General features: G+C 50.2%; 2 protein-coding genes and 3 non-coding genes across 8 annotated transcripts; 4 read left to right on the top strand and 1 right to left on the bottom strand.

The window, feature by feature from the left end:
• Nucleotides 1-10,219: 10,219 nt before the first annotated feature.
• Nucleotides 10,220-38,103, bottom strand: SYNGR1 (synaptogyrin 1). 4 transcript variants are annotated; one of them, XM_032492282.1, is made up of 4 exons: nt 37,899-38,103; nt 19,792-20,029; nt 18,289-18,434; nt 10,220-14,053 (listed from the first exon to the last, which is right to left on the bottom strand). In XM_032492282.1, the coding sequence occupies exons 1-4, from the start codon at nt 37,995-37,997 to the stop codon at nt 13,832-13,834; spliced, it is 705 nt and encodes a 234-aa protein (XP_032348173.1). In that variant the 5' UTR covers nt 37,998-38,103; the 3' UTR covers nt 10,220-13,831. The 4 variants fall into 4 exon arrangements, with proteins under 4 accessions (XP_032348173.1, XP_032348175.1, XP_032348174.1 ...); XM_032492284.1 differs by having other exon boundaries at nt 10,220-13,987; nt 37,899-38,099; XM_032492283.1 differs by lacking the exon at nt 10,220-14,053 and adding an exon at nt 14,848-15,822 and having other exon boundaries at nt 37,899-38,101.
• Nucleotides 38,104-55,584: 17,481 nt separating this feature from the next.
• Nucleotides 55,585-62,129, top strand: RPL3 (ribosomal protein L3). Its single transcript, XM_006175955.2, has 10 exons — nt 55,585-55,743; nt 56,693-56,885; nt 57,559-57,727; nt 58,287-58,422; nt 59,365-59,551; nt 60,045-60,205; nt 60,766-60,867; nt 61,231-61,326; nt 61,684-61,803; nt 62,031-62,129. The coding sequence occupies exons 1-10, from the start codon at nt 55,600-55,602 to the stop codon at nt 62,073-62,075; spliced, it is 1,353 nt and encodes a 450-aa protein (XP_006176017.2). The 5' UTR covers nt 55,585-55,599; the 3' UTR covers nt 62,076-62,129.
• Nucleotides 56,202-56,265, top strand: LOC116667875. Its single transcript, XR_004324928.1, has one exon. It is a non-coding gene; the product is annotated as a small nucleolar RNA SNORD43 (small nucleolar RNA).
• LOC116667840 lies at nt 58,232-58,286 on the top strand. Its single transcript, XR_004324898.1, has one exon. It is a non-coding gene; the product is annotated as a small nucleolar RNA U82P (small nucleolar RNA).
• LOC116667887 lies at nt 59,616-59,709 on the top strand. Its single transcript, XR_004324940.1, has one exon. It is a non-coding gene; the product is annotated as a small nucleolar RNA U83B (small nucleolar RNA).
• Nucleotides 62,130-64,633: the final 2,504 nt, after the last annotated feature.

The following is a 64,633-nucleotide window of genomic DNA, read 5'->3' as shown; positions in this document are numbered from 1 at the left end:
AAAAAAAAGTATGTGGGAACTTCCTGCATTTCCTGCTTAATTGTTTTTCTTCCAGTTTTAGTGAGATATAATTGACATACAGCACTGTATAAGCCTAAGGTGTACGGCATAATGATTTGACTTACATACATCAAGAAATGATGACCCCAATAAGTTAAGTGAACATTCACCACCTCGTATAGATACACAATTAAAGAAATAGAAAAACAATGTTTTCCTTGTGATGAGAACTCTTAGGATTTACTCTCTTAACAGTTGTCATAGGTAACATACAACAGTGTTGATTAGAGTCATCGTGTTGTACATTACATCCCTAGCACTTATTTATCTAATAACTGAAAGTTTGTACTTTTGACCACCTTGATCTAGTTACTCCAACCCCCTCCCCTCTCCCCAAATCTGATCTCTTTTTCTTTTTTCTTTTTTTTGGGGGAGTGGGGGCAGAGGTAATAAGGGTTATTTATGTATTTAATGGAGGTACTAGGGATTGAACCCAGGACCTCGTGTATGCTAAGCACACACTCTAGCACTGAGCTATACCCTTCCCTCCTCTGCTCTCTTTTTTTATGAGGTTGTTTGTGAAGCATAATCGACCTATAATACTACATTAGTTCCTGATGCACAATATAGTGACTGGACATTTCTGTACATTTCAAAATGATCACCACTCAATCTTTATGTAAAACCTAAAACTGCTCTAAAAAATAAAGTCTATTATGAAACTTAAAAAAAATGGGTAGTAGTTATAGATGTGCTTCTTATGAACACATTTAATGGCAAGATCTCGTAGCAGGGCTGATCCAGTGGAACTTTGAAATGGTGATGAGTGTTCAGGAATTCTGCAACACTGTAGATTCTGTGGATGGCAAAGCCCCAGGTAGGGCTAATTCTACTGTGGTTTGCTGCCTATGTGTGTAAGTGAAGGAAGTGCTAACTTCATCTAGAGGTCCCTGGAAATAAAGGTGTCCCCATCCAGGTTCACAGATCCTGTTGTACAGTGACCTTTCTTTGACCTGAGGATAAACTCCAGGAAATGGTTTTGTTGGGGCCAGAGAATGCACATTTTTAAGGTTTTTGCTGTAGTTGGAAAGTTGCCCCCTGATTTGCCGTTGCAATTTCCAGTCACCCAGCTCATAAAAAGGCCTATTCTCCTTCCTCCAACCTGCAGCTGGGGGTCCTGGAGTTCTGCATCACCTGAGCCACTCTGCTCTTTAATGCTGAAATGAAAATCACCTAAGTGTCGATCCGTGAGATCAAACCTTTGAAGGTTCGCTTTGCCAGGTGACTTCCAAGCAATGCTGCCTGTTTCCTGCTCTGACCTGGCTGCCACTGATCACCTCGGCCACCTCCCTTCCTCTGGACCACTGCTATTACCCCCAGAAGTGGGTCACATCCTGCCATCTGGTGACATCTTCAGGCTTCATCTCCCAGGACGGCTCCTCTGGGCTCAATACCCTCCCTGAATTCCCTACAACACAGCTACCACCAACCTGACAAAACGTTAACTGCAGGTTTGGAGAGAACAAAAAGCAGATTTAAACTGGAGGTCACTGCCGCCACAGTCCACAGTCTGGGATTCTCCATCAGGCCGTGTGGCTGCTTTCTTCTTGGCCCCCCTAGCCTCTGTGCCCAGCGGGCAGACCTCCCCAGCCCCCCACCCCAGGGGAGAAGAAATTCTGGCCACCTGTCTAAAGCTCCTGCTCCCTCCTGCATAGAGCAGTCCAAAACCGAGATTACGGAGGAAAAGTTATTTAATTAGCAGACCCAGCTTACATAACGGAATAGAATACTTAACACCTGAGTCTAGAGCAGCTGGCTTGGGGCTTCCCCAAGAGCTGCAGGCAGCTCTTACTTCGCAGCTGCCTGACCAAGAGGGCCCATGGAAATGGTCTTCCTAAAATGATCCAGAACAAACATATTCCCTCTCCTGCCTTCGAACGTGCAAGCTGTTTATAACCCTGAGAACGACAGTTTCTAACATCAGCAGTTTTAAGATGCATTTTCCCACAGCACACTATCATTTTATCAAGATGAATGTTTGATAAATTGGTAAATTAAAAATGGTATCTTTTTTGATTTAATTTATATTTCTGTGATTATGAGAAAAATTGAACTTTGGCCCACTTATATTTCTTCCTATGTGAATGATCTGTTTAGATTATGAACCTGTATTTCTGTCTGCTAACATGTGGGAAATATTTTTTTCCCCAGCTTTCCATTTTCATTTTAACTTTATTTGTTGACATGCTAAACATTTACATGTTTGCATAGTCAGATCTCTCAGGACTTTCCTTTCTGGTGTCTGCCTTCTGCGTTATGCTGAGAAAGACCTCCCCTACCAAAGTCACATAAATAATCACTTAAATGATTGTTTACTCCAGTTGGAGTTTTAATGCAGTGTAAGGACTCCAACTTGATTGCTTTCAAATATAGAGCCAATTTCACATTAAAGTCTTTTATTGAATAATCTCTTCTTTCCCCCACTGCTTTGAACTGCTACCTTTATTGGTTTTGTAAATCTTATACACCAGTTCCTTTGTTTTTAAAATCCTTACCTCCCAGGGATGTTAGAATGATTAAATGAAATAGCATCTTCAGAGCCTTTAACACGAGAACATAGAACCAGCTCCAAACATATTGTTTCTCATCCCTACTCCTCTTTCCCAGACCTGTTTCCCCTCCTGATGCCATATGCATCTACCGTTTGACTTCGGGATTCTGGGAACAGTTCCAGATACACAGAAGGTGCTTACTAAGGCCTTTACTATTCGGGCCCCCAAACTGCTTTTTGGCCTGTTATCATCTCAGCCAAGGTGACCTTGCTCATGAGGGCTGGAAGGGTGGGCCCCTGGGGAAGATGGTAATTATACAGTGCCGGGGAGGTAGGAGGGGGTGGTCAGGGAAGACTTCACGTGGGGGTGACCTTGTAACTGGGACTAGGAGGGGAGAGGAATTGGGCAGTCAGAGGAGAGAGAAGGGGCATTCCAGGCCAAGGGAACAGCATGATCAAAGTAGGAGTGGGCTGGGGGACGTTGGGCAACAGTGGAAGTTGAGTGGGGCAGGAGGATAGGGATGGCAAGTCAGGAAGGGTGCGCAGGGAAAGAATGGGGCTTTCTTTAAGTGAGAGAGTCATATGACTATACTTGTATTTTTGGAAGATCTTCTCAGGCCAGGCAGGGAGACCAGGGCTCAGAGGCTGCTGAGAAAACCCAGATAAGATGGGGTAGTGGCTGGGACTAGAGTGGTGGCCATGAGGATGAAAGGAAATAGACAGTTTCCTAAAATATCCAAATAGATGAAATAGAAAGACTGGCAGTGAGTTGGCAGAGAGGGGAGTTGAGGATGATTGCCAGCTGTCTGGCCTGGGCAGCTGGGCTGACGGTGGAGGGTTTTCTTGAGTGAGCACTGGAGGAGAAGCAGGTTGGGGCCTGGGTTGGGAGGACTTGGGGATTGATGCAGCGAGGTAGGGGTGGAGAAGACACTGAAAAATTCAAAATATGCAAGCTCAGTGTTTTGTTGCCTATATCCCAGGCATCTGTTGTAGAAAGACAGAGCCAAGGAAGTGGCAGAAGGGATGGTAGGAAGTGGACAGATTGAAAAATATTTAGGAAGTTGAGTCAATAAGATCTGGCAGATGCTTTAATTTCTGGAGAGATAAATCTGGGCTAATACCCCCAGGGAGAACTGGAGACTGATGATGCCTTTTCTGAGATGGTGAACACAGAAAAATGGAGATTTGGTGGAAAGGTCAATTCACTAACTGAATAATTCTCAATTAAGCACCTACCTGCTATATACCAAGTACTTTTGTATTTGGGATAGAGCAATGACAAGATCTCTGTCCTCATGAGATGTACATTCAGTGAGGAGAGCCAGAAAATAAAGAAATAAGCAAACATATGTTAAGTGGTAAAAAGTGCCTTGGAGGAAAATAAAGTGGGGGAGGAGGCTGCTGTTTTTAAAGGCATGACTAAGGAAGATCCCATTGAGAAGGTGTCACATGGGCAGAGACTTGGAGGAGGAGAGAGCATTCCAGGCAGAGGAAACTGCAAGTGCAAAGGCCCTGAGGCAGGAACATGCTAGATGTGTTTCAGAAACAGTGAGGAGGCCAGTGTGGCAGGAGCAAGGGAGAGAGTGGCAGAACATGGAGTGGGAGAGATAGCAGAGGCAATCCTCTGCGGGGGCAGGTAGGTCATTATAAGGACTCTCGCTTTTATGCTGAGAAAGACAAGAAAACTTTCTGGAGAGTTTTGAACAGAAGAGAACCCATAGCTGACCTGTATTTTAAAAGCTTAAGAATTCCTTGGTCTTTAGATCCCAATTTCACCACTTTCTAGCTGGGTGACCTTGGACAGGTTATTTAATTTCTCTGTGCCTCAGTTTCATTATCTGTAAAATGAGGATAATTATAGGACTCAGTTTGTATGGTTACTGTGAGGATTAAATAAAGTTAATATAAAGAAAGCACCTAGAATAGTTTCTGGCACACCCTAGCACAGTAGAGTGGGAGCAGTTATTATGTTAATAGTTATATCATGGCTGCTGGTGTTGAGAACAGACTGGAGGGGGCCGAGGTAGAAGCAGGGATGCTGTTTGGGCAGCTCCGGCAGTGGTCCAGGAGAACGAGAGTGGCATGGACTAGAGGCCACAGTGGAAGTGGAGGGCAGTGGTCAGAAGTAGGAAGAACTGACAGCATCTGTCAATGGATTGGTGTGAAATATGACAGAAAAGGGAACCAAGGATGGCTCCAAGGATTTTGCACTGAACACATGGAAGAGGAAGCTCTATGAGCTGGGGAGGCTGGAGGAGCAGTTCCAGGGAGGAACATCAGGAGCTGGGCTTTGAGCATGTTAAACAGGAGGCATTGAGTAGGTATCTCAGTGTTAAAGGCCCTTGTCCATACAAGTGGCCTGAGCAGGGGAGGTACACTTGGGAGTGGTCAGTTTACAGTGGATATTTAAAGCTGTGAGACCAGATGAGCTCACCAAGGAAGTGCATGTGGATGGAGAAGAGGGCCAAGGATGGGTCTGGGAGCCTGCCACATTGACAGCTGGGGCTCAACTGTCGCTACCGCCCAATCGATGTGACTTTCGAAAAGCCTACAGACTTTGGAAAAAGCCTGAGAAAAAGGCTTTTGGTTTTGTTGGCGCTCTCTCAAACGTCTGAAGTAGAATTTCTAGGACGTGTAATTGGGCCAGGCTTGGGAAGGCACCAGAGATGGGTAAGCACAGAGGAGGATGGACGGGTAACCAGAGCTGAAGCTTCTGCTGATCCAGAACCATTCAGAGCCGTGGGGAATTTTTGCATAAAAAAGTCTTTAAGCATATGTAAATTACCAAAAATCCATAAAAATAGTTCCACAAAAGGCAGCAGAGTGGCTAAGAGCGGGGGTTTTGAAGGTGGATGCATTGTGGATCTTCAGGCTCCGCCCCAGTGTGACCCCAGCTGTGCCCAGATTCTCCTCTATAGTGTGGGGTCAGCTTAGTGCCTCTGTCCCCAGGGGCTGATGAAGAGAAATAGATGATGCTGACAGAGTGCTGGCCCTAAAAGAAAAAACACTGTTTTCTTCTATACTTCTACTCACACTGACACTTCTGACACCACCTGGGTGGCATTTTCCCCATACCAACCAGTTCTCTGACACCAGCCGGGAGTCCTTACCTAACACTATCCAGTTCTGACGCCATCTACCTGGAGTTAGCGTCCAATCAAGCCCGCAAGTGAGGGATCAGTTCCACAGACTGCCTTCACCCTGGATACCATTTTTGACCTACTGGATATAAATCCTAAGTTCCCATGACCCCCTGCTTGGGCTCAATAATTTGCTAGAATGGCTCACAGAACTGTGGAAGGTGCTTTACTTACTTATTACCTGTTATTATAAAAGGCTACATCTCAGGAACAACCAGATGGAAGAGATGAATAGGGCAAGGTATGTGGAAAGGGGTGGGCACGCCATTCTCCCAGCACCAACCTGGAAGCTCTCTGAACCCCTTTGGTTAGGATTTTTATAGCAGCTTCATTATGTAGGCATGATTGATTAAACCATCGGCCACTAGTGATTGAACTCAATCTCCAGCCCCTCCCCTCTCTCCAGAAGTCAGGGGGTAGGGCTGAAAGTTCCAATGTTCTAATCACATGGTTGGTACCCCTGGAACCAACCCCTGATCCTTAGGGGCTTTCCAAAAATCACCTCATTTACATATGCTCAGGTGGGGTTGAAAGAGGCTTGTTATAAATAACGGAAAACATTTCTCTTACCCACATCATTCAGAAATTCCAAGGCTCTTAGGAGCTCTGTGCCAGGAACCAGGACAGATGAAGACCAAATATGTATTTCTTATTATACCACAATATTACAGGTCCACAATCAAGTGTAGTCATCTAATTGACAAGGAGACTAAAAGAAGGGGAAAAAAAGATTCAGAATAGAGTAACAGGGAAATGGAGTAGGGGCTGGAATCAGCATTGTGGGCAGGCCTGAACTCATGGGCATGTGACGTGTCCAGTCACCCAGGGCCCTGCTCTCAGAATGGACCGAGCTCTTGGTTTCATGCTCTGCATTAGCTATCTTGAAATTTTGTTTTTGGTTGGGGGGGGGGTGGAGGTAGTTAGGTTTATTTATTCATTTACCTACTTATTTTTAACAGAGGTAGTGGAATTTGGACCCAGGACCTTGTGCATCCTAGGCACACACTCTACCATTGAGCTATACCCTCCTCCCAAATTATTTTTAGGGGGCAGGTAATTAGGTTTATTTATTTATTTTTTGATGGAGGTAGTGGGGATTGAACCCAAGACCTCATGCATGCTAAGCAGGCACTCTACCACTGAGCTATACACTCCCCCTTGAAATTCTTAATAATTTTCTCCTTGAACTCGTTTTATGAGAAGTCCAGTGAGATGATGAAGCATGTGTGTGAGCAGAGGCGATACACCAGGTGGCAGCAAGCAGGCTCTGGCCAGCAGGAATGGCAGGCAGTGGGCAGCCTGGGGGCCCGACAGGTGGCCTGGCCACCCGGTGTGCACCCACATGGCTGGGCAGTCTGGGACACTGTGGGACTGCAAGGCACCAGGATCTACGGCCAGATTGGCAGCAGCAGAAGATGGCTGCTGTCCACCAAGGCGGTAGCGAGAGAAGGGACCCCACATGGAAGAGCCTGTCTTATCGCATCTACACAAATATAAGCTCTATGGCCTAAGTCTGGGACAGGAACTGCCAGAACTCACGCAGTAAACTGTCAGTAAATTATTATAAAGCTAAAGCACCCACATGGACTTTGCAATAAAGTATATCACAGAGTCGTTAGAATTCTTCAGAGCTTAGAACTTCTGGTTTTGAAAACTGCTGCAGCATAGCAAAGCAAGCATTCATAGGCTTTGAAATAGAAATTAAATGTAAAGATCATATTCTGCAGGAGAGAATCCTATTTTCATGTGAAATTTCACTATTCATGAGGATGGCAATTTTAAAATTATTTTTTCCTTGCAATCAAAGACAGAGCAAGCAAATACATAAACAGGTTATTAAAATTATATACAAATCATGAAGTCACTTTCAATGTCTGGTACAACTTGCACAAGTTAACAGAAAATGTTAGGGGAAACATTAAAATGTCACTGTATAAATTTACATATAAAATACAAATCAGACTTACATGAAAGTATTTGTATGAAGAGTTAAATCTTTTAAGAAAAATTGTTCCACAAGAAGCATCAGCTCTAGATGTACTAAGATTTATATTTTGAAACAGTTTATCAGAAATTTCTCATGTGACAGCCTATGAAATATTCTTAACAGCTCCAGTAAGATGCCATATCAGTGTTAAGATCCTCATTAAAATTAAAAATGATAAAACATTATTTGTGATCTTGCATTTGCCAATAATGACTAGCATAGCTTTTAATTATGTCAATTGAAATGAAGTTGGAAAAAGTATACACTTTGATGACTTTAATAAATGAATTTGCAAAAAAGTGAGCCAGAAAAATCTAATGATCAATCAGATATCATATCAAGGTATTTGTTTATTATATAAAATTATGACAACAAAATTACTTTTGGAATTTTAGATTTATGGTGTTCAGTATCACTATTCCCCCTTACTTATCATTATGAGTAATAAAATATTTTGAAAGGAAAAATCTTTATATTTTAGTCTTTAACTGCACTTTTTTTAAATTGCTTTTTGAACACGAGGCCTTGCATTTTCATTTTGAACTGGGCTCTGCAAATTATGTAGTGGTCCTGATTCTGAAAACTAGTATTTTTTTTAAAAGGATTTTCACATTTCCCCAAATTGTCCTGACTCTGTGACAACACTTTCAGACTTTTACAGACTTCCATTAAGTCCAATGAATGACTTTCACATTTTTTAAAACCCCTATCGCAGTGTAGACGGCTGGTCATCTTTCCAAGATGACACTCTCCACCGTGATGTCCTATGCATCCCTTTTTGGGAACCATCTTCTCGACCTGAGACTCATTCTTCTGAATGCCCTCCCTATCACAGATGGCAGACCTGAGTCCTACCATGCCAATTTTTGAAGTCCTTTGGCAGGTAATGTATGTGACAAGTGCTCTGGTAACTGTGAAGAGTGAAGGAATTACCTGAATAACGATGATGAGGACAGAAAGGGCAAATAGAAGGCAGTGTCACCATTAATGATCACAATTCAATTAATCTTCTTGGAGGCTGGGAGGAAAGGCTGTCACATTTGAGGCTTAGCGTCAAGCCAAAGCCAGCGTGTTCCACATTCCACTCCCGGGGATCCACTTTCTAACGCGGGGATGGGGAGACAGCAGCCTCAGGGGCGGGCCTTCCAGGGGTGGTCAGCTTTTGATTGTGGGCAGCCCTCAGGCCTCCTTAAAGCAAAAGGAACAGAGCCTGGGTAGACTAGAACCTACCATTTTCCACTTTCTCTCAAAATACGCACCTCTTCGGGTCTCCTCCCACTCCCAACTGACCAATCCCTCCGCTGCATTATGGAGGGAAGCAATATGATTGGCTTAGTCATAAAGCCCCTATCCCACACTTTGCACCCGTCAGCCTATAAAGGGACAGCCCGCAGATTAGGTGTTCACCTCTGTCCAATTAGAGGCCCAGCGGCGGCTTCCCAGACCGGGACTGAGGCGGAACTTGCAGACAACAGGAAAGTGGGCGTGGCCAGCACTGTGACGGACAGGTCCATACAGAGTGTCGAGCTCCCCTGCTCCTCGCTAGTCTAACCTCCAGTGCTTCTTCTAGTATTTGGGAGACTTTATCATACCTACAGCACCCCTCTTTACTCAGTCCATCATTTACTGATCTGCTCCTTCGTCAAATGTATCTTGACTTCTTCCACTCTTCTCATCACCATGGTGACCATCCTGTCTGGACAATGGGCAGCAACCTCTTGACTACCATTGTCTTTTTAAAGCACACACCAGGATGGTCACCCGCCGCCCTTCAGTGGGTTCCATACAGTTTTAAGTAACCAAACCCCTACTCAAGGCCTCAAGGCCCTGTGACATGCAACCCAAGTACTGTCAGCCTGTCCCTCTGCATTCTCTTCTGTGTGTCCACATCTCCCAAGCTCTTCCCTGCATTCCAGTTCCTCTCTTCAGAATGCTCACTAGCCCACCTTCTTGCCATCAAAGCCCTGTTCATTCTAGAGAGCTCAGGTTAAGGGTCATCTGCTCAGAGGGGCTGTGTCTGAGCCCAGGTCTAAACTCCATCTTCTGACATTCTCTCAGCACTTAACACACCTTAGATTTTTGCTTGCTTGTTGGTTTAACATCCATCTACCTGCTGGAAGACCACCTGTGCCAGGGCAGGGGCTGTCTACCTGGTTCAGTGTTGAACTCCTAGGGCTCAGCACAGTGTTGGGCACTTTATAGGGTCTGGATAAATATTGTGCCAACTCATGGCTACTAACTTTAAAAACACTGTCCTGCAAATATATGTGTCCATAAGAGCATGGGAATGGTCTGGAAGGAATGAGGTCAAGCTCCTAATCTTGGCTGCCTCTGGTGGTTGGGGATGGGACCAGGATAGGGAGTGGTGCACTACACGTAACGTTGTGGGGCACTGGCTTCAACTGTAATGATTTTACTTTTCAGCAAACTATAATGAACAAATAAAGTATGTTCCAGGTCAGGGGAGACAGAGGGGATGGGCAATGCCAAGCCACACTCACGAAGAACAAAAAAACACTGTGACACTCTGCAATCCGCTGGTGGGTTTTGAGTCTTCACTTTATTACTATGTCACCGGAAGTCACCACCTTCACTTGGTTCACCACAAATGGATGGATGTCATAAAGGAGGGTGCCAAGGGGCCACTGGAGTCACTCTTGAGACTTAACCAGGTGGTGGGGGAGTCTAGAGTCGGGGCCCAGGATGGGGACCGCCATTCACTGCACACACACACACACACACATACACACACACACACACACACACAGATATATTTGTGGAGCCTTATATTATACATCTTATATATAGAAAATATATATATTTATACTATACACAGGCAGTAATGCTGCGGGAAGGGCTGGGGCACCCAGACAAGGGCTTTGGGCACCAGGGGATGGGGAGTGTCACATCAAGGGGCAGCGCTGGGAGATGGATGGACAAGTCCATCCTCCCACGAACTCTTAGGAGAGGTGTTCCCCCTTTGTGCTCCTTAAGAGAACCAAAGGGGTCTTGGGCCAAGGTTGGGGGCCCCTGAAGGGTAATATGGGGGCTCTTGGTTACATGGGGGAAGCCTGGGACCCCCAAGAGTCTCTGAAGGTCAAGAATCACCAGGGAAGTTTGGAGTGGGGAACAGAAGCCGGTACTCTGGGAATTAGTCCCTCAGCTATTACACCCCCAGGTGGACCAGGAGCCGCACCGAGGCAGATGGCCTGTGACTGTGCAGGATCAGTGTCAATTCAGAGGCAGAAGACCTGGACCCCGAAACTCTAGCTCTGTGCTTGACATTGGACAAGTCACTGTCTTCCTGGCCCAACTCTCCACATCTAAGCATCCTTGCAGCTCTAAGCTTATGTGGAACCCAGTTTTCCTTGGCCCTCTCTTGCGCTTGATGGAAGGAGGGAGCCCAAACTCAGCAAGGTCAGTCTGCAGGGGTGCCCTTCTCCAAGGAAGGGCTTGGAAGCAAGGGGGAGGCAGAATAGGGCAGCAGGAAGGGAAAAGGGGATACCGCTGGCCTGTGAGCACAGGCTCTAAGCTTGGGGCCCCCAGGGGGCTGTCCTCAGCCAACAGGGGCAAGGCTTCCCCACCAGCCATTCCGCAGGGGAGTCAGGAGCCCCGGGTCGCAATCATATCCTGCCCTCCAAATCTCTCGTCCACTGTTTCTTGCCTTCCCTACCGCACGGCTTGACAGTAGGATCAATCCTGTCTGGGCTGCACCCAGGATGAGTGGAGGATGCTGAGATGATTCAGCAGCCCCTACTCCTGGCAAGGGTCTTGTAAACTTTCCCATTCTGGGGTGGCAGGGAGAGTCTGTAATAAACACCCAGGGATTGGGTGAAGCTTAAATGGTACCCTGCCCTCTAGCCCAGCATCATCAGCAGCTGGTCAGCGCCCAGGGAGAACAGATGGGCAGCACCCTGGGGTCTCCACTGCCCATCAGCAAGGGAGGCTTTTGGTGGGGAGTGGGCGAGGGGGGTGGGCTTTTCACAGCATCCTGCGTTGGCACAGAACTTCCCTCTGCCAGAAACACCCATGCCCACTCATACCTTCATCTGCTTCACAACCCTCTGGGCTGGTACAGGTTCCACTGCTCAGCCTGGCAGATACTATGATCCCATCCTGTCCCTACTTGGGCCACCCAAGGGAGAGAACCATAGATACAGCCCCTTCCCCAGACATGGAAAATCGAAGTCAGCAACAAGCAGCTGTCACTCGGCTGCCTGGGGTCCTCTCCTGTCACTGCTGTCCCTTGGGAGGACATGACCAGACCCAATCCATGCTTCACTAACTCACTCATGGGCTCTGAGCCTTTCCCCTTCTGTTAAGCGGGGACAATGACGCTACTTCTCTGCCTGGGAAATCCCCCCTCCTCCCCTGGTTGCCAGGCTAACTCCTGCCCATCCGCAGGGCCGCTCCTCAGGGCCCTCAGCTCATCATGCACTCGAATAGCACTTCACCCTGTAATGGACCCTGGGTACAGATATCGGTTTAATGCTCATCTCTGACATCTGCTCCTTGAGGGCAGGGACCCTACCCTCATACTATCCCTGGCACAGGTGTCTCATAACTGTCGAACAAAAAGGCAGGTGAGTATTACCTGCCTCTTCGGGTTCTTGTGGGGGCTGGTGGTGGGAACGTCCACAACCCTGTTGCCCTGCTCCCTGAGGACTGGCTGGTGGATGCTGGGCCCCAGGCCTCCCACACCTCTCTCCCCTCTTCAAGGCCTCCTCATCCGTTAAGACTCAGTGAAGAGCACAGGTTGTGCCAGAGTCCCTCCCTGCCCTCTACAACCCTCCTTGTGCCCTTGGGGACACCTGCCCTTCTCCCCTTCAGCCTGTGGCCTCCCTGAGCCTTTCATATGTACCAAGGGCTCTCACCGTTCACCTTGGGGACACTTTGTCCCATGGCAGCAGCTTGCAGGCTGGCCTTGCTGGGTCTAGAGCCCCTGTCCTCCCACAGAGAGACCAGCCCCTTGGCAGGCCTTCTGGAAGGCCAGAAGAGGGACCCTCCATGTCCTTGGCTATCCCTGGCTGAGCCCGGATGAGGGGAAGATGACATAGTGTCCCAGATCAGCTCTGTTTCCTGGGAGGTCACAAGGGCAGGGAATGGGGCACCTGCTGGGTGGCTGGGGCCAAGAAGCCCAGGTAGCAAGCCCAGCTCTGCCACTCACTCACTGTGACCTTGGGCCGGTCGCTCCCCGTTCTGGGCCTCCTTGTCCACCCAGCCCCAGGCAGGGATTTAGCAAGCCCCTTCTAGAGGCAGGGACAGCGGTCAGTCCTTCAGGAGACCATGAAGGGGTGCTGGAGCTCCCAATGGGATACGCACAGCACAGAGCAGGACAGGGGACCGAGGGAGTGAGGCGAGCCCTCTTGGCTCTCCTGCCCTGGGAGGAGGCCGGAGAGGGGTCGTGAGATGTGGGGAGAGGGGCCTGGAGGCAGGGCTGTCCCGCTAGGGGGAACAGTCAGGGCAGAACAGGCCCCTGGCTTGCAGCAGAATCAGGGTGTCTCACGGGCTGAGGTCCCCAAGGCCTCCTAGAATGACAGTAGCACTAGCAGTGGAGCCCCTGGCTCAGGGATAGGGGGAGGCAGGGAGGACAGGGGACAGCAGGTGCTCTGAAGTTGGGCAGCCTGGGCTTGGTCGCACCTCCATCACTGGCTGCCTGAGTGACCCTGGGCTTCTTGACTTCTCCACGCTTCAGTTTCCTCAACCATAACATGGAGACGGCCCCAACACTCCAAGCAGGGGGACTGTGTCAATCCTAGTGGGTGACAGCCCCCAGTCACACACCATAGCCAAATATTCCCGGTCGACCTTTCCCTCTGGTACCCTCAGGGCCGCCTCCACATCTCTTCCCCCTTTCCAGGAACCATTTGTCTTTCGCCACTCTGCCCAGAACAGGCCTGACACACAGTAGGTGCTCAATGATTGCTCGAAGACACAAAGAATGAATGCAAACCCCCCAGGGCCCTGCTGGACACAACTTACTGGGACATCGCCCCAACACCTACTGCCCCATCCCACCCGAGCTGCCCTGGACCTCAGTGAAACCACCTGGAGGTGCTAAGCAGGGCAGCCTGGGAGGGAGCAGGGGGCTGGGTGTGGAGGGAGAGGGCAGGGGGCAGCTGGGATAGGGCAGGGGCAGCCGGCCACTGCGGCTCAGTAGCCCTGCGACTGGTAGCCCTGGGGCTCAGTGTCGAAGGTGTTGGCCGGCTGCTGGTAGGTGCCGCCCATGCCGGCGGGGTCTGGCCCGGCGCTGGGCTCCACGTAGGGGGCGTAAGGCATGCTGGAGTCCTGGCTGGGGTCCATGTAGTCCTGGGAGAAGAGGGCCGAGTCGGCGCCAATCTGGTACCGCTGGAAGGCCAGCACAGCCTGGCCAGCCTGGGGACGGGGGCCGGCGAGGACAAGGACAGGCGGGAGGGGATGGTTACGGGAGAGACAGACAAGAGCACTGGGTTAGTGGAGGTTAGTTCACAGGACACATGCAGTAGAGGGTTAAATATCCTCAAAGCACCCAAGATAAAACCAAGCTTGACTTGGGGGAAGGAAGGCTGTCCTGGCAGCCAGCCCAGAACTACATCGTCTAGCCAGAAATAACTTCAGAAATCACCTGCTCCATGTCCCCTAATCCCAGAGGTCACGCTGAGCCACCAGAAATTCTAGAGTTTCCACGTGGATGTTAAAATGGCCCAAAGGCCACAGCATCCTTCTCAAACTGTGTTTTCAGGGTGTTATGCAGAAAGGGAAAAAAAAGTTTCCTGGTGGGACAGAGAACTGTTGGTATTTCCGAAAAGCTATTCTGAGCTATTCTGTCTCTCTTGCACCTAGGCATAGCCATATGACTAAGTTCTGGCCAAAGGATCTCCCTTAAGTTCCTTGTCCCACCCTTTGACTTGATGCCTAAATGCAGATGTGATAGCTGGTGCTCTAGTTGCAATAATGAACCATGAGGTCCATGAGCCAGTTGTAGGGATGGAAGAGGTCTGGGCCACTAAAGACTTCTGGAGCCCCTATGCCAGCCCTGGACCGTCTTCCCAGACTTGGGCTTTGTTTAAACCACTGTTATTTGTAATTTTTGTCATTTGCTGCTGAACCTAATTCTAATTGAAATACTTGGTCAAACAAGATTGGGAACCTGAGTTAAAGAGAAAGAAACAAGTTTCAGGACCATAGGATTTGTCAGAGCCTTGACTGTTTAATGTATGCTGGGGGAATCTAAGGCAAGCAACATTTGCCAACCCTATCTGACCACTGAAGCCCTTCTTTCATAGGACCTAGCTAGGAAGGACTTGTCTACAGCACATATGCATAGGTAGAAAATTCTTTTTCAGTAAAAGCAATTACATTGTTATTAAGGACAACGACACTGACCACACCAAGCTAGGAAAGAAATCAAATCTGTCATTAAAAGAAAATGTTGTATAGGTTCACTTGAGAGTGAACCAGACCAGAGAGTGAACCTTATCCAGAGATCTTCCCAACCCAGGTTATCTGCTTATGATGGAAAAGTGCTAATGTCCTACATACTCCCATTTGGGGCCTGGGAAGACTGAGGCCTAGAAAAGGGAGGCTTCATGGCAGGGTTAGTACCAGAACCCAGATCTGGGACACAGGGCTCCTGCCCCTTCCCAGACCAGGGCCCTTACCACCTCCTTCCTTTTGATCAGTATCTAAGTCAACCAGGAACCCAAAAGGGCCAGCAGATGAGAGGCAGGGGGTGAAGTGTGCTTGGCATTCTATTCCAGAAAGTTCCAGAAGCCCAGTGACTATGCATTAGCTTTTAATTTATGTCACTGGAGAAAGGTCAGAGGGGCAGCCCTCCCTGGAAAGTGGCTGTTTAAAACAAAGTGCCAGGGGTCTAGGAAAGGCAGGCCAGGCCTCAAAGAGACAGGCTGAGAAAATCAGGAGTGGTCCTCTTGTATTTTCCACTATGTTAGGATGAGGTCCTGGCTGCGAGGGGCTCAGATGCAGGAGCCTGGAGAAGCAGGAGGTGGAAAGCCCCCCTGGGGTAGGGGCCACATCTTCAGAATCCTTGAGCCATCAGCGAGTCCACAAGAGCACACAGGGAATGAATGAATGAGTCCCTGAGAGGAACTTCTGCAGACCTGGTCCTCCCGCAGCTCCCTGGCTTCGCTGTCCAGGCCGGTGTCCTGCATGGAGGCAAAGGCCTGGAGCAGATGACCTTGGACCCTTCCAGGGAGGGGCCTGTAGCTACCAGCACCTAGTGCTATCTCTGTGGTCACTCCTCTGTCCCTATTTAGTCAAGGCTTCCCTTGGCCATTGTGTTCAAGGAGGCACAGACAGGAGCTATGCAAGGGGGTGGGTCCCTGCTGGACTGAGGTGCAGAGGGGAGGCTGGGAGCTCTGCTCAGAGCCCAGGGACCTGGCGGTCCACCTGGCCCTGCTTCTTCAGAGCAGGTGTACTCTCTGCAGCATCTCCACCACGCAGTACTTTGCTCTGGGGACCAGTCTGTGCTCCATCACCTCCTCAACTCCTGCAGAGAGTGGAAGGATAGGTGGGTTCCTGCCCAGGCAGCTGAGGGCCCCAAAAGGCAACCTGTGTAGAATTGGAGGCCAAAGTCCTTTGGAAGAACAGGGACTCACCACATGGGAATCACTCTCAAAGTAGAGATTATGGAGGTATCCCTGACTCCTTGGAGAGAATGAATGAACGAATGAACAAAAGAGCCTACATTTATTGAGCATCTCTGTGCCAAGCCCTGTGCCAACCTTTGTTTCACCTGCACAACAGCCTTGAGAAGTTGGTCTATTATCACTCCTCAGCTGAGGGAAGTAGACTGAGGCTCAGAGAGGTGCAGGGGTCTGCCCAGGGTCACACAGCACATGGGAACACAGCCAGAGCAGGAGCCCTCTGATGTCCTTGGCCAGGCCCTCCTTGGCAGCCAGCCTCCACAGGGACTGTAAAATCGGCCTTCATGTCACAGCTGTGGGACAGGCTCCCACACTGTGCCCACAGCTCAGCACCCTGGCAGCCCATGTGTGGAGCCACCTCCAACCATCCAACAGCCTGCAGCAGTCCATCTGGGGGAGATTTCGTTTTGTCTTCCCCTCTCCAGCCTATGGGCTCCTGAGGCCAGGGACCACATCTGATTCATCACTAGGCACAAAACAGTTGCTCAATAAATGTTTACTGAGTGAACGGACACATGAAGAAGAAACAAAAGAGGCAAAGAGTGAGTATGTGGTGAGTCTTAACTGGCTTCTCAAGCCAGCCTTCCACTGCCCTGCACACCCTGGCATCCCGGCCAGTCCAGGCAGTAGGACGCCCCCCAACCTCACCACCAGGCATGATTAGGGCTCCCTGCCTCTGGAAGCCAGGCCGGCCTATGGCTGTGCCGAGGTGGGAAACAGCGTGCTGTATTCCTCCTGGAAGGTAAGGTCCTTGAATCTCCGCACGGCCAAGGCTGCAGTCAGGCTCTGCCAGGAGAGAGCAGGGGTGAGGCCAGTGGGGAAGAACAGGGAAAGGCAGAGGGGCCAGTAGGAAGCTGGCTTCCGTGGGCCGGTGAGCACCTGTCAGTCGGGCTTCCAGACTCGCCCCTGGGAGTCCTGGTGTCCAATCGCCCACCCCTTCTCTGTGAGCCCTACCCCCAAGAGAAAATGGATATCCAGGGATCCATAAAAAGAGAAAGAAGTCTCCCCAGGACAGGCTGGGAGTGGTTGGGGCAAGGAAGCCTGGCTGCAGCACAGCTTCACAGGAGGGGCCAGGGCTGGCTGCCCGCATACAGCTTTGGGGCCTCCTCCTTGCAGAAGGCTGGGCCAGGACAGCTGGAAGGCCTGGAGGGGAGGGGGCTGCAGGAGGAGAAGGGATAACCCTTGGGATGGAGGCACGGAGCATATGTGACCCCAGATATCTTCAGGAGGGAGATGAGAAGAAATAAACTGAGAGGACCTGAAACCAGAGGGAAAGACGGGCCAGCCTTGCTGCTACACTGATGGGGGTTCGAGACCACCGGGTCCAGGCCCGCAAGAGTGACCTCTGGCCGGTGGGGCTCAGAGACAAATTTTTTTTGACCCAAACAATGTATATTTTTTAACGTGAATAAATCACTAACACAGAGATGACATTTCACATAGAAATTCAGAATTCTGGCTTTTCTGGGAAAACAGGAAGACTTGGGCTCTGTGGGTCCTCATTCCTGCTTCAGAACAGGGGCCGAGTAGAAGATGCCCTTTTAGGATGGCGGGCACATGCCACCTACTCCACTCACACCTTCTCACACCCTGCCTGCTCCCTGGGCACCTGTGTTTGTGACACCCCCCACCCCAAGTCTAATCTCCCCGTTTTACAGATGGGAAGATAGAGGCCCAGAAAATTAGAGGCAGCCCCAAGATGTGACCCATCCTGACTCTAGGGTGGGGCTTCTTTCCAGCCTTGAGCCTCAAAGCCTAGGCCTCAGCTTTCTCATCTGTAAGAGGGGACAGTAAATACCTACCACCTGACTACTGGAGTGGTTGGGAGGGGGGTCTGTTACCACAGGCAGGGTGCTCTGTACCACGACCAGGGTCTGCCATCACCACGGGACTATCCTCGCTGGCAGGAGCAGCCCTGCCGTGAGCATCGAGGAAGGAAGCAGAACAGGGCGGGTAGGTACTCACCCACGTGAAGATGGAGAAAAAGGAGAAGGCGATGGCGGCCCGGGCAGCGTCTGTCCCTTCGTTCAGCGGGTTGTCCTTGGGCTTGGAGACCTGCCACTGGTTGGCCAGGTAGCAGAAGCCCACGAACCACAGGAAGGCCCAGAAGGCTGGGTGTCCACAGGGTCAGGCAGAACAGGCCACGAGAGTGGCGAGGAAACGGGAAAACCAAGGAACGGAGTGAGGTTCAAGAGAGCATCTCCCACACTCCCCCACCCCCAAAGGCGGGGCAGAGTGGGGAGCACAGGGAAGGTGCAGGCGAGAACAGAGGCGGGTCACATGCAGAGCGGGAGAGAGACCACGGAAAGGAGCCAGCCAGGCCAGGAGCAGATCCAGGAGGGCCCGGGCGGTGAGAGGGAGGGAGGCAGGGAGAGACAGAGAACAGTCAGTCAGCCCAGGCCGGTGTTTCTCTAACCTCAGTCAAACACAGATTTCCCGGCTAAATCCCTGACGGACCCATGGTCCACCTGAGGCCCGCAGCTCCCTGGGAGAAATGTCCGCCTGGCCCTCCGCCCGACGGCAGCCTCCCAGAGAATTGGGCATGGGAGTATGAGGGGACACTGGGGCCAGGGTGGTGGCTCAACTCTGGGTCTGAGTCTCGACCTCTAATGTGTTTGCAGCCTCACAAAGCCCCGAGGTTGGTAAGGGGCCCTTTGAAAGCCGAGGTCCAGGGAGTTTAGTGGTGGGAAACTTGTGGTGACAAGATATTCTCTGGGTGGCCGGGGTCTACAGAGAAGCCTGGAGCTGCTCAGGACAAAAATATGTGTGTGACCACAGGGTGGTGCCTAGAACCCAGCCCCTTCCAGAGGCAATGCTAAGGAACCCTGGGGCTCCATGGAACAGTTTGAGAATCATTCATGTCACTCTCATTCCTTCAGGTCTAAGGGACCCCAGGCCTCAATGCCTGCAGGTAACTGGGCTCATCCTGAGAATCCTGGGCCTGGAGGTGGGGGAGGTCCCAGCCAGAGACCTGAGACCACAGCCCTAGGCCAGTGACACCAAACCAGAGATCCTCCCATCAGTTTCTCAGAACGCAGAGGGACAGAGGGCAGGGTACCACTGCCAAAGCCCGTTTCTGAAGGGCAAGGGCAACAGTTGAAGGTAGCTCCCAGCTCCAAGTTCTGACTCTCCCAGGGCACCTACTGTGCGCCAGGGCCATCAACCTGTTTAGTCCTCATAGGGCTCCACCAGGGAGGGGCCAGAAGAGGCCACTCTGCTCCCCTCCCCGCTGAGCTGTGGGCGGTTCTGGGGTCTTGGGCCCAGCCTGGTCCCACCCTTCCTTGCTGCCAGGTTTGTCACCCCAAGTCTGTCCCTTCACCCGCCTGCACCTCAGTTTCCTCATCTGGAAAATGGGGAGAAGGGTGGCAGGTGCCTCACAGGTGTACATGAGGATAAGTGGGACCATGGTTGGGACCGACCCCTGCGGACTCTGTTGTGCTGGGGGTCCCTGCCGGGGCTGGGGCTCACCCGACACGCCGATGTCAGACAGGACGGCCTTCTTGCGGTCCTTCACACTGCTGATCTGTGGGAAGTACACGTCCAGGGCTAGGTAGAGCAGGCAGGTGAGGAAGGCGAGCACGCCCACGGTCACCCCGTAGCCGCAGGCGTTGGGGTTGCGGTTGTATATGCAGAATTCCTCGCTCTCCGAGGAGCTGTTGAGGTAGCCCTCGTTCACGATGGAGCCGAACACCACGATGGAGAACACCTGCCGGGGAGGTGGGGGGGGGCGGGGGCAGGAATGAGACCCGGGCAGGCCCCCTCCCATACCAGCCCTGGGGGAGGGGGAGGCTACCAAGCCCCTTGGCCTGCTGCCTGCCCCTCTGTAAGCCCCTTCACCCCAAAAAGCCACATGGCCAGAGTTAAGCAGGCATTTCAGAGGAGAGGCCCAGAGAGGGAGGGGAACTCACCTGGGGTCACACAGCACAGGCGGGTTAATTACTTCCTTCTTCAGCTGCAGGCACTGAGGACCCTCCCACTGCAGATGTGGCCCCAATCCCCTTCTAGTCTGCTGAAGGTCTGAGAGGTCTTCCTGGGCCCTGACACCAATTCCTCTCGGACAGGACCTGGCCTCCCAGAACAAGCGTTTTCTCGCCCTCTGGGAACCTGCCAAGCCCCCACGCCCCAGGCTGATTTCTCCAGATGCTGGCACGTGTCCAGCCCCATCTTATGATCCCCTCCCCTGTGCGGAGCCACGGGCTGTTCTGGGGTCTCAAGCCCTGTCCTTGGTCCCATCCTTCCCTGTTGCCCAGGCCCTGACAAGTGGAAAGAGTGATGAGTGAAAAAATACACCGGCCACAACAGCACACAACCAAGTGGCAGAGCTGGCTTCAAACCCAGGGACTTGACTCTCAAGTTCACGCTTTTTCCTCCTGCCTCTCGCCTCCCCTGAAACTGAGGATGAGAAGGCCCAGACCCAATGGACACACACACAAACAAGAAGATGGACCCCCGGGTGTGGCCTGCAGGAGCCTCAGGTGCAGGCTGCAGGGGATTTTTATTGTTTGTCCGTTTTCCACTTCACTTTGCTTTCTAATTTTTCCACAATAAGAAGCTATAATTTCAGTGTGCGCTAGACACAGTTTTGTCCTTAGCTAAGACCCAAGATGAGCAGTGACTCCAGGGCAGGTGTGGGAAAAAATACGAGAAGCATCATTTTAAGAATCTTATCTTTTTAAGATGTCCACCCTTTACAACGGGCTTTAGAATGTACTGGACATATCAGTGTAGTAATAATCTATATAAAACAAATCTACATCTTTAAATTGAAGTATAGTGGATGTATAATATTATATGTTACAGATGTATAACATAGTGATTTACAATTTTTAAAGGTTATACTCCATTTACAGTTATAACATATTGGCTATATTCCTCTTGTTGTACCATATATCCCTGTAGCTTTATTTTATACGTAATAGCTTGTACCTCTTAAACCCTCACCCTTACATGTTGCTGCAAATGGCAAAAAGTCATTCTTTTTTACAGCTGAGTCCACTGTATATTGCCAGACTACTGCTGGGTCAGATGGTAGTTCTATTTTTAGTTTTTTGAGAAGGCTCCATACTGTTTTCCACAGTGGCTGCAATAATTTACATTCCCACCAACAGTGTACAAGGGTTCCCTTTTCTCCACATCCTCGTCAACATTTGTTATTTGTGTTCTTTTTGATGATGGCCATTCTGACAGGTGTGAGGTGGTATCTCACTGTGGTTTTGATTTGCATTTCCCTGATTTGCGATGTTGAGCACCTTTTCATGTGCCTGTTGGCCATCTGCATCTACTCTTCAGAAAATGTCTGTTCAGTTCTTCTGCCCATTTTTTAATCAGATTGTTTATTTTTTGACGTTGAGGTGTGTGAGCTGTTTACATATGTTGGATATTAACCCCTTATTGGTCATAGCATTTGCAAATATTTTCTCCCAAATCCCAGAAGACTGTCTTTTCATTTTGTTGATGGTTTCTTTCACTGTGCAAAAGCTTTTAGGTTTAATTAGGTCTCATTTGCTTATTTTTGCTTTTAGTTCCTTTGCTTTAGGAGACAGATTCAAAAAAATTATTGCTACAATTTATGTCAAGGTGTCCTGCCTATGTTTTCCTCTAGGAGTTTTATGGTTTCTGGTCTTACATTTAGGTCTTTAATCCATTTGGGGTTTATTTTTCTATACACTATTAGAGAATGTTCTGGTTTCATTCTGTTACGTGTAGCTGTCCAGCTTTCCCAGCACCACTTATTGAAGAGACTCTCTTTTCTCCATTGTATATTCTTGCCTCCTTGGTTGTAGATTAATTGACCATAAGTGCATGGGTTTCAAATCCACATTTAATGGGAGGGTTGATTCAAAAATTTCTCCTGAAGGAGTGCATGATCAAAAGTTTGGAGACAACTGGTTCGTGACACTGTGTGTTAAGAAGGATTCTGACCCAAGTGTCTGTTAACAGATGGAGAAGTAAGTTGTGACATATCCATACAATGGAATATTATTCAGCCATAAACAGGGACAGAGTTCTGATACCTGCTGCAGCTGGATGAACATTAAAATGGGTGAAGTGAAAGAGGCCAGACACAATGGTTACTATTATAGTTTCTTTTGTGTATTATACCCGTAATAGGCAAAATAGAGACAGAAGACTAGAGGTTACCAGGGGCTGGGGGAGGGGAGACTGGGGAGTGATTACTCAATGGGTATGGGGTGTACTGATGGGGCAATGAACATGCTCTGAAACTAGACAGGTGGCAGTTGCATAATACTGTGAATGCACTAAATGCCACTGAACTGTATACTTAAAAATTAGCCTATTGTGGGTAATGTGAATTTTTCTGCAACTAAAAAAAAAAAAAAAAAAGAAAGGTTTGGGATTCTGTGTCCTGGTTCAGCCACAGGCACCAAAGAAGGCAATTGCGGTCTGTGAGCCACACATCGCCAGTCCTGCTTTGGAATGTCCGCATCACTGCCACCTGCAGACCCACACAGGCCTCCTGGCTCACGATTCTACACGGTCACAGGCTCGGGATCTTCACAGTTACCCCACAAAGCAGCAAAGGCCATTTGTTCTGCCCCCCATTAACAGAGTAGGAAAACTGAGGCTCAGAAAGAGAAGGTGACATTGTCGTCAGTAGTACAGGCTGAACTCGAACCGAGGGATCCTGGGCTACTGACACAGTCCAGCCAACAAGGCAGATGCCACCGGGAGATGAAGGCTGGCTCTGATAGCCGGCTGCCTGGGCCATGTACCGCACAACTCCAGGAACTACCACTCACACAGCCCCTGAGACCTGTGCACCAAAACAAGTCCAAGGCTCCTACCAGAAAACTGCCAGGTTGGGAATCCCAGCACTGATGTCACCAGATGTCACTGATCCTGCAAAATGGAAAAGCCTCCTTTTTTAAAATTTTATTTCTTAATTGAAGTATAATTGATTTACATTGTTAGTTTCAGGTGTACAGCGAAGTGATTCAGTTTTACATATATATATGTGTATATATATATATTCTTTTTCAGATTGTTTTCCATTATAGGTTATTACAAGATATTGAATATAGTTCCCTGTACTCTACAGTAGGTCCTTGTTGCTTATCTACTTTATATATAGTAAAAAGTCTCTTGATTAGAGAGACTTCATACACTGAAGAGTCACACAGACCTGCTGGATTCAAATCCTAGGCCTGCTGCTCATACTGTGTGGCCTCTGGCAAATGACTTAACCGCTCTGAGCCTCAGACTGGTCCTCTGTAAAAATTAACCTTCCCTCCAGGGCTGATGGGAGAATTACATGCAAGCATCCTGGAGCAGAGCAGGGTACAGTCAGGGCTTAGTAAGAGTTAACTCCCTTCTCCAGGGGCCCTAGGAAGAATGCAGAGCACCAGGAAGGCCCTCTGGAGCAGCACTTCTACCAGACTCGCTCCCTGGGGGCTGGAAGGGACACTGCAGCTGCACTGCTGCTGGAGGTGGAAACAAGGGTGGACCCTTCCAAAAGCTGGCTGCAGGGAAGTGGGCAGGGCAGCAGGCGGCGGCGGAAGTCTGGGCTTTGGGGACAGCAGAGGAGGAACCATTAAGAAGGCCCTCTTGGGAGAGAGAAGCAGGGAGTCTTCAGAGACACCAAGAGGAAAGTGCTGGAGAGAATGTGTCCCCAAGAGGGGAAGGAGCAGGATCAAAACACCCTCTGAAGGACCTGGTGGGGCCCACAGGCAGAGTGGAAGGAGGAGGCTTCCAGCTGCTGCCTGTTCTTCAGCCCCCGAAATCCTCACACTCCTCTCCACCCCACAGGCCCCGCAGACACTGGGCCTTGGTCATCAGCACAGGTCAAAGGCTTCTTGGCACCTGGCACTGTGCTGGGAGGGGGCATCAAGGGGTAATCAGGTTCATGGAGACCCTGCTGTCGGGGAGCTGACCATCTGGATGGACAGGAATGAGGGGGCAAGAGTCTGGGTCAGATTACCTGGGCCTGCTGAATCCTAGCCTGGCCACTTGTCTAGTGGCGTGATCTTGGGCAAGTGACTTGACCTCTCTGAGCCTCAGTTTCCTTGTCTGTAAAGCGGGGCAACAACTGCAGCTAAATCACTGATGTTTTGTGAGGCATGAATGAGGTCACGCATGCAAGGAACAGTATATGACGTGCATTAAGCACCCAAAAAATGCCAGACTGACACTAAACAAGTGGATAGGTCATTAAGACAGTGACCCTCAGTGGCAAATGCTGGGGGGAAGGCAGCAGTGGGCAGGGAAGGGAGCCCCAAGGAGTGATTTTTGAGCTGAGCAGAGCAGCCAGCCCTACAAAGATCGGGGAAGCTTGTTTCAGGCAGAGGAACAGAAGGGGCAAAGGCTGAAGGTGAGGGAAGGAGCTAGGATGGAGCAGTGACCAGGGAGCTGGGGCTAGAGAGGCGCGTGCGATGGGAAGGGGAAGATGAGGGGACAGGAGGGGGACAAGGCCTGGTGGGCCATGGGGACACCTAGATTAAATGCAGTGAGATGTCACAGGGGTGACGAGATCTGGCTCTGTGGATCACGGTCCCCACCCTGAAGCATGAAGATCACCTAAGTGGATCCCCATCGCCTTCTGGATACAGTCCAAGCTTCCAGGGCTGGCGGAGAAGGCCCTCTAAGTAGCTGCCACGCCCACCTCTCCTGGGCCCCCACTCCCTCCATTTCCCACCAGCCACCTCATACCCTAGTCCTTGCCACTGTTTTCTTTCTGGAAGACTGTTTCTACCGCACCACAGGTCCTGGGCTATAACTAACTTTTCTGTTAACGTCTGCAGGGCCGGAAGAGCTGCCAGGTGGCCCTGCTGCTCGGCATGTGCCATCCAGGTTGCTGACGGCTCTGCACCCACAGGGCCCCCTGCATCCAGGGCCTGGGAGGCCTCATCTTAGAGGCAGAGAACTGGGGCCTGTCATCAGTTGTTCATTCATTCGACAGTATTTCTGAGCACTTAGGATGTGCCGGGCCCTGTGTGAGAGGCTGAGGCGGCAAGGTCCCTGTTCTCACCAGGGAGACAAACGGCTGAGAAACGTGCATGTAAGCCCTGACAAGTGCCCTGAGGAAACACAAAGCAGGGCAGGAGGAGACAGGCTGGGTGAACGGGAGGCTCTGAGGTAGTGACCTCTGAGCAGAAGCCCTGACTGCAGTGAGGCAGAGCCATACAACTGCCTGGGAGAGGCAGGCCACGGAGGAGGAACCACAAGTGCAAAGGCCCTGGGGCATGAATAAGCTTGATGGGGAGACAGCTGAAGCCAGTGTGGCTGGAGCAGAGTGAGCAAGGTGAGGTCACTGAGGTAGGCAAGGACTGGCCCTAGGGACTTGAAGGGAAGGCTGAGTTTGGGAGTCACTTCAAGGTTAAGAGCAGGTGAGTGACTTGATCTGACTTAGGTTTGACAAGGCTGCGGCACAAAGGTGAAAGCAGGAAGACCAGCAGGGGCTATACAGCATCCAGGTGAGGGACGAGGGGCTGGGCTGGCGCGGGCAGCAGGATGGTGCAAATTGGCAGGTACTGAATATATTTTGGAGGTAAAGCCACAGCCTGCTGCAGGGATGGGGAGGGAGAGTGAGAACGAGTCAGGAAACAGAGGTGCCCAGGCCAGGTCCCTTGCAGGCCGCCGGGCTGGGCCAGGTTGCGGAGCCTCCCTTGGATCAGGGTGCTAGTTTACAGATGGAGAAACTGAGGCCCGGGAAGGGAAGAAGCAGGGCCAAGGACACACCACCAGACTCCCCACACTCCCTCCCAGTCCCCTAAGCCCCGAGTTAACACCTGCATTTAGCTGCCATCTCCCCACCTTGAGTTGGGGGGGGCCCCCAAGAGCGGGCCCGGGCCTCAGGTTTCTGCTCCACAGTCTGAGGCAGGAGGAAGCGGGACTCCCTCAAGACCCACGATGTGGCCGAAATACATGCTCTTAACTCCACGAGGTCTGTGTCCTTATTCTCATTTTACCCACGTCTGTCCAGGGACCTGCCCAGGTCACGCAGCTGGTTAGGGGTGGATGGAGGCTCAAACCCAAGTCTCTCTGAATCCAAGGCCAGTGCTCTGGGCTGGGCGGCCTCCGGAGAGACTTGCCAAGGCCGGGTCTGCAGGGACAGCAAGGAGCACAGGAGCACTGCCAGAGAACCGGAAATTAAACCGGAATGAAACCCTACGCTGGCCACAGCGGCAGAGGCATGGGAGGGACTCATCCCAGGGAGCAGATCTGCTGCAGGGACAGGGGACAGGTCTGCGGAGGCAGGACCAGCAGCCCGGAAACAGGAGAGGATGCAGGGTGGCCTTGGGGGAGGACCCAGAAGGGCCACTGGTCACTGGCAGGCACAGGAAAAACCACCTCTTCCCCTCACATTAAAGAAAAAAAAAGCACCAAGGTAAATGGGCCAAGACTATTTTTTTTCACCATCTTTATAATACAATCCTGAGTCTTTTGAAAAACAGGTTCCAGGTGGCACTTGGAGCAGAGCTATGTCAAACCAGAAAAACAAATCGGAAGGAATCTCAGAATCTTGGGCGACTGCATTCAGAGACACGGGGAAACTGACGGAGACCCCAGAACTGCCAGACCCTCCCTGGTCTCTCACCTCTCCCTCCCCTACTCCCAGAGAGCAGGTGATGGCAAGGCCACAGGCTGTTTGATCATTTTGCCCCTGCTGTTCCTACACCCCAGAATGCTCTTTGCCACCTTTTCCATCTTTCAAATAGGAACGAGCTCCTTCTCATCCTTCAAAACCCAGCTCGAAGGCAGAGATTCCAGCCGCCTTCTGGGCCACCCTCCTTCCCAGTCACTCTCCCTGACCCTGACCCTGCACACACTCCTGCTTGAGACTCATTTACGGGTCTGTCTGACCCCTGAGACCCTGAGCCTGTAGCCCACAGCCTCCACAGGGGCCCTGCATCATTTGGGAGTGCCTGACAAAACCCACCTCATTTAATCCTCATCAAAACCTCTAAGGAAAAAAGAAACCGAAAAACACCCCCATAAGCAGGTTTATTCAGCCCATTTCACAGAGAAGAAAATTGAGGCTCACTGAGGCCCATAGCAGGCCTACCCGTAGCGGGTAAGTATGGGGCCTCCTGCCCAGGTCCACCCCTCTCCACCCCATGCCAGGATGTGAGCCAAACCTCCACCTTCAGCTGTTCCCCATGAAGAAGAGAATTCCAGATCCCCAGCTCAGGATCCGCATGAGACCCAGGAGCAACCCCTGGTGTCCCGAGCCATGTCACCACCCCATAGCACAGGAAGGGCCTGCCCCATTTTACTCCTCATCCGCATACAGAGCTGGCAGGCTGTGCCTGGGCCACTGCAGGGCATCAGGCTGACCCGGGCTCCAGGACCAGTGCAGAGGTGGGCGGGGGAGAGGTCACTGCTGTTTGCAGGAACTTCCCAGAGGCCTGGATTTAAACATCCTTAGGCACGTGCTGAGTCTTCCCCCAGGTAAGCTGTAGAGAGATGAAGTCGGAAGCCCACGCCCTCCAGTCCTGTCGGCAACGAATGGCACCTCTCACTGTACAGGGACATCTGTTCCCAAGCCCGGTGGTTGGGAGGAGCTCCTGGCCCCCGCCTCACGCTGCAGGCAGCCAGCTGACCTGCTCTCTGGCTCTCCACTTCATGGTCTCCGTTGCTGCCCACTTCCAGGCTGCAATGTTGTTGCCTGACTCCGGACAGCCTCCTCTCTGCCTCCTCCAAGGCAGCTCCAGACGCCGCCAGGGGGTGCCCACCACCCCCAACTCTCAGCAGTCCCTGCTGGGGCTGAGGGTAAAGTCCAGCTCCTAAGACATATGAGGTCCCGCTACGTGGGCCGCTGGTCTCACCTCTGGCCTCTCCCAGCCCCTAGTGACCTCCAGTCCCTCATCCATCTGCACACTGGCTCCCACTCAGCTGCTCAGACTCCAGAACGGGCTCATCCTTGAACCCCATCCAACCTGGCAGTTGGGCCTATTTCTTCGCCCTCCCCCAAACAATTCTCAATTTATTCCATACCCTCGATGCTGGTCCAGGCCACCACCGCCTCTTAGGCAAGGACAGCAGTTTCCCAAGCTGTGTGCCCACTCCCATTCCTGCACTGTCCACTTCACAGCAACTGGAAAGATCTCTTTAAACCTAAGTTAGATCATTTCAAACTCCTGCTCCATCCCACCCACCCACAACCCCATGGTGAAATCCCCCTCCCCACTGGAATCTCCAAGGTTCCTGCCTTCCTCTCAGACGCCTTTCCTGCCACTCTCCTCTCATTCCCTCTCAAGCTCATTCCTGCCTCAGGACCTTTGCACTGGCTGTTCCCTCTGCCTGGGATGCCTAGAGTTCCCCAGAACTTGCAGGCTGGTTCCTGTTGGTTCCTTCTCAACATCCAAATCTCAATGCAAGCCACCTCCTCAGAGAAGCCCTCCAGACCTGAATCCCAGATCTACAATATTCTCCACTATCTCAATTAATTTTCTTGATAATATCATTATATACTTTTTTCCTTATTTACTGTTTCAGTTGTTGGGTGCATGTCTCCCCTAGAGACCCAGAAGGAGGGTCAGGAAAGGTTTCAAGGAGAGTGAACAGCAAGCCTGATAGCTGGGCAGAGGCACAGGCAGCACAGGAGTTGGGAGAAAGAGTATTCTCTCCTCAGCATCCTTGGCTTGGGTCTCTGCTTGCATACCTAAGACCACAGGGAGCTCACTTCCTAAAAAGGGGCTGCAAAGTCCTTTCCTTTACCACGAGTTGAACCTGCCTTCCTGCTGGTGTCCTCGTGACGTCCCCAATCTGCCTCTTGGGCTCCAGGAAAGGGTAGACAAAGAAAGGGGCAGCTGTGTGTTTAAGGGATGAGTCAGGCTGCAAGGGCCCCCCTTCACAGGAACGGGGCCCTGCCTCTCGCAGGTCATGTGAGGAAAACGGCCAAAGTCAACGCAGGGGCGTGTGACAGGCATCTGGTGGGCACTCGGCTTCCTCCAGAGCCTCGTGCAGAGCCGCAGGGCTAGGGCGGGGCGGGTGGGGCTCCAGGGCCCTTCTCTCCTCCCTGGCCCAGGCGCCACGCTCTGCTGCCTTGGAAGTGACCTGCTGGGGATTAGGCCATAATCTTCCTGCAAGCTGTCCCCGGGTGTTCTCGGCGGTGGGGGTGGGGAGTGGGCTCTGCCGGGCCAGCCTGTCCCTGAGGTACTGAGCCTTGGCCCGCTGATCTGAAGGCTTCCTCATCTTCTCCCTCCGTGGCTGAGTAGCCGCAAGGGGGTGGAAGCCTCAAAGAAATGGGGATACTGAGATCCAGAGACCAGCTGCTTGACCTGCCCAGGGCTCATGCTCTGGACAGAAGTATCCAGATGCCCCGCCCCACAACCTTCCATATCCCAGGTCCTGCCACCTCTGATCTTTCTGAGGTGGAAGGACGTGGGGGAGAGGGGGGACAGGCAATACCACTCTGGAAAAGGGTTGTGAACACCAACCAAGTACTGGCTGAGCCCTTCCCCAAAGGACCTCATTTATGCACCAGTGAGCCCTGGAGGAAGGCACTGCTGTCCCCATTTCACAGACGGGGAAACTGAAGCTCTGCGAGGTCCTTCAGCTGGTAAGAACGGCAGGGTTAACCAACCAGTTGTCTGCTCTACCTCACCCCAATGCCAGCCTCTGCCCTGCCAGCCCCTACATGCCTGCCATTGTTCACTCTTTCTATCCCTCTGAGGAAATTCCTGGTCTTCGGAGAGATAATCCGGTCCCAGGCTCTGCCTCACCTTCTGGAGGAGACACAGAGGGGGAAAGCTCCCCACTTCTAGAGTTCTTACAAGCCTTCACGAAGAGCACAAGGAAAGGGAGGAGGAGAAAGCAAGCTTCGGGGGAATCCTGGAAGGTTTCAAGGGGGAGGTGATATTTGAGTTGGACCTTGAAGACTAGATGGTAGGTGGAAGAGGGAGGGCAGAGCAGTGCAGTTCCCAGCCTCATTCACACACATGTGGAGCCCTTACAAGATGCCAGGCACCGTCTAGCACTGGGGTTATGACAGTGACCTAACAGATGTGGTCCCTGCCCCCCAGAGCTTACAGCCCACAGGGGCAGCAGCCTCTCCTCACCGCTCTGCTGTGCCTCTTGGCCTTGGCCTTTATCCGTGCCATTCCTCCTGCCCAGAACGTCCCCCCTCTCCACCTGGCTGGCCCCATCCCTCTCATCTCAACTCTACTGTCCCGAGCCCGAGTGAGTGTTTCCTCACTCTGGGTCTTGTGCTCCATATGTAAGAGGTTTCTCCACCACATGTCCCTCCACTAGACTGGGAGTTCTCGTGAAAACCAGGCACGCTAAAGAGAAGACAACAGGATGTCTGTGCCCTGAGGCTGTCGGAACCAATGGGAGGATGTATAAACCCCTCACTGCGCCAGAGGCAGTTGGGAGAGCCATTAGTAACAATGGGCCACGGGATCTGGCAACGCGAAGGTCACGAAGGTCACGGGTGATCTTGACAAGATGGAGAAGTGAGGGAGACAGCCTGAGCGGGGTGCATGTGAGAGAAAACCGGAGGAGAGACACCAGAGACGGTGACCACAGACAAATCTGAAGGACCAGAGGAATGGGCCAGGGGGTGGAAATAACACACATTTGTAAGCTGATGGGAAAGAGCCAGAGTGGAGGAAGGAGAAGAGAGTGGAGGGAGGGAGGGAATCAGAGTCCATGAGCAGGTGGCTGGGATCTAGCGGACCCTGCAAGGCTGGCCTGGGCCACCAGATCAGGCGAGAGCCTAGGAGACGGGCAGGTGTGAGGGGGCCAAGGGTGGATGCAAGCCGAGCTTCACCAGGTGAGTGCAGCAACACAGGAGGGCTAGAGCTGGGAGCAGGTGGCTGAGGCCACCAGGGAGCCCAAGCTGGAGAAGGGGACAGGGAGGATGGGGTGACGGCTGGTGCATAGCTGGAGGGTCAATGGCTCAGAGGCCCCAAGCCAAGGACCACTGGAATCGGGGTAGGCGAGTGAGAGAGCTGGAAAGACAGGGGGCGGTGGAGAGGCAGACACCTGAGTTCACGCAGCTCCTGGGAACAATGGCCAGGGCCAGGGCACACCTGCCGAGAGTGGCTCAGGTGGTGAGGACAAGACTGTAGGAGGAAGGAGGCCAAAGAAGGGAGAGGCCAGGGTGTGAGAAGGATCATGGAAGCAGGAACTACGGTGACCAGGAACGCAGACAGGGTGGTGCTGGAGAGGGCAGGTGCCAAGTCTAGGCATCTTCCAGGAACAGGGGAAGTGACCTGGGGCTGGCCCACAGTGAGGGAAGTGGCAGGTCCAGTGCTGGCCTGAGATTCAAAGCTCACAGAGAATGGTCTGGAAGCCGCCTCAGGAGCCAGATGGACCCTGCCCATCTCCAGACCTGGCAGAGGGAAGGTATGAGGCAAAGAAAGGCGCCACTAATAAGGCTGCTGGGGAAGCGCAGTCCTGGGGGAAGGCCAGGTTACGGTGCAATTTACAGAAGGCATCAGGGACGTTCAGAGGAGGCTGAAGATTTGGGGAACAGACCATGTTCTCTTGACCCCGGGACCCTGAGTTATTTGAGGAGCCCTGGCTTATTGGGGTTCCTGAATGATTGCTTTCTAAATGGTCTGAGCCTGACAGTCTGGGGCTGTCCCAGCCAAAGGGCTACCCCTTCCCCGCAGTTCCCCTCCTCCCACACCATCTTCCCCAGCAGAGGGGAGCTGAGCAAAATTCCCTCTTGGACCGGAAGGCTCCCCCAGAAACACAGGGGCACCAGCCGCCCTGCCAGCTCCAGGTGACACTGTTCTGCTCATATAGTAATGGACCCAGGGCCCAGGGCTGCCCGGCTGCAGGCCCCCATAAAGCACTGGGGGTTGGTTCTTGACATCACTTCTTTAAACACTGACTAGTCCCAAAGTTCCCAACCTACAATTATCTAGGAGCAAGAGTAGGGTTCTTTGAGGCTGGAAAGGCTAGGAACCACCAGCCCAATCTGATGTCTTTTCCCATTTGACAGATAGGGAAACTGAGGCCCAGAAAGCACTGGCATCTTCTCAAGTCACGCCACCAGTTAGGGACAGAGGGGGTTCAGAATGTGGCCTCAGGCCTCCGGGCCCCAGGCACTTCCCCATGCTCTGCCTCTCCTCCCACTGGACAGCTGGTTCTTCCGGTGTAGGTGCCAAATGCGGCTCCCTTGCCAGCCCTGCCATCTGCTCTCTTCCTTTCCTCCCTCCTCCTCCTGGTTTTTCCTCCTCTCCGCCCTCCCTCCCCCAGCCTTTGTTCTTTCTTCCCAGGTTCAGGCCTGCCTAACAGCCTTACACAAGTGGCCACGTGGGACTCCCCATGTGGCTGGGGACTCCCAGAAGCAGGAAGCAGAGGCTACATCCTGGAAGTCAGGTGTGGGCTGCAATGCCAGCAGCTCCAGTTAATCTCTCTGGGCCTCAACATCTCACCTGAAGTTGTGGGTAACAAAACCCACTGGACAGGGATGTCACACACCTGCAAGAGCGGATTGGATGGCAAGCCCTTTAAATGTCTATTTTCACAAACCAAGTCTGCTCCAAACCTAGCACTCCAGTCTCCTGTTACAGATGAGGCTTGGAGAGGCTAGGATTTTCCAAGGTCCCTCTCTGGTGGCCCTGCTCTTGATGCCAAACCCAAGGTTCCTCAAGTTCCCACACTGCCCCAGGACCTGAAGAAATGCCCAAGATACGTGTAGAAACCTATCAGCCAACAACTACTGAAGACCTCTCTGCACTGACCCCATTCTAGACCTAAGAGAGATGGACCAGCCAACACAACAGTCAGCCACAAGCAGGTGAAGAGGCGAGGAAGATTCCAAGATGATAAATGCCAAAGGAACACTGGATTTACCTCCATGGACCCAGCTCCCTGAGTAAGTGACAGGACCTTGCTCAGTGATGGGAGAGGTGGGGCTGGATGAGACCACACGTTTCCTGCTGGGACCCCTGCCCCCAGGGCCTTCTCCAAGCCACGCCTCCACACAGTAGCCACAGAGAGCTTCTGAAACACACCTCTTCTCTGCTTAAAAGCCCTTTCTGAGGCTCCCTATTGCCCTCAGATGAAGCCAGCTTGTGAAACTGTCATCCAAGGCCTACCCTTGGCTGCTCACCTGCTTGCCCCTTCAGCCTCTTGACTTGTCACTCTCACTCACAGACCCGGACCCCCAAGAGCTCACCATCATTTCTAAGACCCACTCAGACCTCATGGCCCCAGGTATTTATTTGCACATGCTGTTTCTCCCACCTGAAGTGCCCCCCAACACTTCTTTATCAGAACCAGCTTAGGAGTCACCTCCCCCTGGAAGCCCTCCACATCCCCTGGCAGAGGTAGCCATTGCATTTCCTTCCTGTAGCATCCTGGATGGTGCTTGTGGACTCAATTCTGTTCTCACCGGACTGAGAGTATCTCTGGTGGGACACATAGGCTGGCACGGACTTGGTGTTTGTGGAAGGAATGAATGCACACCACAGTTGGCCAGAGGCTCTGTCTTCACTCTGGACCCCTTTTATCCACAGATCCTGCAGGCTCCAGAATTTCTACGCGGGACAGCTAGGGTGTGGAAATCTGGTTGGGAGGCAACCCAAGGGGTCTCATCTTGAAGCTGCTGCCTTAGCAAACTCAGCTTTCATACTCAGTGTTTGCTTGGGGTGACTGAGGGGCTCTGATAAAAATGTGGGTGTAAAACCACCCCTTCAAGCTGCCCCTTGGTGCCACTTCAACTCAGACCGGGAAGCTACGGGGAGTACATTGAATGTGGACACGGACAGGGTTGAAACTGCAGCTCTGACAGTCCAGAGCCCAGTCTCTGTTTCGAGCCAGTAGACAAGTCACTTCCAGCATGCGCCTTACTTCTGTCATGGGGGCGATGACACCTACCCTACTTACAGAATCCTTAGTGTTACAGCCAAAGCCCTTAAGAGATCAACCGTGAAAACAGCAAAATTTCAAATGTTTTATTGTTTTATTTGTCCAAAACAGAGCATTAATTAGAGAAAAAAAAAACCCTCTCATCTATCAGCTCCCATATTCTTTCCCAATAAATAATTTCAAAACTCTATAAGTAAGGACATAAATTCCCAATAGAAGGTGGTCCTTTACAGGAAGACATCTAGCTCCCTGCCGGAACTCCATTTTCCCACCTGGCTCCAGACAAAGAAAAGGGTCACTGACAGGCTGCGGTCACGGAGCAAGAGGGCACCTCTGACCCAGCCCAGCCTCCTTGTTCTAGTGGGAGACCGGAGGCACAGGGGTGGCCACAGCTGGTGCCTGGGGGAGCCAGGAGTGGCGGCAGGTCTCCTGGCCCCCAGGCAGCACAGACCACCTCCCTGCCAACCCAGGTCAGAGGAGGCAGCTCTGAGCTTGCCCTGGACACTGTCCCAGCTCAGCCATCCCCTCCTCACCCAGGGCAGGAAGGGTCCAAGTTGGGGTCTGCCAGAGGGCTCACTAGCTCCCTCCCCACCTTAACCCACAGGTTCAATTCCTCAATTCCTACTGTGAGTAATCACGCTCCCAGGTGTATGTTTGTGTGTTGGGGTGGGGTGCAGGGCCCAGGGCGCATAAGGGCAGAGAGGAGCTGAGAAAGCCTCAGTCAAGAGATAAGGGGGTCCTGCCAGGCCTGGGGGCTCAGGTTCTAGGGAGGGTCCAGGCTTGGTGACACCCTAAAGCTTATATGGTTTGGGGGCCCACTTTCAAATAAACTAGTAACAGAAAAAGATCTTTTTTTTTTTTTTTACAAATTTTACAAAATCATAAGCCCATATGCACACATTGCTAGGGCCCCTCCAGGGCTGCAGATGGGATCTGGGGAGCACAGAGGGAGTCCTCAACGGAGTGACCAACCGTCTTGTCTGTCTGGGACAGAGGGGCTCCCAGGATATGGGACTTACAGTGCTAAAGCCAGGAAAGTTCTGGCAAACCAGGGCAAATCGGTCCCGGATGCCCAGGCTCCATTAGCTCGAAGATGAAGCTTCATGCCTGCCAGACCCTGCGGTGAGCAAAGGAGTGCAAGGGCGAAGGGCAGGTGGCTACATGCATCCACTGCATGCCCCCGATGCATTAAACTGTCTCAGCGCACCACCTGCCTTTGAGAAAGCCTGGAAGGAGGCAGCAGCCCTCCCCAAGAGGTGGGGTCACACATGCTTTTTTTTCTTTTTTCTTTCTTTTTTTTTTTTTTTTGCGGTAAAATACACATAACACAGAATTTACCATCTTAACCATTTTTAAGTGTACAGTTCAGAGATATTAAACATATATATTGTACTACCATCACAAATGATATATGTTTTGCAATAATTGGCAGGTATTCACTTCTATGATCAGAAAAAAACCTGTGTATTTTTTAAGTGTCAATCAGCCTGTATCAGATGCCTTTGCTCACACAAAGGTAGTGAGCAGGGACTAGGACACTGTGGGGGCCTTTGGGAGGGGTTTGGGCACTGGATGGGGGTTGGCCCAGATGACCTTCACCCTTTCCGGTCCTGAAATCCCAGGATTCTGAACTCTTCCTCACCCAGAGTAAGCACTGTGCCTTGGAAACAAGAATATTTAGGTTCAAGTCCTCCATCTGCCTCTTACATGCTGAGTAACCTTGGGTCTCTCTGAGCCCCAGTTTCCTCAGTTGTGACACAGGTATGACACACGTGTGACAAAGGCTATTGGGGGTACCAGCTGGGCAATGGTGAGAGCAGCCCTACATACAGTGATGCTCAGTCAGTTACCTTTACTCTCTTCTGCCTGGAATGTTCTCCCTGCACCTTGATGCGCACATATGTAAACCCTCCTCTTCCTTCCAGGCCCAATTTGACATCACCTTCTCCATGAAGCTTCTCTGATTCCTCTCCTGGCTCTCACGGCCTCTGCCCCGGGGTACCTGGCTCACTCCCCAGCAGGACTGTGGGCTCCCTGAGCACTGAGGGCTGTGTCTGAGTCATGCCGCCTTCCCTCTGGGCCTAGCCGACTCAGTAAAGCTTTGCTAAATGAAGCCATCAAAGGTAGAAGTGACCCAAGCAGACAAAACGCCACACCCCCTCACAAAGCCAGTGACTTCACCCTCCTAGGGCAGTGGCCCAGTGGCCAGTAAAGGGAAACAGGGCACAGAGCCCGCCCATCTGATCAGGCAGGTATTCCCCAGAGCTCTACCTTCGCCAAGGATCTGCCAGGGTCTCTGGGGGAGCTGGAGATGACACAGAGGAATGAACTCAGCACCATAAACCCTGCTGGATGTACCCAAGGTGTCAGGCCCTGTGCCAGCACTGGGGAGCCAAAGACTAAAGAACAGGACTTCCCTGCACTCAAAGAGCTCCCCAGCTGGTGGACACTTGAGAAGAAAAGGGGTTTAAACGTGGCCACACTTCCTTTAGCACCAGAAGGAAGTTTTAACGTTTTTAGACGAAGGAAAGGTAGGCTCCCTTTCTCTCTGGAAGGCCGGAGATAGACACTCAAGCTCTCCCACCCATCACATCTTAATATGGAGCGAGGGAGCTTGAGCTCCCCATGGCCACAGCTAGCTTTAGATGTAGCCCCTTGGGGTAGCTGACAGTGTCCCTGCCCTGTGTCCCCAATCCAGGTCCTTCTGGTCTGGGCCCACAGGAATGGGCCTCAGGCCTGTAGAGGGAAGACCCTCTAGTGAGGGCGTGTGTGCAATGGCCAGCAACCCTAGGGGGCCTGAGGCATCCCTCCCCAGACAGCAGCAGGCCTCCATCCCCTGAGGTGCTTGCCCAGGCCATGTGAACCCCTCCCTGTGTGCTGACTGTCTCTGTCCCATCCTCCTCTCCCCGACTCTCCAGGTTTGAACAGGGACCCCACTCAGCCCTCTGCACTGGGGGATTTTTGTCCTCATCAGGCTGAACGGGCCTCTCTGCTCTTCCCTGTGGGCTAGGAGACCTTTCTCTCACCGCTGTCCCTGCCCCACCCCCCAGGCATCCAGGTGTTGGCACAGATTCTGGAAATACCAGACCCCAGGGAGGTCTCAAGGAGGCTCCTCCCACCTCTCTACAAATCGGGAAACTGAGGCAGGCGAGCGGAGGCGACCCTGCCCACCTCGGAATTTAACTCCTGGTTTCCTGTGAACATTTCTCGAGTGGTTTCCAGCCCAAGGTCACGCTGCAGAGATGCAGCTCCCGGGTAGAAGCCAGGTATCCGGCTCCCGACGCATCGCTCCACAAGGTCCGGGCTAAGCCACAAAAACCTGCTTTCCTGCCCTTTCCTCCTCCAACGTCCATAGCAAGCGCGCGTGCACCTCAGCAAGATGATCCACCCCCCAAAAAAGGCCACCTGAAACCAGGATTCCGTCCCCACGGGCGCGGGTCCGCCCAGGCGGCCGCGCGCAACCCGAGCCGCGAGGTGCCTGATCGCGGCCTGGAGGTCACCGCGACGAGGGGAGCGCAAGACGGGGACGCCAGGAAGCCAGGGTTTGGGGCGCAGGAGCGGGAGCCTCCAGTAGCGGGAGCCCCTGGCGAGCGCCGGGACCCCCGCCCGGGACCCAGGAAGGAGAGAGAGGCAGGCGCCAGTACCCGGGCCGGACGGCTCCCCGCCGGTGGCCGCGCCCCTGCCCGCACTCGGTGGGGTTGGGGGTCTGTCCTGGCGTGCCACCCTTGTCCGCGCCCCCACCCCACCCCACCCCCAGCCTGGCCAGGCCACCCAGCTGTCCTTACCCAGGACACGACGCGCAGGATGGTGTGTGGCTGCCGGATCAGGGTGTAGGGGTCGAAGGCGCCCCCGGCTTTGCCCGCTCCGTACGCACCCCCTTCCATCGTGGCTGCACCCGCGCGGTGCCCCCCGCTCGGCGCGCGCCGCCGGCCCGTGCGCGTGCGCGGCCCCCCCACCCCCGTCTCCGGCTCGCGCGACTGACGCCGCGGAGGGCTCCCGCGAGGGGGCGTCGTGCGCGCCGGGCGGGCGCGGCGAGGGCGGGAGGGGGCCGGGGAGGGCTGAGCGCGCTCGCGATCGCTGGGGCACGGGTGCTGCGGCCCGGGCGGAGGGCGCGCTTGTCGCTAGCTTGGTAACATCTTTGCTAAGTGGGGGTGAGGGGGGAAGGGGAGGCAGGGTGGGGGGGGGGGGTGTGTGCAGCAAATGCGGGACTTGACTCCGCCCCCGGACAGCAGGTCTACCAGGCCGCCCTGCCCCAATCACAGCCCCTCCGAGCCTAAGGCCCTGGCTGAAACACCTCCGAGGCTTGTCTGATGAGTACCTGTCTCTCTGTTTGCCTCCAATATAGTGAGCGGGGAGGGGCCGCATTTGGCACGGGGTGCTTGGCACACAGTAGGTATCGCGGAAGATTTCTCTAATGAATGAGTGAACCAAGAACGAATTACCCTTCTCTCAGAGCCCTATAAAGCTCAGACCCCACCTCCCCAGAGGACCTTCCTTTTATGCTGACGTCATGTGGGTCCCCGTGTCTGCGCCCCACCCCCCCATCCCCATCCTGGAGGGGCGGAGACACCTGGCACAGAGGCAGAAGCTGAGGAAGGGCAATAAATTCTTTATGTGACACCCCCACCGCCCCCAATACCCCCGCCCAGCACTTTACCCCTTTCGTTAATACAGTAAATAATTCTGTAATTATTTGTTTATTGTCTTTCTCTGCTAGTCTGCGGATTTTGTCTACCTTGTTCACTGCTGTAGCCAAGGGCCTGGCACACAGTTGGTGCTTAATAAACAGACCCTATCCTCATCACCCCATCACAGCTTGGCTCTACTAGAGCTGCAGGTTTCATAGAAACTGAGGCTGCATGGAGGAGTGCTGGCTTCCAGGTATCGCTTTTCCCATGACCTATAGTCCTCAGGACTCTGTCTCCCTGGTTCCAAGAGCAGGATGGACAAGGATATCTGCAGAGGCTTTTGTTGCCCTGGTGATGACAGGACATCCTGCATTCTATGACAAGATACCAGATCTGTGTGGCGGGCGTGAGGGCATCTCTTAAGAACATCACATAGACAAATGTCCATCTTAGGCTCTGTTTATTGAGTATTAACTCTGCACCAGATCCTGAACTAAGGGCTTTACATACATTATCTCATTTAATACAGCAAACTTTTGAGGTGATTACATATATATACTATGATTATATGAAACGTCTAGAAGAAAACAAAATTTTTCTGACTTTGGGTTAGGCTAAAAGTTCTTAGATACAATACCAAGGGCATGATCCACAAAAGAATTGATAAATTGGAATTCATCAAAATTAAGACACTCATCCAGAGACATTGTTGAAAGAATGACTGAAAAGGGAAACCACAGTCTGGGAGAAAATATTTGTAAGGTGTATGGTTGACAAAAGATTTGCATCCCAAATATATAGAGGACTCTAAAAAGTCAATAATAAGAAAGCAAACAACCCACTTTTTAAAAATGGGCAAAAGGTTTGAACAGACACAATTCATCAAAGAAGATATACAGATGGCAACCAAGCACATGAAAAGATGCTCAACATCATTAGTCATTAGGGAAATGCAAATTAAAGTCAGAATGAGATACTGCCACACACCTATTAAAATGGCTAACATTTTAGAAATCTGACAGTAAGTGTTAACTAAGGACTTAGAATAACTGGAACTCCTGTAGACTGCACATGAAAAGAACAAAACAGTACAGCTATTTATGAAAGCAGTTTAGCAGTTTCTTACAAAGGTAAGTCTACATTTATCATATGACCTCACAATCTCTCTCCTAGGTCCTGACCCCAGAAACATGAAAAGTTATGTTCACACAATACCCTGTACAGGAATATTTATGGCAGTTTCACTGGGAATAGCCAAAACCTGGAAACAACCCAGACGTCCTTCAACTGTGGACTGTATAAACACACTGTGGAACATTCATGCAATGGAATACTACTCAGGAATAAAGAGGAGTGAACAAATGATAAGACTAAATGACAAGAATTTACAGACCACGTGACTCCCTTTATGTGACATTTTTGTGAAAGCAAAACTATATGGACAAAGAAACAAATCAGTACTTGCCAGGGCTGGGAGTGAGGTTAGGAGGGGGTGGGTTTGTGTGTGTAGGATTCACTTCTAAGAAGCACAGGAAAATTTGAGGGGGATGATGGAATCATTCCATATCTTGTTTGTGGTAATGATTATACAATTGACTATATATATTTGTTAAAACTTGCAAAAATGTCCATAAAGGGGGGACTTTCACAGTATATGAGTTATACCTAATTTTTTTTAGTTTATCCAATTATTTATTAAATTATTTATTTACTTATCATGTAGCCATTAATTATCCAATATTTATTATCCTAATTTTTTTTAATGGACAAAAAAGTGTACAAGGGTGATGGACTGAATCAATGAGTAATACTCAGATCAGTGAGTCATGTTCATTCATTTATTCATTCAATAAATATTTATTTGAAGCCCACTTTGCAATAGGCTTTGTACCAGGCATAGGGCCATAAGCGTGAGGAATTTAGAGACTGTCCCTAGCCCTTTCAGCACTAAGGTTTAATCACACTAATGAATTAAATCCCAGAAAAGGTAGTGTTTAGAAACCTGAGCTTCAGACTGAGATATTCTTGGGTGGAAGTCCTGGCTCCTTTGACCTTTCTTTCACTGTGTGACCTTGGGCAAGTGGCCTCACCTCTTTGTGCTTGTTTCCTCATCTGAAAAATGTAAATAAGCATAGTTACCTACCTCTGGATTATTGTCAGGATTAAATGAGAGAATGCACAAAACGTGCTTAGAACAGTGCCTGATACAAAGAATGAGCTCAGTAAACGTTATTAGCCTCCCCACCCCGTTGATTTTCAAGGTTAGGTATGTACAAGGTATGTAGGCATTTTCTTAGAAACACAAAGCTGTAAATGCTGGAAAGCTGTAGCCTCCCAGACTTGCCCATGAACCTCAACTTTTTGCCTATCACTGCAGGTCATAGAAACATCCTCCTCTTCTACCGTCTGTATTTATGTGTTCTGCATTATCGGCCTGGCCAAAGGAGGAAGTCAGGCTGTCCTTTGCAGATCAGCTTTCCAAAACCCAGAGCTGCCTGGATCATGCCATGTTCTGCCCCGTCATCTGACTTCCCAGTCCAGGCGGAGCAGAAACTCGCCTTTGCTCCCTCTCTCCTGCCCCCTGGAGGCCATTTTGGTATCGAAGGTATTAAGTCTGTTTTCTCTTGAGTGTGGCGTTGCCTAGGCAAAGGAGCAATGCATTCATTGTATTTGAGTGGATGAGCCACAGCATAATCATAACATAAAAAATTTGCCAGAAGTACCTTTCTGGAGAGTTGTTTGCCAATTTGTTTCAACTGAATAAATAATGTGCCATTAGATACCACAATCCCATTCTTTTCCCAAGGAAGGGTTGTAGGAAGTGCACGCTGATCTAGTGAGCACTAAGCTTGTGTACTGCACATTCGTCTAGTTATCTGTTCAATATACATGTAACACCACTGTGCACCAGGTCACTGAAGATCCCTTGGGATCCAACAGTGACACAGAACATGGTCTCTGCCCTAAAGGATCTCATAGTCCAGGCATAAAAATAAACAAGGGTGGTGGATGAAATATGGCCACAAATTCTTTGATGCACATCCAATAAAAAGGTGGAGTTTATGTCTCCCCTCCTTGAATATGGGCAGGATTGTGATTCATTGAGCAATAGGATGGCTTTGTGCTGTTTTCCTGGCCCAAGCCTTAAGAAAATGTCAGCTTTCACATTCCATCTCTTGGAACACTTTGAGCCCTGAGCTGTCATTAACAAGTCTGACTGTGCTGACACAGCTGAGACATCACATCCAGACTCAGGTCAAGAATCCCAGCTGAGCCCAGCCTGCTAGCCATCACCACCACTGTCCTGAACCCTCCAGACTGACCCATGGACCAGCTGAATACAACATGTGACGTCAGTGAATGCCACACAGAAAAGAAGACTTACTTGGCTGAGCCCCAAGGCACAACACGATAACATCTAATAAAATGGCTGTTGTTTTGAGCCATTAAGTTTTGGAGTAGTTTGTTATGCAGCAATAGATCACAACCATGACAAGGCAACAGAGACTTCTGCACCCTACTCAAAGCAATGGTAAATAAAACACAAGAAGGAAAAACTAAACAGAGCAAAATGGCTCAAAGATAAACAACTCTGTGGAGCAGAAATATAAGACGGGGAAGGGGCTGAAGCCATGGGTGCTTGGGCTCTGGGTCCAAGTAACCACTGAAGCTTTGGCTTTTGTAGGGTAATAAAGATGAAAACTTCCACAAGAGACAGAACCTGAGCCAGGCTCCTGCTTGAAGCCAGTGACAAGGGTGTCACTCCACCGCTAGGAAAGGAAGAAAAGAGTAGACCTGCAGGGGATTCCTGCCTGGGACTCTGACTTAAGAAAGCAATGGATCCAGGGAAGGAGGACAAAGATTTAGCTTGCCACCAAATGCTGAAACAAGACTCCCACTAGCTCCTCAACTGAGCCTGCAGGGTCCCCAATTGTCCATAGAAAGGAGCTTTAGAGTATCATTGTGAGATCTGCAAAGATTTAAAATAATAATAATAACAATAACAATAACAATAGTAATAATAAAGCAAGAGACTACTGTGAACACCTTTATGCCAATAAATTTGAAATTAGAGAAAAATGGATAATTTCCTATGTATTTATAGAAAGATATAATTTTCAATCAAAACTGATTGAATAAGACAAGAAAAATCTATGTAGTCCCATAACCATTAAAGAAGTTGAAACAGTGGCTAAAACTGTAGTCGCAAATAAAACATAAGGCCCAGATAATTTTATGAGTGAATTTTACCAACCACCCAAAAAGGATGATTTCATTGTTACACAAATTCTTTTAGAGTGAAACAGTGGGAATACTTATTTTATTCTATAGAGTTAAACTACTTTGACACCAAAATCAGACAATAGTTCTAGTAAGGAAAAGTTCAGGCCAATCTCACTGGTAAATATCATTGCAAACAGTGCTGAAGATATTAGCAAACTTAATTCTGCAATGCATAAAAAGATAATACATCATGAACAAGTTGGGCTTATCCTAGGAATGCAAACTTGGATCATTACTAGGGAATCAATAAATGTAATTTCTCATATAAACAGATTAGAACATAAAAATTACATGATCATCTCAATAGATGTAGTAAAACTATTCAATAAAATCAAGACCCATTCAATATAAAATCTCTTACCAAACTAAAAATAGAACATCCTTAACTTAATGAAAATTATCTATAAAAATCCTACAGGATGATTTGGTAATAGATGAAACGTTAAAAGCACTCTTTTTAAAAATTTGAGAGAAAACAAGAATACCAGCCATCACAACATTCAACATTGCTATACAAATCTTATCCAGCACAGTAAGACAAGGAAAAGATATATATAAGGTACAAATATGAGGAAGAAATATTTATTATTTTCAGATAATATAATTGCTGTATGTAGAAAACTTTAAAATGTAAAAATTATTAGAATTGACAAAAGTTTAGTAAATTTGCTAATTAGAATATCTAAATATCAAAAGCAATTATATTTTTATATTCCCACAGCCAACAATTATAAAATGTAAAATTTAAAAGGGAGCCGTTTATAATGTTTTTTTTAAATTTTGGGGGATGTAGTTAGGTTTACTTATCTGTTTACTTTTAGAGGTACTGGGGGTTGAACCCAGGACCTTGTGTGTGCTAAGCATGTACTCTATCACTTGAACTATACCTCCCCCCATTTTAAAAAATCTATTAATAATTTTAAAGAGGGGATGCATGGCAAGATCTTTAGAAAGACACTAGTCTAGATGTTACTGTGAAACTATTTTGTGTATGTGATTCACATACAGCCATTTGACTAAGTAGAAAACCCTCAATAATGGGGGTGGGCCTCATCAAATCAGGTGAAGTCCTCAAGGCTTCCCGGAGTGGAAGGAATTCAGACTCCAGATGACAACATCAACCTTTTTCTGAGTTTCCAGTCTGAGTTTCCGGTCTGGCTCTATAGATTTCAGACTTGCCAGCCCCCACAATCACATGAACTAATTCCTTAAAGTAAGTCATGCATAATTTTTAGTGGTTCTCTTGGTTCTGTTTCTGTGGAAAACTTTGACTGATACAAGTGGAATATAAAAATCTCACCACCAGAGAAGTCCTTTCACCCTCCCTGCTTTATGATATAGTCGTCATAGGTATCACCTCTATAGACACTGAAAACCCCATCTGTGGGAGTTTCAATACATTTAGAGGGGCTGAAATGGAGAGCTTGAGAAGGGATCGGGTAAAAGTGGAGGCCAGAAAGGCACAATTTTTCTGTTTCCTTGTGATTACACGTGTTAAACATTTGGACGCTAGTAGTCCACATATGATGTCATGCACTTCCCACTGCACCCCATTGAGAGGGACTTGGTGCCAGGTTGTCCCAGTATGAGTGGTGCTGCTGGCTTAAAGTGGTGACATCAGTCTCCTCCTTGTTGAAGTACACTTTTCCTTGGTAATTAATAATCTGTAGCTGATACTTTGTGTAACTATCCTGTTTTCCAGCTGCATTTCACCCAATGGTTTTAACATCTCTTTGACCATCCTTGCCTGATTTAATTAAGGATTACAAAGGGGTGATTTTCTATTTTTATTCTGTGTTTATTAGCAGGGCAGTTATCTAGTGTTTTGTCTTAACATAGTAGTAGGTTTTGGTTGGTTGGATTAGAAACACAGCCCAGCTAGAATCCGAAAGGTAAGTGGAAGGGACCTGGGAATATCCATTAAAGAGACTCTGGTCCAACCCCCTCATATTTCAGAAAAAGGGACTCAGACTCAGAGATGAGAAGGAATTTGCTCAAAGGCTCCCAATGTGAGCTTTTAATGTCCTACAGGAGCTTTTTGGTGTACAGAAAAGACTTTTACAATTACTTGGATTTTAAGCTTAAATGATTTGCCCAAACTGTCCCTAGCTGAGTGATTCTTACCGCGGTGCATCCATCAGAATTACCTGGAGTTCTTTTCCAACACAGCTGTGCTTCCCCTTCCCCCAGCTTCTGATTCAGCAGGTCTGGAGGTGGTATCTATATTTTGAAGAATCCCAGATGATTCTTGTTTTGTTTCTTCTCAGAAGTTTACTTTGATTTTTATTTTTAAAAATTGTACAAGTAATTAGCAATGAGTGCATTCCTGTGAAGAATGCAGCAGGGTACACAAAACCATCTGGGAAAGCCACTTGCACACCTACCCCGTATGCCCACAGCACTGCTAAAAGGTATCCAGGGTTTGATAAGCCACCTTCCGGTGAGCTTTCTGTGAATTTACTTAATATATGTACCTGGACATGTATCTAATTTTTAAATAAGTAGGATTATAGCATTTGCACTGTTCCATGAATGGCTTTTTTTTTTTTTTAACTTAATGATGTATTTTGAAAGTCTTCTCCCGTCACTATATATAGATCTACCTAATTCTGGTTAACAGGCTGCAAACCACTTCACTGTACAGAAATATCATTGACGGAAACCAGAATATGTCACGGCTAAATATGCCTCTTTGACATAAAAATTCTTTTGAGCTGAAAGCAATTAAGAAGTAGCAAATGCAGGAAAAGCTCTCTTTCCCCTCCCCTTTTCTAGAGTATAGATTTTACTTTACTGGAGACAACTCCAGACTCTTTCTATCCCAGAGACAACACAGAGAATCTGAAAAAAAAAAAAAAAAAGCTGTATTCCATTATTTTCCCCCCACATAGTTACTTCCCCACAGTTTGCCACCCTTGGAAGCTTAAAACCATGTCCTTTGTCCTGTCTTTCTCTACAATTGTGTTGTTCTTTGTCAAAGATGCAGATAAGCCCAAGTTTTAACCACCTCTTTGAGTTACTCATCCCTGAGTTTCTCTTATGCTTCTATGAGATATAAATGTTAATAAACTTCTGTCTGTTTGTAAAGAACCTAGAAGAGTAGAAGGAAAAAAATTTTTTTCTTTCCCGAAAATCATCATAATAATGGTAAGTACTGTTCTTTGTGCACCTCAGGTGCAAGCAGCTGAGTCCGTTGGTTTGCATCAGCGTCCCCCAGAGAGCTGAGAAGGCACGCGGAGCCCAGCTTTGCTGGCAGGCAGGGCCTTTGTGTTTCTGCCTTGTTCCTAGCCTGATTCTGCTGCTGGGTGCTTGCTCTGATGTAGTTTGCGTAGGTCTCCCTGAATGTGCACGTAGCCTTGTGCGTTAAGTATGTATGTCTTTGTGGATTAAAAAAAATTTTTTAATTTCTTTTTGTTTTCTTTCTTTTCTTCTTTCTTTTTGTTTTCTGTTTATTTATTTATTCATTTATTTATTATCATTTTTGTTTAATGGAGGTACTGGGGCTCGAATCCAGGACCTCATGCATGTTAAGTGCACACTCTGTCAGCAAGCTATACCCTCCCCACTCTGTGTTTGTGTTTTTAAATAACATGAATGGTATTGGGCTATAAATCTTACTGTTTCTTCCCTTTTTCAACTCCATATTATGTTTTAAGGCTGATCCATGTTACAGCAGGAACATCTAAGTGGTCAGTTCCGAACGGTGTCCAGCATCCCATTGTGTACTTAACCATCTTACTTGCCCATCCCCATGGTGGTGTCACTGGGCTGCCGCCAACTCTTGCTTCAATTCCACTGTCTCACTTGCTTCAAGAATGACTGAATTCAAGTAAAGGAAAGACCTACTCTATAGCAAAGGGAACGATATTCAATATTTTGTAATAACCTATAATGGAAAATAATCTGAAAAAGAATATATATATAAAACTGAATCACTTTGCTGTACACCTGAAACTAACACAACATTGTAAATCAACTATACTTTAAGAAAAAAATAAAGAAAATGAAGGAAAGATAGGGGTTTATAGACCCACTTAATAAGGGAATAGAGAGCAGGGAGAAAGCGCTTCTATGGAAGGACAGATGGAAGGTGTGACAGCTTCAGATAAAGCTGGCAAAGTGATGCTTAGGTTATGATGATTAGTCTCCTTCCTGACTGTGACCCTCCCAGATAGGGGATTTACGGTGGCTGAATCTTTTAGGAGGTCCTGCTTAAGGCAGCAAAGATGTTTAGGTAAGTTTTTTTTTTTTTTTCTGGGGCTGCTGTTTGCTCAGATGTTTTTAGCTTAAAATAATCTTAATGCCACTGGAGTGTATTTTGGACCCCTATAACTGTATGATCCACAAAACCCCAAATATTTACTCTCTGGCCCTTTACAGAAAGCAGAAAGTGTTTGTGGACCCAGACTAGTTGGGCTTGAACTTGCTCTCATCACCCTCTGTGGCTCCGTTTTCCCCTATATGAAATGAGGATACAAATGGGATGGAGGAAATATTCTGCAAGGGTTAATTATAATCTCCAGTGAAAAGCCATCCTTAATTTTAACGTAGCTGAATACAATCATTTTTCCCAAATTCCAACCCCCAGGGCAGAACCTGGCATACGTTAGGAATCTAGAGAAGATTGGTTGAATGGATAACGATGAAACCTACAACTCCATTCTCCTCCTAAATTCTCTAGCCCAGCAGTCCTCAATTTTGGCTGCACTTTGGAGTCATCTTGGAGAGCTTTTTCAAAATGTCTGCTTCCTGGGTCTCACCCTTAGAAATTGTCATTTGTTGCTCTGAGATTCAGCCTGGGAATCAGAATTTCTAAAATCCTCCTGGGTGATTCTAATGTACAGCCAATGTTAAAGAATCTCTGCTTTAATCTGTCCCCAAAACCCCTCCCAACCTCTGCTGGCTGTGGGACCCTCAACCACTCTGAGACTCAGTAATCCGGGTGGTAAAAGGGGATGATGAATAAGATGTACTTAGGACCTTGTTACTTAAAGCGTGCTCCATAGACTAGCACCCTTGGCACCCAGTCCTCCTGAATCAGAACCCACATTCTAACAAGCTGCCTGGTGATTTGTTTGCATGTTAAAATTTGAAAAGCACTGTTTCAGGGGATTTTGAAGACCAATTGAGGTAATGAATATTATAATTATATGATGAATTGTATGTAATGGGAATAACAGTACCTGCTAACAGGCACTCTTTAGGTGTTCATTGATCGAATGAATGAATAACCCCTTGATTCAGATGTGATTGTTCCCATTTTATACCTGAGGAAACAATGGCTCAGTTGGCTGTTAGGTCAGCCAGCCAAACTAGTAAAATGCTGGGAGCAATGGGCATGGTGTTTGGGAGAATGGCAAGAAAGGAAGGTTCCAGAGGCATAAAGGCCAAGACACACAACTGCATTTTTGGATATTCTGGAAGAATTTAGATATTCTCATTTTCATACTCCCCAGGGAAGAGAAATGTGTTTTTGTTAGAGACCCAGGAGGTCCAAGCTTGAGGATCCACTGACAATACTTCCATTTCCCCCAAACACACAGGCTCACCCTTGCATTTATCCACAAATATTTATGCAGCCTGCCTCTGTGGCTTGGTGTTGGAAAAACAGAGATAGCCTCATCTCTGAGGGGGGATAAGGTCTGAGGACGGGAGAGATCAGGTGATTGAGGAAGGCTCTCAAAGAAATAACAAAGAAGGTAAGATCTGAAGAATGCAGGAACATTTAAAGATTTTTGGAATGAGCAAAAGAGACCACTGGCTATCCTTTTAATCAAGCTGGAGCCTGAGAGATTATCTAGTTCTTCGTAGTTTAAAGGTTCTTCTTTGCCCTTAAAGTGTTCTGCAGCTCTGTACACTGTAGATAAAGGACAGCAATGCAAATAATCCTTATCTATACACATGCAAATACATCCTGTCCAGTGGAAGGACACCTCTCCCCCACCCCCTCGACCCAGCAGAAAAAGCCAGTTTTATGTCCATTTGTAAATTCATTTCTACATTTCTTTACTCCATATAACTACGTGGTTCTGGGTCTTCTCCTTTGAACCACTTACAGCATCTGCCTGGCTCCCTCCTTAATTAAGAACTAAATAAAAAATCTTTGACATATGTTCATTTTGTATCTGTACAAGTGTGATTTTTATCATATTTTAACATTTATGCTTTAACCAGAATAGAAGTCAGCCCATGTTCCAGGCAGAGAGAGAAGCAGGGACAAAGGCTCTGCTGCAGAGAGGGCTGCATGTGGAATGGGAGAAGTCAGCGTGAGGGGCGGCCCCAGGAACCAGGGGATGTGCTGGGACCAGCTGGCAGTCCCCGGAGGCCTCATAGTATGGGAAGCCGCTGGAGGGTCTTAATTGGTGGGATAATGGTCTGATTCTCAGTGTAAGATCTACCTGGTTGCTGGGTGGAGAATGGATTTTAGGGGCAGGAGGGGGACCAAGGGGATGCACTGGAGATTGGTTCAGCGATCCAGGTGGGAGGAGACTGTGGCCTGGACTTAGTGGGTTGAAGGTTGAGGAGGCAGAAGTGTGTGCTGAACCAGAAACAAGTAGGGATGGCGCAGGAGAGTCTTAGAGCGGACACTGAGTCTGATTTCATTCATAGGATAAACGCCCTAGGCCTGAGAACACAGCAGGGAACTCAGCAGAGCCCATCTTCAAGACCCCTAACGTGCTAGTGCGGGGAGTGAAGGCGGTGGTGATGTGGAAAGCCCGAGCGGGGGCACAGAATCTTGTGGCTGAAGGCATGAGCTCCGAGGTGTGATCTCAGCAAGTTACTTATTTCATTTGAGACAGTTTCCTTAGCTATAAAATGGAGATGATAAAAGAGTGCTTTCCTCAAAGGGTTGATTGGATGATCAAATGAAATAAAAGATTGTTCTGTCTTCAATCAATGGCAGCTAATTTCCCAAAGAAGAGTAATTGCCTCCAGCACATTAAGATAACCTCTGCACAGATACAGTGCTGCAAATGCTTTTGGACCTTAGGTATAGAGTTGAGATACAAGGCAGGGATCTGTATTAGTTTCCTGTGGCTGCTGCAACAAATGACCAAAAGCTTGGTGGCTTAAAACAACAGAAATTTACTCTCCCACAGTTCTGGAGACCAAAAGTCTGAAATCAGGGTTTGTTCCTTCTGGAGGCTCTAAGGGAGAAACTGTCCCATGCCTCCCTCCTAGCTTCTGGTGGCTACTGGCAACCCTTGGCATTCCTTGGCTAATCTATTTCCCTCTTCACGTGGTCTTTTCTGTGTTTCTCTTCCCCTTGGCTTCTCTTATAAAGTCACCTGTCTTTGGGTTTAGGGCCCATCCTACTCCAGGATTACCTAATCTCAAGATCCTCAGTTCAAAGTTTCTTTTGCAAAGACCCTTCCCCCAAATAAGGCCACATTCACAGGCTTTAGGTGGTCATATCTTTGGGGGACCACCATTCAACCAACTAGAAGAGCCATATTTACTCTTTCACGTAGTGAACCAATTTCTCCGACTCCATCTACCAAATATTCCTGCTCTCCCCACTGGTTTGTGATGCCACCTTTTTCATGCATCAAGTTCCAGTTTGCAGCCAGCTGTGTCTGGGCTCTGCCGTTTATTCCATTCACCTGCCTGGCTTTTCTGCCACACTGTTTTTACTACTGTGATTTTGTAATGTCTTAATATTTGGTAGAGAAAGTCCTCGACCTTGGCTCTGTTTTTTCAAAAATGCCTTAAAATTTTAAGGACTTTGATCTTCCATGGACGTCTTAGAATCAGTTTATGAGTCCCGCCCCATCCCCTCAACCTCCAAATCCCTTCAGATTTTGGTTGGAATCCTAGAGACTTTATAAATTAATTTGGAGACAACTGACTTTTTTAAGGCATTAGGTCAGTACACCCATGAATTGACTATGTCCCTCTTTATTCAGGTCTTTTTATGTCCTTTAATAGAACATAAAAGTGTTCTCCAAGGAAGCCTTGTACACTCTGCTAGGATAATTGAGTGCGAAGAGTACTCTACAATTTACCAATGGCTCTTTTTTCTATATCCCTTTTCCCTGGAGCTCTATTATCTACATTTTACAGAAAAGGGAACTGAGGCCCAAGAGGGTGAAGGAACTTCCCCAAAGACACACAGAAGTGATGGAGCTGAGACCAGGTCTCCCAGCCCAGCCCCTGTTATGCAACGTGGCTTGCATACTGAGTACCATCCACCCCTGACCGTAGCCAAGTAAAGGCTTGGGTGGACAGGTCTCTCCATTCAATCCCTTGTTGACAAAGCAAGCCATGGATATACGAGGCTGGTTTACATTTTGTCATTTATTTTAAGATCTACACAAAGAGACACGCGGCATAGATATACAGCAGGATGATGAGAACACAGATCGCCTTGACTTGCTGTGTGAGGGCCTGCTTGGGTGAAGAGCTGAAGGCCATCTTGCCTGTTCTACTGCTCTGGAACCTGGTGCTAATGGGCACCTTGGTAACCCCCAGACCGCAGCCTCCTTGTCCCTCACTGGCATCCTTGTCTCCAGCCACTAGGCACAGGCTGATGGAGGCTGGCGTGAGCCTGCTCAGGGTGGCCGGGTCAGGTCCAGGGAAGCACTGGCTAAGAGGGATGGTGGGAGCTGGAAGGATGGTGGTGACTGCATCCAGGTCTTTGGAGGCTGCCGGGCACAGCCCAGCCTTACCCAGGGACTGCAGGCCACTGCCCCGCATGGCCCGGGTCACCTGTCTCAATGGCCACCCACAGCCTGTCCAGGCAGCGGACCAGCAGAGACGCAGCCACCTGCTGCAGCACAGTCCCCAGCAGCAGCTCCAAAGCCTTGCTGTTCTCGCGGTGGAAGTCGACCAGGCTGTCGTAGGCTCACTGGGCCATGGAGAGCAGGGCTAGGTTGATCTCCCATCTTAAGTGCTGCCGGAACAACAGAATGCAGCGGCAGGCTCCGTGGATCAGGGTGGTGAGCAGCTGGAGGCCCCAGCCCCACGCAACGGTCAGCAGTTGCCCCAAGGCCTGTTGGACGGGCAGCAGTAGCTCCACGCACAGCTTCTGGGCCAGGATGAGCGGGAGCCCCCCACCCACCTGCAGACTCCTGCACCACAGGATGCAGAGGCCCAGAACATAGACGGAGAGGCAGTGGGAAGCCATACTTGCCATGGTGGCCTGCAGTCCCAGCACAGGTACATGGAATTTCACCAGGCTGGGCCCGCATAGGAGCAGGAGCAGGAGCTGCCAGGTGCCTCGGGCCAGCCGGCTCTTATTCTTTGGGGGATCACCTTGGCAGCTGGTGGTGGAGGAGCAGGGAAGGGGGGCCTTCATGACCCAGAGGCTCTGTGCCCAGCCTCCCGCTCTGGGGGCACAGGGCTACACTCATGCCACAAGCTCATATTAACTGACCCTTTGGCCCAAATGCCTTGTCATTTGCAACAATCAGTGACAGCACAAAAGATCAGGATGTGAGCTCGTGTCAAAGGTGGGGGCATTATTGCTTCAATGGGCAAGGGAGGCAGCCTCTGAAAGTGAAACTGTGATGTTCTGGTTTGGGCCGGCTGTGTTCATGCCCGCATCTGACACACCTGAGCCAGAGCCTTTCCTGTGCTGGGCCCCGCACGGGATGCTGACCTTGTGGGAGTGGGACACAGTCTCTGCTGCCATGATATTCCAGTCCGGTAAGAGAGAAGGACATTGAAATGCCATGGTCAGTCCACATCTCAGGTTTTCCCTGGCGGCTGAGAGCATCTGCCCTTCAGGGATTTGAGCAAAACCTTGGATCCTTTTCCATTCCTTCCTAGAAGTTCCATTTTGAAAAATAGTATTGATGAAAGACCATTTGTAAATAAAGTCAATCCATTTCTTTCCAGACTCTGGATTTTATCCTTGGATTAAACCAGCAATCTGGAATTGGGTAATGCAACCCCTTTGTTTTGACCTCTTGTAAACAGTTCGCACAGATCAGCTTGGTGTGTTGCCATGAGTTCATTGGTCTGCACTGAAGGTGCACAGCCACTGTGTGTTCACGGCGTCCTGATGTTCAGGGTGTCATCAGCTGCCTCCCATTTTGGCCCCTTTAGGAGAACCCCGTCTCCCCAGCGACATTTCTTTCAAGCCTTATTTCAGGCACAGTGGATTCCTTTGGCCACTGGTTTGTTTTTTATCCTGTAGCTATTGTGAATCATGTTACTGATCATATTTATCTTTTTTATTTGGCTGCACAGAGGCTTGAAACCAAAAGGGAAGACTATGCTGGCCTAAACAGAGTTCTATAATGTGTGTTTGGGTGTGATCCCTTTCTGGCTTCATCTTATTTCCCCTCACTCGCTTCTTTACTTTTTTCTTGTTGAGTCGCATACATCTTGCTGGGTCTTTGACGTGTTCTTAGAAGGAGAAAGGATATCGTTAACCCTGTAAATAAATCCAAATCTCTATATAATCGATCCTTTTCTGAAAGTAACACTATCTACCCAATATTCCAAAATGGAGATCTTGACTCCTGCCCTCTCTGCTGCCCCTCCCTGCCCCCACCCATGATGACTCATACAAATATAGTCTCCAGATCCTGTCCATCCTAAATATCTCCTGATTCTACATCGTCATGTCCAGCTTCAGAGCCCTTTCCCGGGTCACCCACCCTGATGGCTTGCATGGACTAGTGAAAGCCCTTCTACCTTAACCCCACCTTTAGTTGGCCCTTTAATGTCATTCTTAGGCAGAGAAGGCTCAGTACATATTTGTTGAATGAATGAATGAACCCCTCTTTTGACAGATGGGGAAACTGAGGCCTAAGGCAATATCCCAGTGAACCATGTGCAGAACTGTCATGACTGTGCAGATCTGTTGATAATCTCCTTTTCCCCTTGACTGCAAAGAGGGAATTCCTTTTAGGGGACAAATTTGTCCAGGATCTTAGGTAACATTGTTGTCTTTTTCACCCTCATCACAATTTTAGTCTTAATTGGCCTGTGAGAGTTGCCCTCTAGTTCCCCTCCGCATTCCCCCAAGCCCAGAGCAGAACTTCATTAAGAATTTTTCTTTTTTTTCTTTTTTGTAAGGGGAGATACTTAGGTTTGTTTGTTTGTTTGTTTTTTAGGGTAGTGGGGATTGAACCCAGACCTCGTGCAAGCTAAGCATGCACTCTACCACTGAGCTATACCCTCCCCGCCAAGAATTTCTTATTGAGTGAATAAGTGACTCCGGACCCCAGAGCTCCTTTTCCAGGGAGGGGGACTATTGAACCCTGAGTCTGATGTCATGAAAACCCAACCCAGAGTCAGTCAGACTTGAGCTCTGTCCTTCACTAATTGTGTGACTTTTGTCAAATTATATCCTTTTTGCCTGAAACTTTTCTCTGTAAAAATTGCAATTCTGAATTGAAAAAACACTTCTTAAGTCATTTGGTGGCAAGAAACCAAATTAAACTGAATTTTTGAGGCAGTTAAGTTAGCTTTGAGCTGTGAGGCTATTTATATACTTATCCCACTCCATGGGAATATTCATGCTTCTTTCCAGAATTAATTTAATGTATTTTATTAAAGAGCTTAGGGAGGATTGCATAATATACAGTATGTGCACCATATTGCACAATATTATCTAAAACACAAGAAATGCTGAATTTGGAAACACATCTGGCCCCAAAGATTTCCAATAAGGGGTTGAGGACTATCATTGCTGCCACTCGGGGATGGTGTGAGGGTTAAATGAATGTTTTTTAACAACGGTGTGAGCAAAGGCCAGACCCAGAATCAAAGAACATGACTGGGTGGGATGGAGGCGGAAGGTGATTAATGAAAGAGTGTGTGTGCTTGCAGCGAAGAAGCTGGACTATCTAGTTAGGGCAGGTTCTTGGCTGACAGCCTCAGGAGTCAAGGCTTAATCCCCAGGAAGCATTGGGGTGTGGGGGGCCGGGGCCGGGCACGGGAAGAAACAAGAGATTTGATTCTTAGCGAGGGTCTTTTATACCGAGGGTCTAGAAGGCTTTGTGAGGCCGGGCGGCTGGACTCGTGACCCCAGGTCGTAAGATGTTTTTGCCGCCTCAGACCTTCAGAACCAAGCGCGGGCCCCCGCAGCCCGATACTGGTACGAATGGCCGAGATAGGGATTGAGGGAGAGGGACCTGAAACCAGGACGCATTAAAGGCAAGTTGGTATAGGGAAGCGGCCCTAGGTTGGGAGCCAGGAAACCAGGGTTTCAGTCTTTTCTCTCCAACATGGAGCCAGTGGAAGCGGTGTAACTCGTCCCACATCAGTATGCCTACAACACAGCAAAAACGCTGATCTACTGTGTGGGATGGAAATGGGATACCACGTTTGAAAGAGCATTGCAGCTGAAGCCCCAGCAGGATTACTCAATTCCAGAGGTGACGGCATTTCAGATGAAAAGAAGAGACGCAGCCATTTTCCTTCAGCGTAACGGCGCGCTTCATCAAGTTTGGCTGCTGCCCAACGCCGTAGGGCTGCTGCACTCCAATTCTCTGTCAGCTATTCAGAAGCTTTTCACTAAGTTCGAGCTCAGCCGCTCGCCGTAGAGCCTCTATCTCTTGCCTACGAAGGTGACGTTCGGGTCGGAGCAAACGCAAGGCGAGGACGAGCGTACGTGGAAATGGGGCCAAGTACCCGCCCCCCGACCCGACGTGCGCCGCGGGCGCGCGCTCGCACGCAGGAAGGGGCGGAGCCAGACTGGGGTTTATATACCTCGCGCGGGGCGTCCTCCGACCTCTACGGGCAGCGTTCGATCTGCGTGATGGTACGTATCGTTATGGCGGCTTTCTGCTTATTTGCCGCGGCGGCATGCCTGAATCCTCGGCGCATCCCCGCCATCTCGGCTCGCCTGGCGCTGGGTGCCTGCTTTAGGAGCACTGGGGATTCAGCGGGGTCCGCATTCGGGTCCATTTTTTGAAAACATCCGTGGCCTGAGGTCGGCCTTGAGCCTGCCGGTCAGCTGGTCCGGGCCCGGGCCCGGGCCCAGGCCCAGTAATCTGGTCCGAATTGTATCTGGGTCTTGACGTCATCAAACAAGATTGGAGTCATGAGCACTTTGGTTAGGAGGGTCCGGAGGGGAAGCGCTTGGCACTATTAAACTGGGAGGTGTAGAAATTCAGGCAGTAGGCGTCAGGGGAGACTAGGCCAGAGTTGTTGAGGCCTCGTTGTGAAATATCTGGGACGGTTGGTACAACAATTTGGGCCTCTAGAGTTCTCAGAAACCAGAGGTGATGAACTTATTGACGGGCGGACAGAGACTCTGTGCTGATTGTCAAGTTCTGATTTGGCTCTGTCGAGTTCTAGTGGCCTACATTTTGCAGTTTAGCTCTGGTTCGGAGCACGAGGAACGTTTAGTGCCTTTATCTGCTGCCCAGCCGTTTGACCAGTTCTCATTGTGGTCAAGATCTTACTTGCCAATAAAGCTACCCGTTACGCGAATTTTAATGCCAGTACTTGGTGTACTTTTGTTCTCTTTAGAGGAAAAAGTGGATGGTTTTTTTTTAAAGTGAGGGTTTGAGATAAATGTTCAACACAAAGTTGCCTGAATAATTGATGTGGGATCCTGCAGAAAGTCAGCTTAATCCAGCACGTAAGCTGATTACCTGGGTTGCTGGCCTGGATTCAATATTGTTGAGAATCCTCTTAGAACCTAGGCAGCTGGAATTGAAGTGAGGGCTACTTATAAGGTGCTAACGTTGATCATTTTCTCCTAGTCTCACAGGAAGTTCTCCGCTCCCAGGCATGGATCCCTGGGCTTCCTGCCTCGGAAGCGCAGCAGTCGGCACCGCGGGAAGGTGAAGAGCTTCCCTAAGGATGACTCCTCTAAGCCCGTGCACCTCACAGCCTTCCTTGGCTACAAGGCTGGCATGACCCACATTGTGAGGGAGGTGGATAGGCCAGGGTCCAGTAAGTACACACGGCATCCTCCCAGCTGGTGGGGACAGGGTAGGAGTTGGTGGGAACTGACTGGATGGGCCAAGCCCTCAGAAGAGGGCAGACTGTGGAGAGATCAATAGAGCCTTAGTATCAGGTTGGAAGTAACGGGTTTTAGGATTGATGAGTGTTCTCGGTACAGGTGGCTGGCACTGCTTGCTTTAGGCAGAGGGATGTAATGAAGTCAGGGAACGTGCCGAGTAAATTTGTCAAAGCCACAGCATAGAGAAGAATGTTAACTTGGGAGATGGCAGTTGGTAAGGGTCGAATAGAAACTCCACTTAGATTTTAGCGGCAGGACTAAACTGAGCTTCACCTCAAAGCTTGAATACTGCCCATGTTGCTGGCTGTGGAGGTTGAAGTAGAAGTCACCCAGCAGGACACAGCACTGGTTATTGAACCACAGTTGATAATGTTAAGCAATTAACATTGTCTGTCCCGGGCTCAGGTATTACAATCCCGGTATACATAGTGCTCTGTATTATTTAGATAGTAAAGAACTTGTCTGGAGATTATTGTGATAGACCACAATTGAAGCCACATTATTACTTGGCTATTTTACTTATTTTTCTACAAAACACTGACCGCCTCTTGCTGGGGACTTGCAGTTAGCCCACTCAAGTCTGACAGTCTGCTTGCTTTGCAGAGGTGAACAAGAAGGAAGTTGTGGAGGCTGTGACCATCGTGGAGACCCCCCCCATGGTGATTGTGGGCATTGTGGGCTATGTGGAAACTCCTCGAGGCCTCCGTACCTTCAAGACCATCTTTGCTGAGCATATCAGTGATGAGTGCAAAAGGCGCTTCTATAAGAACTGGTAAGGGAACAGAGGCTGCTCACCCTGGTTTAGGCTGGGGAGAAGGAGCAGTGTGCTAGGTAGGGCCTTAGCTCCATAGCAGGGGGCGGAGCTGCTCTGGTGTCAGGTTCAGTTGCATCTTGAGCAGAGTAATTTTTGACAGACCTTCCCAGGCTGGGAGCATCACCTTGAGACATTTTATTCCAACGTTAAGCTTAGTGGGTGCCACCTTGAGGACTCAGTTCAGTATCCTCTTGGTTGTTGGGAAGTATTGAGAGTCCCCTTAGAAGCTAGAGCAGTAACACCCCCAGGTGTGTGTTCTGGTTAATGGCTAACTTGGAGCAAGAATTTGTGTATTTGAATGTTGTGACTTGCATTAATCTTGTGGACCTCTGCTTAGCTCCGCTCGGCTCTGCCCGATGAGCTCCATCCAGGCTCCGCTTGCCGGTGGAAAAGGCTCCTTAGAAGCCGGCAATGAGCCCCATCCCCACACGGTGTCGGTGTGCCTTCCGCTCACTCCTTGGAGGGGTGATGAAGGCTGGCACCTGGCCCCCTCCCCAACTCTGCTCTGCTCCTGAAGGCATAAATCTAAGAAGAAGGCCTTCACCAAATACTGCAAGAAGTGGCAGGACGAAGATGGCAAGAAGCAGCTGGAGAGGGACTTCAGCAGCATGAAGAAGTACTGCCAGGTCATCCGTGTCATTGCCCACACCCAGGTGAGCACTGGCCAGTCCCCGCTGCTGCTGGTCTCTGGAGTGATGACTACACGATCACGTGTGCCTTTTGGGGGGCTCAGTTATCTCAGTTATTTGTGCCAAGCCACAGGGTTTTAGAGTGGTAAGACTCAGCTTCCTTAAACATCGTTTCTAGTGGAGGTGGGGGTTGTTAAAAATACCAACGTTCTGCCTAGAGGCCTGGATTCCTGGAGCCAGATTAGACAGTTGGCCTGAAAAAGACATCCGGTGTCCCCACACTTAGGGTTGGTTTTTGTTGCCGGCAGAGGGCACTGTGTCCCTAAATGGTTCTCATGGGAAACCATAGCCCATTTTAGGAAAACTGGTTGAAGGAACTGGTAGGAGCTAATATTGTCAAGTTCCTGACTGGAAATGGTGTTGATAATGCTGGCTGTTGTTGGCGCTTGAGCCCTTGGCTGGGTTTAAGTAGGTGCCTTTGAAGTCATTCTGGACTGTTATCCCTGGTACATACCCGTGATTCCTAAATGATCAGTAGTCCTGTGTGGTTACTGAGAACCGCGTTACCAGAGATCGGTGGCTTGTCTGTTGCTGAAGATGAAGTTGAGTAGGGTGACACTGGGCAGCTTGTAAAAGCTTTGTTAGATTCATCTCCTTTGCGGTTTGTATTCTTGCTTTGCTACTCTGCTCTCAAATATAAGTGGTGTATTGTTGCCTAATAGAATAAGGTAGATGGCCAGGGGAAACCAGGGCAGGGTACCCCAAAGGGACTGGCCAAGAGGACAGTAATCGGGAACATTGGGCTAGTGGTTCCAGGATGTCATTAAGTTGTACTGTCTTAAGGTAAAGATCAGCTTGTTCTGACCTGATTTAGGCACCAGAATTGAAAGGTGAATGTGCTGAAGTGTTGGCCTGATGTGCCACAGCCTGAGTTCCTCTCACCTTGAAGGATTCATTCCCTTCTAGATGCGCCTGCTTCCTTTACGCCAGAAGAAGGCCCACCTCATGGAGATCCAGGTGAACGGAGGCACTGTGGCCGAGAAACTGGACTGGGCCCGTGAGAGGCTAGAGCAGCAGGTCCCTGTGAACCAAGTGTTTGGGCAGGATGAGATGATCGATGTCATTGGGGTGACCAAGGGCAAAGGCTACAAAGGTGAGCTTTGCAGTGGGCCAGTTTCTGTGGTTTGCCCCTGGGAGAGGGGTGGGTGTCAGGCCCAGCTGTTCGGTGATGAGGCTCTGGAATGAGCGCTGGGCACAGCGCCCGAGTCAGACTGCGGAAATATTCCTTGCTGCCTTCCTTCTGAGAACAGCCCTGTGGTCAGGTGGCTGGGGATAGTATGGGGGACAGAGGAAAGATCTGCTCAATTGCAGAATGCAAAGGAGGACTTCATGAGTGCTTTAAAGTACACACGGTGATGTTCTAAAACAGGGCTAATTCTCCAAGGCTGTTCTGTTTGCAGATTTCTAAGTTTTACATCTAGGCAGGTATTCAACTTGGGTGGAAGTATGAGAAGGTAGAGATCATGGGGATCAGAGTAACGAGCAGATCAAGCTCTCAGGTTTACTCAGTCATTGGGGTGTTGTGTGGACAAAGGGCCAGTGGCATGGGTGCCAGGCACCTGAGCAACAGCATGCATCTATTCCAGGGGTCACCAGCCGTTGGCATACCAAGAAGCTGCCCCGGAAGACCCACAGAGGGCTGCGCAAGGTTGCCTGTATTGGGGCATGGCATCCTGCCCGGGTGGCCTTCTCTGTGGCTCGGGCTGGGCAGAAGGGCTACCATCACCGCACTGAGATCAACAAGAAGGTGAGGTGCTTGGAGAGGGCCTTGTGGAGGCTTAAATCCTACAAAGGGGAAAGGTGGTCCAGTATTGAGTTGGGGGTTTCCAGTCCCTCTTACCATTGATTGGTCCACTGGTAGTGGAGCATCACATGGACTTAGCTGCTTGTGCCTGAGCTGCTTGTGTCTGGTTGGCACAGTTCTGACACTTGGGTGTCAGGTGTCGTGATTTGTAAAGTGCCATCCTTGAAGGTTCTGGTGCAGTGGCCGAGGATAGGAGCCGTGTCTATCCTCTCCTGCCCTATGAGGTTTGGAGAGGCCTCATCCATCTCATTGGGTAGCAGTGTCTTTAGTTTTGGTTCAGCCAGCTTTTCTTCGTGATGGGTGCCTCATTACTAGGCCCGAGGTCACAGCTGCTTTCCCAGAATCCTTTGCAGGCTAGCACACGCACAGGTTGGGGGGTCATTTGTCCTGATGGCTATCATCGTACCCTTCCTCCAGTCTGCTGTATCTAGGGGCACCAGAGGCCCCTGAGCTGTCTTCCTGTCTGGTTTTTTCCTGCTTAACTATGCTCATCTCCCCTCCAGATTTATAAGATTGGCCAGGGCTACCTCATAAAGGATGGCAAACTGATCAAGAACAATGCCTCTACTGATTACGATCTGTCTGACAAGAGTATCAACCCTCTGGTGAGTAATGGGAGCTGCCCTTGCATAAGCCTCGATGTCTGGTCTGGCAGGGGATTTCCTCGAGTGAAACAGTCCCATGGGCCCCCCTGCAGGCGGGGAGGCCTGTTGACAGTTCACATCTGCACAGCATCCAGTCCTTGTAAACGGTTGGGGCTGGCCGGTGACAAGTGGGGTCTCGGGTAGGCTCAGGCACTGGAGTGAGCACCGGGCACTGTGTGTCACTGTCTCGCTGCCTGCCTTCTGACAGTTGTGGTCCGGTGGCTGGGATCACCAGTGCCTGGGGTGGGGGTCATGCAAGCTGTCCGACCTGTTTCCAGCCCCATGCTTGATCTGTGCTGACCAAAGGGCCTTGCTCTTTCCCAGGGTGGTTTTGTCCACTACGGTGAAGTGACCAATGACTTTGTCATGCTCAAAGGTTGTGTGGTGGGAACCAAGAAGCGAGTGCTCACGCTGCGCAAGGTGAGGCTGTGGCAGGAGGGGAGGCTTTTAAAGGTGGGGGCAGGGCTGAGCTTTGTTAGGAGAGTTGAAAGGAAAAGGGGGGAGAGGCTGCTGCTCCTTGACTTTGAAGTTCTGGGAGGAGGAAATTCCCTGTCTGGCCTGGCCCAGCTGTTTGCTTCTGTGTATCCTCCTTCTGCCTGGCACAGAAGGAAACGCTTTGGTAATGGCTGGGCTGTGTAGGTGTTTGGGATTTGGAGGATGGTTCCCAACTCCACAGTTGGTTCAGATTGAGTTGACCTCTGCCCTCTAAGGTGAGGGGCCTGTGAACTGAGATGGTGCAGAGAAAGGCTTGGCTAATCTTCCCCTCTTGGCCGACAGTCCTTGCTGGTGCAGACCAAACGGCGGGCCTTGGAGAAGATTGATCTCAAGTTTATTGACACTACCTCCAAATTTGGCCATGGCCGCTTCCAGACAATGGAGGAGAAGAAAGCATTCATGGTGAGTGTCCACCTTGCTGCCCTCAGACTGGGGTTGGGGTGTGTTTCAGCTGCTCTCCTGCACATCTGCTGCCAGTGCAGCTGGGCTGGCTCCGGGGTCCTGAGAAGGGGCCGCCTAGTGCCTGTACAGGGGCTGGGGAGACCAGCCCGGAACCGGATCCTGCTGGGGTTGAGGGATGTTCTTACTGCCTTCCACCTCTAACCGGAGCCTGCTGCATCTCTCCACAGGGACCACTTAAGAAAGACCGAATTGCCAAGGAAGAAGGGGCCTAATGTCAGAACAGATTGTACAGCTGGTGGAAGCTCAATAAAGTTATTTTCCAGTGACATCTGCTTCTGATTTAACCTTCCCCGTCTGGGCTGATAGCTCCTGGGGCATGCTGCCCTCCCCTGCCCCGCTTACCTACACCTGGTTGTCTCTTTGTCCTACCGCTTCCTGCCAAGGGGGTCTGGAGCAGACTGGATTTAAGTGGACTGCTGAGCCTGGACTGTTATGGCCAGCCTGGGGAGTGAGCTTTGCGCAAATGTTTCCCTCACTGGGGCCAGGGAGCTGGGCTCCACTGTAGAAGTTGTTTGCACAGCTTGGGTGGTGGCAGCCCCCGCCAGGGAGATGGGAGGGAGTGGTGAGGACCTGGTGTTCATGTTGCTCATAGCGGGGTGGGGCAGGGCAGACCCTGCGTCTGCTGAGTGTATACAACATGCAGGAGGGGTTCCAGTTAGGGCTTGTTGATATTTTGTAGCCAGCAGCCAAGGTCTGGTCCTGGGAGGGGGCAGCTGAGAGTGTCATATGGAACCCTGCACAGCACCCGGCACTCGGGTTTACAAGGAAAGCCCTGATTTAAATGTTAGGCAAGTGACAACTTGGGCATGCAGGTGTTACATGCTTTGCCAAGGCTCACCCAGCTGGGGAGGTCAACCCCAATTCCCATTTGAGTCTAGGTCTGACCTGGCGACTTGACTCAGTCCCCACCCCCTGCAGGTGTCCCTGTGCTGTACTGGTTCCGCTGAGCACCTGCCATCTAGGGTGGGAGCAGCTTATCTGCTAGAGTCCAACACCCAGACCTGTGATGTCTGGCCCGCCCTTTGGAGTGACCAGTGTGCCAGTTTCCCCCACTTTTCCCTTCCCAACCATTGCTGCTCCCCAAAACATGTGCCTGTGTTGCAGGCGTTGCCTCAGCCCCACCTAAGCAGAGAACTAGTTGCAGCAGCTCTTCACCTGGGTTCTAGTGTCTTCCTGACCCCTGGTTTTCTCATTTGAAAGGCATAGTGATTGTGGGTGGAAGGGGCTCATGTTTATGGTGCTGTCTCAAAAAGACTTGGAAATGGCCTAAGGTGTTTCTAGTTCTCAATAAGCATGGCATCCTTACTGAGTGTTTAGACAAAACACGGAATATCCAAAGTCAAGCACAGGATGCCGGAATCTGGGTTCTGAGGCAGAGGCAGACTGAGCTGGAGTGTGCTGAGTAAGAGTCCTTAGCCTGGGACTCTCAAATGTCTGCCCAGCATTTCTAGAGCCCCTTCTGAACATGGGACTGTGGGCCTCAAAGCCAACTTCTGGGCTGGTTTGCAACCCCCCTGCAGCACCTGTCTGCTCAGGATTGGCCGACTGGCTGGAGCTGCACTTCAGGCTGGAGTCACCAGGGGGCGAGGGTGGGCAGCACCCTGTTGGGACAACCTTGCGGGAGGACCTTGTTCTGGGCTTTGGAGCGGGTAGAGTCCTCTCCCCAACCAGAGGGGTCTCTTCAGATCCCCAGCAACCCCAGAATCAAGTCGACAGCCAGAGGGCGTCAGGACCTGCCCCAAGGCCACCAGACACCTGACAGCCAGGCATGATGGCAAGGCTTCTGGTTCTCAGTCTGGGCTCTGTCACTGCAGGAGTTTCTTTCCAGTCGTTCCTGGGAGGCTGATGAGCTGGGCAGCGACCCCACCTCGTCCCCTCACCCATGCCAGTTACCCTTGGCCTCAGTCTTGGGGCTTCCCCCCACCCTTACACCAGCCCTGGAGCCCTGCTGCCCATTCAGCCCAGGCAGGAGAGGCTTTGCTGGTCGTCATGGCTGGGCCTCACTCCCTTTCCAGGGCACTGCCCAGTTATAGGTATGGTCAGGATGACTGGGGACGTGGGGTCCGAAGGACAAGCTGAGGGCATGCACACAAGCACCCAACACTGCAGATAAGCCACATCTTGTGTGTCTCCACGTGTGTGACATGCACAGAAAGCCTTTTCAGTTGTGCTTGACAAGGGCTGAGTCCTTGTCTTGACCATCCTCATGTCCCCATCCTTGTTTCTGCCTTGCCCCTGGCCAGGGAGTGACCCTGGCACATCCCAGAACAGTTCTGAGCCTGAACTTCATCTGGTTGGTGACTCACTACCTTGGCACTGGTTGTGGGACCGAATGCAGAAGGCTGCCCCAGCACATGGGTTGAAGCTGTGGGCAGGACGAGTAATAGGGCTTCCCGGGGGCAGTGGAAGGCTCACCCACACGTGTGGGGGATCCCCTTCACTCTCAAGAAGTCCTGGGTGCCTGCTGTGGACATAGCCCTCCTTTGGGTGCTGGGGAAGCAGTGCTGAACTCAAAAGGCCCGTCTCTCAATGAGCTTGTAGTCTAGTTGGGGTGGGCAGGTAGGAAACACAGGTGAACAAGAATTTCGGAAGTGATGAATGCTGTGAAGAAATGAAACAGGCCATTGGGATACAGAGGGGCGGGGTGAGACCAGGGAGGCCTTTCTGAGACCTGAAGGAAGAACACCCTAATAGCAGGTGCAAAGGCCCTGAGGTAGGAAAGAGGCTTTTGGGCTCAGATCTCAACTCCCAAGGGAGGCAGCTCCTCAGG

Source organism: Camelus ferus, chromosome 12 (genome assembly GCF_009834535.1).
Source record: "Camelus ferus isolate YT-003-E chromosome 12, BCGSAC_Cfer_1.0, whole genome shotgun sequence".
In the NCBI taxonomy this organism is placed as follows: domain Eukaryota; kingdom Metazoa; phylum Chordata; class Mammalia; order Artiodactyla; family Camelidae; genus Camelus; species Camelus ferus.
Note: the sequence above shows the minus strand (reverse complement) of the source record. Positions and strands in the feature narration are given on the sequence as shown.

What these genes read in the sequence shown, in the direction of transcription:
- RPL3 (XM_006175955.2), top strand. Translation starts at nt 55,600, where the DNA reads ATGGGGCCAAGTACCCGCCCCCCGACCCGACGTGCGCCGCGGGCGCGC. An exon ending in GGTGGATAGGCCAGGGTCCA is followed by an intron (nt 56,886 to 57,558) that starts GTAAGTACACAC and finishes CTTGCTTTGCAG; the next exon opens with AGGTGAACAAGAAGGAAGTT. An exon ending in CAAGGGCAAAGGCTACAAAG is followed by an intron (nt 59,552 to 60,044) that starts GTGAGCTTTGCA and finishes CATCTATTCCAG; the next exon opens with GGGTCACCAGCCGTTGGCAT.
- SYNGR1 (XM_032492282.1), bottom strand. Translation starts at nt 37,997, where the DNA reads ATGGAAGGGGGTGCGTACGGAGCGGGCAAAGCCGGGGGCGCCTTCGAC. An exon ending in TCCTGCGCGTCGTGTCCTGG is followed by an intron (nt 20,030 to 37,898) that starts GTAAGGACAGCT and finishes CCTCCCCGGCAG; the next exon opens with GTGTTCTCCATCGTGGTGTT. An exon ending in TTTTCTCCATCTTCACGTGG is followed by an intron (nt 14,054 to 18,288) that starts GTGAGTACCTAC and finishes CCCCGTCCCCAG; the next exon opens with GCTGGCCAGGCTGTGCTGGC.